The sequence below is a fragment of the Lactuca saligna genome, chromosome 9, assembly GCF_052625555.1.
Source record: "Lactuca saligna cultivar CGN05327 chromosome 9, ASM5262555v1, whole genome shotgun sequence".
Taxonomy (NCBI): domain Eukaryota; kingdom Viridiplantae; phylum Streptophyta; class Magnoliopsida; order Asterales; family Asteraceae; genus Lactuca; species Lactuca saligna.
This window is the reverse complement of record NC_136425.1, coordinates 52,842,585-52,914,673: the sequence shown is the minus strand read 5'-3', so window position 1 is coordinate 52,914,673 and position 72,089 is coordinate 52,842,585. Positions and strand designations below refer to the sequence as shown.

At 36.2% G+C, this 72,089-nt stretch overlaps 5 protein-coding genes across 5 annotated transcripts; 2 read left to right on the top strand and 3 right to left on the bottom strand.

Annotated features, from left to right (window-relative positions):
- The first annotated feature begins 20,984 nt into the window (after positions 1–20,984).
- On the top strand, positions 20,985–22,837 carry QWRF7 (QWRF motif protein (DUF566)). Its single transcript, XM_078976035.1, has 5 exons — positions 20,985–21,618; positions 21,706–21,942; positions 22,029–22,118; positions 22,382–22,489; positions 22,601–22,837. The coding sequence occupies exons 1-5, from the start codon at positions 21,178–21,180 to the stop codon at positions 22,643–22,645; spliced, it is 921 nt and encodes a 306-aa protein (XP_078832161.1). The 5' UTR covers positions 20,985–21,177; the 3' UTR covers positions 22,646–22,837.
- A 2,102-nt stretch (positions 22,838–24,939) lies between these two features.
- On the bottom strand, positions 24,940–26,338 carry LOC145016528 (large ribosomal subunit protein eL15). The gene is made up of 4 exons (XM_078974816.1): positions 26,230–26,338; positions 25,935–26,101; positions 25,569–25,766; positions 24,940–25,326 (listed from the first exon to the last, which is right to left on the bottom strand). Exons 1-4 carry the CDS (start codon positions 26,231–26,233, stop codon positions 25,081–25,083), a joined length of 615 nt encoding a protein of 204 aa, XP_078830942.1. The 5' UTR covers positions 26,234–26,338; the 3' UTR covers positions 24,940–25,080.
- A 25,350-nt stretch (positions 26,339–51,688) lies between these two features.
- Positions 51,689–54,744, bottom strand: LOC145017943 (autophagy-related protein 3-like). Its single transcript, XM_078975891.1, has 9 exons — positions 54,426–54,744; positions 53,843–53,913; positions 53,615–53,731; positions 53,377–53,543; positions 52,803–52,888; positions 52,596–52,647; positions 52,423–52,488; positions 51,976–52,103; positions 51,689–51,908 (listed from the first exon to the last, which is right to left on the bottom strand). The coding sequence occupies exons 1-9, from the start codon at positions 54,584–54,586 to the stop codon at positions 51,812–51,814; spliced, it is 945 nt and encodes a 314-aa protein (XP_078832017.1). The 5' UTR covers positions 54,587–54,744; the 3' UTR covers positions 51,689–51,811.
- Positions 54,745–64,899: 10,155 nt separating this feature from the next.
- LOC145018476 (uncharacterized) lies at positions 64,900–68,039 on the bottom strand. The gene is made up of 5 exons (XM_078976354.1): positions 67,883–68,039; positions 67,518–67,665; positions 65,824–66,050; positions 65,492–65,749; positions 64,900–65,380 (listed from the first exon to the last, which is right to left on the bottom strand). The coding sequence occupies exons 1-5, from the start codon at positions 67,922–67,924 to the stop codon at positions 65,069–65,071; spliced, it is 987 nt and encodes a 328-aa protein (XP_078832480.1). The 5' UTR covers positions 67,925–68,039; the 3' UTR covers positions 64,900–65,068.
- Positions 68,040–69,336: 1,297 nt separating this feature from the next.
- LOC145018678 (regulator of nonsense transcripts 1 homolog) lies at positions 69,337–70,672 on the top strand. The gene is made up of 3 exons (XM_078976543.1): positions 69,337–69,685; positions 69,762–69,824; positions 69,912–70,672. Exons 1-3 carry the CDS (start codon positions 69,575–69,577, stop codon positions 69,996–69,998), a joined length of 261 nt encoding a protein of 86 aa, XP_078832669.1. The 5' UTR covers positions 69,337–69,574; the 3' UTR covers positions 69,999–70,672.
- Positions 70,673–72,089: the final 1,417 nt, after the last annotated feature.

Below are 72,089 nucleotides of genomic sequence, written 5' to 3'. Positions count from 1 at the left end.
GAGAAGTAGTATCTCAGCATGGAGTGCCGATCTCGATTGTTTCAGACCGTGATGTGCGCTTCACTTCCAGGTTTTGGAAGAAATTCCATGAGGAGCTGGGTACTAAATTGCATTTTAGTACCACATACCATCCCCAGACAGACGGTCAGAGCGAGCGGACGATTCAGACGCTAGAGGACATGCTTCGAGCGTGTGTGTTAGATTTCGGGGGTAGCTGGGATGCGTATTTACCCTTGGCAGAGTTTTCCTACAATAATAGCCATCATTCGAGCATTGGTATGCCACCTTTTGAGCTGTTGTATGGTAGGAGGTGTCGGACCCCCATTTGTTGGGGAGAGGTGGGATAGAGAGTAATGGGCAGTACAGAGATCGTGCTTCAGACGACAGAGCAGATTCAGCAGGTTAGGCAGAGGTTATCGACCGCCCAGAGCCGACAGAAGAGTTATGCGGACAGACGCCGATCCGAACTTGAATTTCAAGCCTGCGACTTCGTTCTCCTGAAGGTCTCTCCTTGGAAAGGAGTGATTCAGTTCAGGAAGAGGGGCAAGTTGGGACCCCGGTATATTGGGCCATTTCATGTAATTGCAAGGATAGGCCGGGTAGCCTATCGTTTGGAGTTGCCAGCAGAGTTGGGGCAAATCCACGACACTTTTCATGTGTCACAATTGAGGAAGTGCATAGCCGATGAGTCGGCAGTGGTTCCATTAGAGGATATTCAGGTGGATGCGAGCCTGAATTATGCTGAGAGACCAGTGGCCATCAGGGATTGGAAGACCAAGGTTCTGAGGAACAAGGAAGTACCTCTGGTGTTGGTTCAGTGGCAACACCGGAAGGGATCGGAAATGACTTGGGAGACGGAACGTGAGATGCGGGAGCAGCATCCGAAACTATTTTCAGAGTGAGACTTCGAGGGCGAAGTCTAATCCTAGTGGGGGAGAATTGTAACAGCCCGGAATCTCAGGTATTGTTAAAATTATGTTTTTGGGGTGTTCTAAGAGGGGACTCGGCGAGTTGGAGCCAGACTCGCCGAGTAGGATCGCAGACCTGGTCGCGGGTTCGCGACTGGACTCGACGAGTCCAGATATGGACTCGGCGAGTCTACGCTGTTTAGCGAAAACCCTAGCCATTCAGATTTGGGACGTATAAAAGGGACTTATTGGCCGTCATTGTTCGTTTTAGCCTTCTGAGAGGAACCCTAAATCGATTGTGTGCATCTAGAGCAAGGTTAAAGGCCATTGGTGATTTTGAAGGAGTTGTTGTGCAGGGAAGAGAAGGGCTTGGCTAAAGGAACAGTAAGGGAGTCACGTTCTGAGGATTGGGGACACAGAGAGTACATCATCCAGGTAAGAATTCGAGTATGCTCTGCTATGGTGATGTGTTTAGAGGATTAGGGTTTATGGAACCCTTTTTGTGGATAGATTGAATGTTACCCTAGTCCCCCAAACGATTGTAACCCCGTGTTGGGACCTTTGGAGGTCCAGAATGTCCCATGCCTGTGCATTTCGGGAAGTGATGAAGGTTTTGGATTGAAATCCTTATGCCTTAGGTCAATATGTAAATTATAAGTCTTGGGGTGTAGCATGAGCACCGAAATGAGGACCTTACGTGATGGACCAGTCTAGGAAGGCCAGACCTATGAATGGTCGGAGCAGTTCTGACCTTAGGAAGCAGTTTGAGCGGCTGCATGGCATGGACTCGCCGAGTCCGATGAATAGACTCGGCGAGTAGCTTGAAGAATAACTAGGACTCGTCGAGCTGTTCTTCAGACTCGGCGAGTGGAGTCGGGGTGGCCCCACGATTCTTCCAGGAGTAACTCGTCGGGTCAAGGAGGATACTCGACGAGTAGAAAGGGAATCTTAGAGGATTGGAGGACGACTAGACTCGCCGAGTCGCCAGGGTACTCGCCGAGTCCGGTCGAGTTGACCGTGGACCGTTGACCAGAGTTGACCTATGTGTGATTTCTTAGGGTCAGTTAACTTGGAAGATAAAAGTGTTAATAAGAGATATATGATGTTATAGGGAGTTTGTAGCTCGGCGGATCGAGTACGAGTGGTTTTAGGAGTTGCTAGCTTTCAGTATCCACGAGGTGAGTCTTCTCACTATACTGTACCCGGAAGGGTTTGACTGTGTGACTGGAAGGTCGGATATGATATGTGATATACGTGCTATATGTGGTAAGTTAATTGTTATGCGTGCTATGTATGTTATATGGGCCGGAAGGCAATATGTTATGGGCCGGAAGGCAATATGTTATGGGCCGGAAGGCGATTATGTTATGGGCCGGAAGGCGTTGTGTTGTGGACCGGAAGGTCAGGGCCTGGAAAGGCGTATATTCGTAAGTTGTATATTGGGGAATTCACTAAGCATTTATGCTTACAGTTGTTATGTATGTGTTTCAGGTACTAGCGAGGACCATGGGAAGGCGCCGGCGTGATGTGTACACACTGATTGATGTTTTGAGATCTTGGGAATTCTATGAATTTTATTTTGACATAACACTTGGAATAATTATGCTTGGTTTGAATGAAAATACTTTATTTTTGAAATGAAAAAAAAAATTGGTTTGAACATTTGCGTTGTTACAGGAATAGTCCCTGAGGGTCAGTTGTTAGGACCGACGGGTAGCTGAGCACCCCATAATGGCTTGACACGGGTAGGTCAACACCCCAGAATGGCTTGACATGGGTAGGTCAGCACCCCATAATGGATTGACACGGGTAGGTCGGCACCCCAGAATGGTTGTACCGGGTAGGTCGACACCCCATAATGGTTGTACCAGGTTGGTCGGGCACCCCAGAATTGCCCGAGAATATGTATGCTTTGTGATTGTATGGTATGTGGTATGATGGGGGGAACTCACTAAGCTTCGTGCTTACGGTTTTCAGTTTTGGTTTCAGGTACTTCATGTCTAAAGGAAAGGAGTTGTCCTGATCGCAGCGCATCACACTATGATTTTCTGCACATGAGATATTTGGGGATTACACTCTGATATGGTTTTTATGATAATATGTTTTGATTGCTGGCACTTTGGTTTGACACGAGATATTATTATGAATGTTTTTATACTGATGGTTTTATGTAATAACTTATTTAAAAATGAAAATTTTGGCCTTGAATTTTGGGATGTTACAAAATCTCTCCCAAATCTCTCCAAGTATGTGAAATCTCTCTAAGTACCTTCCTCAGTCGAAAACAACTTAAAACCGAAAGAGGAATCCCCAACAGGACCCTCTTGGTCCTAAACCCCTCATCCGGACTCCTCTTGGTCCTGAGCCTCTCGTCCGGAATGCCTTCTTATAAGGAAAGAGGAAGCACATTTTCGGAACTCCCCTCCTTGCTTCGGATCTCACCTGCTCCGGAAGGGTGAAGCCTTGCTTCGGACCTCGCATCTAGGAAGCGTCCAGAGCCAGACAATTTCGCAGCTCAGCACCTTCTTGGCTCTGGAAGATCCAGCCTCGCCCCGCTTCGGTTCAGAAACACCTGGTCGGTCCGAACCGACCAAATTCGCATATGACTCCGGAAAATTCAAGCGCCTCCGAAACTCCTTGTCTACCCACTTCGGACCCTCGTAGCCTTAATCCTCCCCTCCGGAATTTGGGATATAGCTTTGGAATGCTAAGTGGAGCTTCGAAATTCATGTTGTCACTCCTCATTTTGCTTTTAAGCTTTGGATTTTTGCCATTTTTGGACCATTTCATCATTTTAAGGCATTTTGGCGTCGGAAATCGCACCAAACTCATATTTTTCATATCATAGACCCCTTAAACCGCTATTTTATGCCAAAATCAACTATTTTAAATATATTTATATAGAATAATACCCAAGGTTTTTATGAAGGGATTCTAAAAGGATAAGGGTTTGACTTGATGTAAATTCTTCATTTCCCATGCAAATCCCAGTAATCCATGCATTAACCCTTAGTGATAGACATTACCCACCAGTACTCCAAGAAAATGTCAAATCACTCCTTATCTTCCTTTACTGAAAACGTAAACTACTCTCTCACTTCTCATATCCATATTCAGTAACTCCTAAGAACACTCTCATTTTCTCTCAAATACTCCTCTCACGAGCAAAGTTAAGGATCTTGCTGGAAGCAAATCCTCAAATCTTCCCTGGAGTTTTCTAAAGTAAGTTCTCCACTCATCTAAGATTTTATATAATCTTCAAGATGAATCCATATTATTTTACTCATAATAATATGTGATAATCAACCTTAGGACAACATTATTCTTAGAGGAGTTCCTCGTCTCAGCCAAAAGTTTAACCTTGAGATCTTCACTCCATAACTCCAAACAACTCGTCAACCAACTTAAGGTGAGCTTCATACCCCCACTTTTTCTAAGCTTTTATTTTTTATTTATTTATTTATTTTTTTTTTTTTGGGGGGGGGGGGGGGGGAATACAAGTCAGAGCCTTGTGTAAATCATCATCTAATTGCTTATTGTGTATGCATGCCATCTTACATGTGCTTAAGCATGATATTCCTTACTCTTAGTCCAAAAACTCGAGATTTTCGTTAAGTCTCAAGAGTTTGGATTATATTTCACAAAACATGTTTAGAAACAAGAACTAGTATATATACCAATTATAAGTCATGAATTTTTAAAACAACTATAAGGGATTGCTTCAAGATTAACTTAAACAAGTTGTTAGATAAAATATTTTGGGAAGTGATTAAAATATGAAAATAATGATATTTTGAAATCACTGTTGGTCAAACATAAATATAAAGGTTATCTTGGAGTATTATTTCATGCTCATGAATTTACTATATCAACTGACTAGTTGAGTTTATTTAGAAATATTTTAATATGAATAGCTTTATCAAGAACAATATACGAAAATAGAGTTTTTCATGACAAAAAATTTTGCATGTCATAAATTGATGTCGTAAAACCTTTAGGAACATAAATAATGCTCTATATGTCATAAAACAGAAAATGTGTGTCATAATCGGCAGTCGTAAATTTTCACAAATTGTGACTTGACACTTTTCTTCTGTCTAATATGGGTCTGAGCTGACAATTCATAGTAAGGAAAGACCATATTTGCCAATTCCGATAATGTAGGGTCATTTTGACAAGAGTTCAAAATGACTTATCTCTCAATAATCGAAACGGAACGAAAACAAGCACCCGGTTAACAAGTACGAATAACGATACGGAACGAGAATGATATTTCTATTCGATGAGCACTAATATCATTATTTATATAACAAATAATGAATCCCAAACGATTGCTCGAAAGGTTGTCAATATTCTAGCCAGACAAATCTCAAAGGTGCCTAAATATGAAAATATTAGTGTACGTCTAAAGTTCTGTAAGGAGTTGTATCCAGAGTCTCCTGGAGGGAGAGCGGGGATTTGTGTATAGATCTATACGGGGTTGACACCCCGCACCTTCGTTGTTTGCTACAGCTAGACCGGCCAGTCTAGGGTGACAAATGTCTTTATCAAATCGAGGGCGCTTGAGAAACATCAAAACAAGCCTCCATCATGATTAGTATGGTTATAACGACTCACTAGAATATGTTTTATTAACTAGAAATTTATGCAAGGAAAACCTCATAAATAAATTTTGGCACTTTGTGTCGACTGTCCTACACATGGTAGTGATGGTCCGCATTTGTTGCGTTGACTGTCCTTTTCATTGCGTAGAATGTCCACAATCGCCATGTTGATTCTTTCACTTATCAAATATAGAGTCTTAATACTGCTATTTTACAAATAAAAAAAGTAAGACTTTATGGAAAACATATGTAAACGATTTTGAAAACCATAAACTAGCACACACATAGACAAGTACACATAGTTAGAACAGAACTTACAGATATTTTATACCAGAAAATATAGGATTTTCTAGAGAAAATGATTTTATACGATTTAGATAACGATAAACTAGAACGCACACTTAATTTTACTCGATAAGAAAAACAAGATGTTCAACTATATTCTCTTTTTGAAAATAGGGGATTTACTGGAAACGGTTGACTATCACTATACAAAAGAACTATTCTCGAACACAGCTCGTCTTTACAAAATACACTACTTTTCAAAACCACCCCTTATAAGGATGAACGAAAGTAATGACATGTGCACATATATCCATGATTTTCAAAGCAAGACTTCAAATGATTTCATAGAAAACATTGAATTTTTTGAAAGTGCAATGATAACGATTTCTAAACAAGTGTAAACTTATTTATACAAAAATGCTTATGAACACACCAACTTTTTAGTTGATGCTTTTCAAAACGACATGTATTCTCAGGGATCTAGTAAGCAAGTAATAAGGGACGCGCATGCTGGACTATTTAGCTGTAGTTTGGAATTTTTTTCTGCTTATGTCTCTTTTGTGTAATTCGAAGAACAAATACAATATGTAAACAATGTAAGTTTGTTATCTCAATGTATGATGTTTGGATTGATCTTTTTCAGGTATATTCAATTGTTATGATATTGTACAATCAATTCACCTGCCTCCGGACATTTCCGCCGTCTGGTCCGGGGGTGTGACTGTGACAACCCGAAATTTCCATTATGAACAAACCATATCAAGATAATAGAAGTAGAACAGTTATAGTGAAAATTCAGACTTCGAGTATAAGTTTGGCTGTTTTCAAGATTTACACTTAAGGAGATATTAGGAGAGTGGATGCACTAGGGTTTTGTGCAACAATGTTATTCCAATACTATAGGACATTAGAGTTCGTTTCAGGAATAAAAATATTTTCTGCCAAAAATATCTCAGGACTATAAATAGAATTCTGAACCAAATTAGTTCATTAGTTACATTCCATTTAGAGAAAAGTCAAAATTCTCTCTCACGGATCTTCGGGTTTTTATCCCAAATTGTGAGTACTTCGATCTAGTTATATTATATAGCTTAGATTGTGTTTAGAAACATCAATTTCATAACAAAACAACTAGATTCGGGAGTATACCACCCAAGAACACTTGGGGAGTAAACTCCATTTTAAGGGCTAAAAGTGTCCCAATGTCCCTCAAAGCCTCAGATCTCGAACTAGAACCCACCATAGCATGTTTAGGACACCAAAACAATTAGAAATCAATGGTGAAAGTGAGTTCACGGCCAAGGATGTTCCAGGGCCGTGAAATCCATTTTTGGTTGCCAAAATGTCCTAAATGCCTTCATTAAGCCAAGAGACTAGCATAGCACATTACCTTGATGTGTCTAATACCCAAAACAATCAAACTACCAACACCTAGGGGTGTTCACGACCGCAAACACATGGCCAACTGGTTCATGGGCCGAAAACTCTAGTTAGGGGTGTTTTGATGCCACAAACACTACCTAAGGCTTAGGCTTGAATTTAGACATGTACCCTAAAGTGTTTAAAGCCTAGAAAACATAAGGAATCACAAGTATTAAGGAGTTTACGGCCAAGACAAGTTCTTGGGCCGTAAACCCCTGTAAAGGGGTCAAATGACACCCTAACTCCTTCCTTATGCCTAGAACCCAACATAGATCATAACCTTGAAGTGTTAGAAACTTGAAAGCACCATAAACTTTCCCCTAAATGAGATTATGGCCGTAATATCCATGGGATATGGTCCCAGGGCCGTAAACTCCTCAAAGGAGTTAATAGGAAGCCCAAACACTTGATTTAGCCTTAAAACAATTCACCAAACTAGTTGTATAAATGATAGGCTTCATTTAGAGACCTTGTTGAGAGTTTACAGCCAGGAGTTTACTCCCCTAAGACATAAACTCCAAAGCACATGGTCATTTGATCATAAACTCCCATTAGAGGCTTTGCACTCCTTGGTTGCAACCCATTAGCCTCCTAGCACTTGACCAAAAGTGTTTTCCCCGCGTTAAAATGTTTATACTTGTATAATTAGTGTTTTAATCACTAATTATTTATATACATATGTCTTCATATGTAATTAGGATCATTTTGTGTGTCTAAAGTCTTCACTTGACACCAAGCACTTGTCCGATCCTTCCTTACGATAATAGTCCGTTCAATTCCAGTCACTTACTGCAGGTGAGTTCATACCCCTTAATCAATGTTTTAAACTACTTTTAAATGTTTTATGGGGGGGGGGGATACAAGTAGAATCATACTATTTAATATATCAATCACATGTGATTAATAAGTAGAATTATGCTAGTTATTATATCAATCACATGTGATTAATATGCAACATTCAAATGATTTACTACACATTAGCCGTTTTACCAAACAGTTTCCTTCAAATGATTTTGATAAACATTTTATATGTTTTAAACTCTTTATTACACTGTACATTTTACTCGGTATATTACATTTCAAACTTATTTACAATTTTGTTTCAAACAAATGTTTCTTTATACTAAACTGTTTTTATCAAACCCATGCCTTCAAATTGTTTTATAGATTGACATCAAGTCGATCTTTTCTTAAGATAATAATTATGTTTCAAATGTTTTAAAAAACTTATTTATGCTTTTATATTATAAATTGCATGCGTCTATATGTATAGTTATATAATAAATGTTTAAAAGACTTAGGAAGGCTATCCACCCTATTTCCTTTTCGCGCTTCAGATGTGGTCTGGTGGGATATCGGGTACTCGTTCGAAGGTCGTTTAAATATTAGTTATATAACATATGTACATATATGGTCATAAAGGCCCTTCCAGTTCATCCCATGCCCTTAGGTAGCAAGGGTACACATCCATGTCCATACGTACCAGTTAGATTACTAGTAAACTACCATATAGGTAGTTTAGGAAGACACTAGAACTATTACTAGAACACAATATCATACTATGAGTCAGTTCATTCATGAGTCAATACTTACTACTAGAGAAGAACATATACAACTATACTCTGAGTACGACAGAGGGTGTACGAAAGACACCTACTCGATGTAGAACGTCAACTGGCTGAACTAAGAGTTCACCAGAGGGATTACCGTCGCCAGTAATAAATGTTTTACTTTATTTTCCTTGTTAAAAGGAATGTTTTTCTGTTTATGCCCGAAGTGGCATTTTCTATGAAGTTATCTTGTACCGTAAGTACTTTTGGTTAGGTCTTTATGCTGTTAAGAACTATCTTCTCTGGATATGAGGTAAGACCTTTACAAGGTCATTTTCCCGAACTTTTACGTCATGAATATCAAAGATTTTGATAGTTGGCTAACTTCTGTGTCATTTTTCACTCAAGTACTTTTATCATACTTTCATTGGAGTCTATTTGAATCATGCTTTATTCAAGTCATTGGACTATAGTAATTTAGCTCCGGAGACATTCCAAGTCTCTTTTAGTGGTTGGATCCCGTTATTCGCCAACCATCGATACCTCGGCTTGAACGACAAACGTCTTGAGACCAGTGTCCAAACTTACTTTCACTCATCACTAGGACTGCATCATAGGGATGTAGGTCAACCCTTCATAAACACACCTCCACTCAGTACTAAGACTGCATCATAGAGATGTAGGTCAAAACTTCGCGAACATACTTCCATTCTATACTAGGACTGCATCATAGGGATGTAGGTCAAACTTTCGAGAACATAGTTGTACTCTTTTTCATGAACAATCTAAGTATATCAAGGGTCAACCAGAATCGCTCACAAAATCCTTATCTTTCCTGTTACAAAATCATGTCGTCATCCGGAAGCAATCAGTCGAACGACAAAACCTCCGCCTTTCCTATGGACGCCGCTACCTTTCAAACAGCAATTACAGCTGCCGTGGTGGCTGCCGTAACCGCGGTCCTTGCACACCATAGCGCTATCAGCACAGTCAATGCTGCTGATGGGAATGAAGTTACCAATCATGGTATCCATCCAGGAAGTCGTCAAACAGTAAAAGGCACAGGCTCGCAAAGCCGAAAAGCAGAGAACAAGAAACGAAAGCGTCAAGCCCGAAAAGAACGCAAGAGATCCCAAAGGCTGGCTATGCAACTGCAACAAGTGGAGACCCCTGCCATTCCCGTACCGAGCAGTCCATACGAGGGAAAACTCCCGAAGTGTGATAAGTGTAGTTTCCATCATCATGGGGCTTGCCATGAGATGCAATGTTGCAATTGCCTAAACATACGGCACCATGCTTGTGGCTGTGGAGCACCGGCACAACCCATCACTCAAGTCCCTTTCATCGGGACTAACCCTACACACGAGAGTACTTATAAAGCCAAACGCTTTAGGAAGCAATTCCCAAGGTGGAGTAATGAGGAAGGCACTCGTGTCCACATAACACTGGCTAAGCACCGCAATCCCGTCACCAAAGCTAGTACTAGCCAGTCATGCCACCAATGCGGGGAGATAGGGCACTTCAAGAAGGATTGCCCTACAACAAAGAACTCTGGCGCAGATGGGAGGATTCTCAGGATCACAGCTGCGGGAGAACCTGCTCCGGAACCCACGTTAATGTAATTCAGACGTGGTGTTGTAACAGACTTATAAACTATCCAGGACTAGTGCAACTAGAGTCTTATCTTTTGCGGGATCCTGTCGGTATAGGGATACTCGTGATGCGTATACTTTTCTTTTGTAGTATATCTTATTCGCAACAATAGTCTTGTAGTAAATCTAAAGTATTGTAACTATGTTCATGGTTGCACAGTTGTTTTTGTCTGTAAACGTTTTATGTTCAAATCTAATGTCAGTAAGTCTCTGTATGATTTCGACATTATCATACGACTAGATTCAATTTGATCCTCATAAAAACAGATTGATACGTACGTCTCCTTTTCAGTAAACGTCTTTTAGCGAAACCGTCATACCAGAACACCAAAGTACTCATGCCAGGAGTACCTCATAGTTCCTTTCTTTCCGAAGAAACCCCCGAAGTACCACTCGTGCAGTACGTCAAGTTTAATCCAGGGATTCATGCGGTTGATCTACCACTGAGGAATGTATGCATAAGAGTAATATATAATCAAGTTTCTATAGGTTTAGAATTGATGATTCCATTTTAACTTCTTTTCCCTCGATGGGATGTGAGCTTAAAGAAGAATCAGTTATTCGACTACCTTTTCAATCTTAATTATATACGACTCGTGCACACGAGATTGTGATTTTGAAACCATGTATGAATTCTAATATGAACTTCAGGACGGAGAACTGCCTAAGTCTACGAGTAATCACATCGACATGCGAACAAACTTAGAACCCAGTAGGACCCTTGTAAACAGATCGCCCTATAGTCTAAACACCTACGGAGACACAAGAACAGTGCAGACAACTTAGCAAACCACACAGAAAGAGAATTAGAAGACTAGGCTTCTCACCCCGGAGAACCCCAGTCTTATTCTCCCAGAGATCGACGGATTGCGTCATAGGTGCCTCAGATATCGAGGACTCCGTCAAGATTTTCATTTGAAATCGTTATCTCTGCCTCGCGTAGATGAAATGGTTGAGCAAACGCAAGGAAAGACACTACTTCCAGGAATGGATCTGAGATCTGAATATCGCCAGTTCGAGTGTTGGGGAAAGATGTCCGTAAGACTATCTTCCAAACTCGATGCGGACACTTTGAGTCCGTAGTGATACCCTTCGGATAGGACCATTACGCCCATAGTTTTCATGAGCTAAATGAATAGGGTACGTCTTTCTTACATGGATTAGTCAATCATTTCTCCATATAATGACTTACTTATCTACCCTCGTAATAAGAAGAAACCCATGGAAACATTACCTTCAGAGGTACTTTTCGCGAAGTTCTCTAGGCACGAGTTTTGAAATTGAAGAGTCGAATTTCTATGACACACTGTTAGTGATGTGGGAAATTTTGAGTACTCTTACAATTTTTCAAAACAGTTGAGAAATTTGTCGACACCTGAGACGCCGACAAACATTCGCCAAATTCTAGGTCTTACTGACCTACTGTCATAGTTTGTTCATAAATCCCCGCAAATCACAGAAACCCTTTCGACTCTGACCCAGTGAGGGGTGGCCCTTAATTAGGAAGTTAAACAAGAAAAAGAAACCTTTGGTATTCCAAGCGAGTGACCAAGTTCTTTAGGAGAACTCACTATGGGAATGGCTTAATACGTTTCGTATCGCGTGGAAAGCTAAATCCAATATAGTTAGGACCTCCGAGATTCTAATCAGAATCGGACCTGTGCCTCGCACAAACTAGGCCTACTCCGCGAACTCAATAATGTACATTATACTCTTAGTGTCTCAATCATGAAACCATACCTTTCCGTTAGGACTCTTGTAAGTCCACTCGTTGAGATCCTCGCCTTCGTATTAGAACCGTAGTGACCCTCGACCGAGAGGTCAAGCGGACAAAGCAACGCCGTTGCCAGTTAGTGAAGGTTCATTGGGATTCCAACCGAGAACCCGATTTCACTTAGGTGCGCTAGAACCAATCGATTAGGAAGTTTCCTCCTCACGACTCGATCATTCGTACCTAATTCCTTGCCTAGATTCTAATTTCGGGATGAAATTCCCTTCAACAGGGGGATGATGTGACAACCCGAAATTTCCATTCTGAACAAACCATATCAAGCCAATAGAAGTAGAACAATTACAGTGAAAATTCAGACTTCGAGTATAAGTTTGGCTATTTTCAGGATTTACACTTAAGGAGATATTAGGAGAGTGGATGCACTAGGGTTTTGTGCAACACTGTTATTCCAATACTATAGGACATTAGAGTTCGTTTCAGGAATAAAAATATTTTCTGCCAAAAATATCTCAGGATTATAAATAGAATTCTGAACCAAATTGGTTCATTAGTTACATTCCATTTAAAGAAAAGTCAAAATTCTCTCTCACTGATCTTCGGGTTTTTATCCCAAATTGTGAGTACTTCGATCTAGTTATATTATATAGCTTAGATTGTGTTTAGAAACATCAATTTCATAACAAAACAACTAGATTCGGGAGTATACCACCCAAGAACACTTGGGGAGTAAACTCCATTTTAAGGGCTAAAAGTGTCCCAATGTCCCTCAAAGCCTCGGATCTCGAACTAGAACCCACCATTGCATGTTTAGGACACCAAAACAACTAGAAATCAATGGTGAAAGTGAGTTCACGGCCAAGGATGTTCCAGGGCCGTGAACTCCATTTTTGGTTGCCAAAATGCCCTAAATGCCTTCATTAAGCCAAGAGACTAGCATAGCACATTACCTTGATGTGTCTAATACCCAAAACAATCAAACTACCAACACCTAGGGGTGTTCACGACCGCAAACACATGGCCAACTGGTTCATGGGCTGAAAACTCTAGTTAGGGGTGTTTTGATGCCACAAACACTACCTAAGGCTTAGGCTTGAATTTAGACATGTACCCTAAAGTGTTTAAAGCCTAGAAAACATAAGGAATCACAAGTATTAAGGAGTTTACGGCCAAGACAAGTTCTTGGGCCGTAAACCCCTGTAAAGGGGTCAAATGACACCCTAACTCCTTCCTTATGCCTAGAACCCAACATAGATCATAACCTTGAAGTGTTAGAACCTTGAAAGCACCATAAACTTTCCCCTAAAGGAGATTATGGCCGTAATATCCATGGGATATGGTCCCAGGGCTGTAAACTCCTCAAAGGAGTTAATAGGAAGCCCAAACACTTGATTTAGCCTTAAAACAATTCACCAAACTAGTTGTATAAATGATAGGCTTCATTTAGAGACCTTGTTGAGAGTTTACAGCCAGGAGTTTACTCCCCTAAGACATAAACTCCAAAGCACATGGTCATTTGATCATAAACTCCCATTAGAGGCTTTGCACTCCTTGGTTGCAACCCATTAGCCTCCTAGCACTTGACCAAAAGTGTTTTCCCCGTGTTAAAATGTTTATACTTGTATAATTAGTGTTTTAATCACTAATTATTTATATACATATGTCTTCATATGTAATTAGGATCATTTTGTGTGTCTAAAGTCTTCACTTGACACCAAGCACTTGTCCGATCCTTCCTTACGATAACAGTCCGTTCAATTTCAGTCACTTACTGCAGGTGAGTTCATACCCCTTAATCAATGTTTTAAACTACTTTTAAATGTTTTATAGGGGGGGGGGGATACAAGTAGAATCATACTATTTAATATATCAATCACATGTGATTAATAAGTAGAATTATGCTAGTTATTATATCAATCACGTGTGATTAATATGCAACATTCAAATGATTTACTACACATTAGCCGTTTTACCAAACAGTTTCCTTCAAATGATTTTGATAAACATTTTATATGTTTTAAACTCTTTATTACACTGTACATTTTACTCGGTATATTACATTTCAAACTTATTTACAATTGTGTTTCAAACAAATGTTTCTTTATACTAAACTGTTTTATCAAACCCATGCCTTCAAATTGTTTTATAGATTGACATCAAGTCGGTCTTTTCTTAAGATAATAATTATGTTTCAAATGTTTTAAAAAACTTATTTATGCTTTTATATTATAAATTGCATGCCTCTATATGTATAGTTATATAATAAATGTTTAAAAGACTTAGGAAGGCTATCCACCCTATTTCCTTTTCGCGCTTGAGATGTGGTCTGGTGGGATATCGGGTACTCGTCCGAAGGTCGTTTAAATATTAGTTATATAACATATGTACATATATGGTCATAAAGGCCCTTCCAGTTCATCCCATGCCCTTGGGTAGCAAGGGTATACATCCATGTCCATACATACCAGTTAGATTACTAGTAAACTACCATATGGGTAGTTTAGGAAGACACTAGAAGTATTACTAGAACACAATATCATACTATGAGTCAGTTCATTCATGAGTCAATACTTACTACTAGAGAAGAACATATACAACTATACTAGAGAAGAACATATACAACTATACTAGAGAAGAACATATACAATGATACTAGAACGAGTACATTACTATACATGCTAGATAGAGAGAGAGATCACACTTTACAACTAGCATACGTGGAACATTACAGTATATTACTATACTATTACATAGATATGTATACATGATCACACTTACATGAGAACTACTACATGATCACTTACATGATCACACTTACATATACATAGGACAAACGTCACTAGGTGCTATAGCATGGAACCAATTCAGGATCTAACTATACCGATGAATCACAACGTAATTGTGATCGTTATATCGAGTATACATGATCATAGTAATGTGGATGCTCATGGCTTGCATATATGCAGGGGTCATGGGTAGGTCCCAAAATCCCTTTGATAGGGGAGCGTATAGTCTGGGATCTAGACATCACATTATACCTTATCCCTCAAATAAGGCAGTTGAGTACCGATGTGGTCATTTATTACAATTACTACAATACTTAGAAGTATTACCCTAGACTTAAGGTAATTGGTACGATTGTAGTTCGGTGCTACACCATAGTACTATTCCATTTTACCATTACATTCACTTCGTGAACATTCACACGACGTACGATAATGTAGAAACTATCTTTTTGATTAATGGTAGTCAAACTTGGGAAAATACACACTCCTACAAGAGACACACACATACACTAGATGCCTTGGTAAAAGGCTATATAGAGATCAATTAAGTCTTGGTAGAAGACTCCATGTTATAATAGTAGGAATCATAGGGATTTCTAGGGTTTTTCAAACGTTTACAGTTGTTTTACAAACATTTTCAATTACTTACAGTTCATATACAAATTCTTACATACAAATACTTATATACAAATTAAGACACTAAAATACTTATGATCTCACCAGCTTCAAAGCTGATACTCGCTTTCAAAATTACTTGTATCCTCAGGTTATCATAGATAGGTACCGATGCAAGGAGAAAGGAAGATGGAGCTTGTTCAAGACCCATCTTTCATTTTGATTTATGCTTTAGTGTTTATCAAAATTTAACAGAACACATTTGTATAATAATTATATTATTAATGCAATGGATGATGTTATTGCTTGTTTACTACTTTACATTGTTGTGATATTGTACATGACGTCCTCCGCCCCATAACGTTTCCACCGTTCCTGGTTTTGGGGTGTGACAGTGACACTGAAAAACATAGATATGGACCCCTAATGTAACATCCCAAAAATTATGGGCCAAAAATTTCATTTTTAATTAAGTGATTTGCATAACGTTTGTAACAAAATATTATTCGACCATATCATTTAATAAAACATGCCTCGCGTTGTAAAACAGAACGTAAATCATAATAATATCAATGTACAAATCCCAGAATGTCTCATAGTGCGGAAAAACAAGAGTGTGTGTGATATGCCGCTACCGCGCCAGCTTCTTCCCCTTGGCTGAAGAGGTACCTGAAACAACAACTAAAAATCGTAAGCACAAAGCTTAGTGAATTCCCCCATCGTACCGCATACCAAATAACCACATAACATACAAATATTGTCAGGCATATCTGGGTGCCCGACCTACCCCTTCGGTCCTCTCGACTGGATACTGACTAGCATATCTGGGTGCTGGTCTCCCCTTTGGTCCTTTCGACCGGATACTGACTAGCATATCTGGGTGTTGGTCTCCCTTTCTATCACTAGCACATAACATCATATCATACACACACATAAACATAACATAGGTAGTGGCAATCCTAGGTGAATATCACAGAGACAATCATCTAATCATATAATTCCTACTAGTGGGTCGGCATTGTGGCCTTAGACCCACTGCTACTAGAAGGTAACTCACCACGAAGTAGCTACTGAAAGTATGCTTGCTGAGCGCCTGACTATTAAACCGGAACTCCCCGGCTACAATTTCCATAAACACTAAGTCAAATACTGATAACTAATCTTAGCGTAAAATGACTATTTTACCCCCGGTCAAAGTCAACATCGTGGTCAAATTCAACTCCTGGTTGACCGGAATCGCCCAGTTGGCTCGCCAACTCACCGAGTCCCTTCCATCTGTTATAGTTTTATACTCATTTATACTCGTCGAGCTTAGCGAAGACTCGACGCGTTCTTCTTCGATACACGTATACTGAGTCCAAGTTTATCCGACTCCCCGAGTTGAAGAACAACTCGTCGAGTCTAAGGCAATCTTCATCGGACTTGCTGAGTTGCTCATCCAACTCGCCGAGTTCACGGCTATCTTCATAGGACTCGCCGAGTCCAACATTCTACTCGCTGAGTTCATTCAGTCCTTTTTCCATATAGACCTGATTTGAGCCATGCAGCAGCTCCAAACCACAGATCTAGGCTTCTAGGGCATGCTTATCATGTAAAGTTGTAAACTTTACGTGCATGCATGGCTTTAGGAGCTTCAAATGTCCAAACTAAGCTCTTAATGGGGTTCTAAGCTTAAGAGGGACCTTAATCACAAATATGACTGAAACTTAACACTTTTAGAAGGTAATGAGAGTCCAGATCTGAAGTATAACCCAACCATAAGGTTTCTTTACAAAGGATTTACGGTTTTAGGGCTTAAAAGCAACAATTTATGCACAAACAAGATTTAATAGATCAATAATCAAGATGGAAACTTTATTACCAGAATGGATGACCACAAACGAATGTGTTCTGGATCTAAGTCCCCTTCCTTGACCTCTTCAACCTCTCCCTTCTTCCACTTGCTCCAAAGTGCACCAAAAGTCCCTTCATAAGTCAACAATCACTCAAGCTCACCAATGGAGGATAGGGTTTCGATAAGGAACGCTCTGAGGGTGATGGAGGCTGAGATGGGGCTATAGGGACGTTTAAATAGGGTGCAAACCCTAAGGATTGGGGTTTCCTCCTGACTGGCCTACTCGCCGAGTCCAGGCGTGGACTCACCGAGTAGATCACTTAAAGCCCGCATCCAACTCGACATCTACTCGGTGAGTTAGGACTACAACTCACCGAGTAGCTCTTCCAAAAAGAAACATTAATCAAAATAAATACGTACCAGGAACGGGGCGTTACACCTAAGGTCCTTATATCACATAAAGTTTCTAACTTTACGTGCATGCATGGGGTTTTTAGCTCGAAAGGTCCAAAAAGGTGACTCATAAGGTGCATGGGACTCCCATGGCCATAAAATTGGCACCTTTATGCCACAGAGTCCCTCAAGGACCTAGATTTGTAGAAGATACACCCACTCATGCTTGCACTCATGAATGGTTCCAACATGAACTCAAAAATGCCCTAACTACCCCATAAGAAGATCTAGAAAACAAATGGCCAAGGTATGGACCTGATTACCAGAAAGTGAAGGAAATGTGATTTTGCTTATGGATCTACAACCTTCTCTTGGATTCCTCTAGCATCTTCTTCTTCTCACAAGCTTCAAATCACACCAAATCACTCAAAATGGTTCACACACTCACACAAAGCTCAAGCTCACTGATTAGGGTTTTCTGGACAATGGGAGACGATTAGGGAGGCCACAAGGGGGTTTTATGTTCTTTAGATAGGGTGCCAAACCCTTAAAATTAGGGTTTCATTCTGGCGGTCCTACTTGTCGAGTTAGGGCTTCCCAACTCGTCGAGTTAGGGCTTCCCAACTCGTCGAGTAGACTTCAAACCCTGCGTCCTTCTCTATCTCTACTCGACGAGTTTGGGGCTACCAACTCGTCGAGTTGCCTTGTGAAAATGATTAAATAAATATTTAAATACGTAACGGGGATCTAGGTGTTACAACGTTGGAGTTAAGAAAGGGTATGGGGCTATAATGATGCTTAAATAGAGTCCAAATCCTAAAAATTAGGGTTTGCAACGTGGCTACGTACACCTTGCGTACGCAATGTACGCCTAGCGTACGCATGCATGCCTCAAAATTACAAAAATGCCACTCGGGACTAATTTTGCAAACAGTACTCAAACCAAGGGTCAAAATGGAATACCTAGAAATCAAGATGTTACATTTACCCTAACAAATGATGTTTTAAATAAATATTTCAAACTTTTAATCCCTATTCTAATAAATGAATAATTTTAATATCCTTTTGCCAAGTATCACTCTGATACAACTCATCATTAATATTATGCCATATGTCATGTAGATATATTAGGCAACTAAATTTAAAATTCAAATTTATATTTTATAATTATATATTAAATTTGAAGTTATAATAACTTTAAAATTTTTATATATCTCTTAATTAATAATTTATTCAAACCGATTTGTCTAAAATAACTAATTAATAAATATAAATTTATATGAAGTTTAACTAATTTTATAATTTTGGTTACCACGGATTATATACTAGTTGAAAATACCAAGAACCGCTTGAGACATTTCTAGGGTGTGAAAAGGTACGAGAGTCCATTTGCAATCCATCCATAAAAAGCCTTGAATATAATAACATTTAGGATAATTTTAAACTCAAGCAAAGTAACTCAAACACCAACATACGGTTGATGACATTTGGTTCAACTGAATGATATGAATATGGTAATATCCAAACACATTTTGAACGAAATAATAATTAGTGGGTAACCTTAACCCAAACGATCGTGCACCAATTTATCAAGCGAAGCACGAGAAGTACTATTGTATAGGGTAATTCGTACTAGGGGTGTGCAGAAAATTGCATAAACCGCCCGCACCACATTACACCGCACCATATAATGCGTTTTGGAACATTCGCGGTGCGGTTTGTGGTTTCTAATTTTGTCAAAACACACTACGTGGTGCGGTTTATGGTTTTTAAATATGAAATCGCGGTTTAAACTGCACCGCAATATATATATATATATATATATATATATATATATATATATATATATATATATATATATATATAACCAATTGTTCATACATATAAACAAAGGAAGAAACCGATCGAAGATTGAAGGATGCAAGATATGGATTTAACTCATTTCATAACTAAGATAAAAAAATTTATTTCATTCAAGTTATTGATAATCGTGTAGTTTAACCTCTATGTGTCATTTATCATAAATATCATTCTTTGTGTTAATTCTTTTTTTATATCGTATAATACTTTTATACAATACATAATTCTGCAAACCACATAAACCGCGCCGCAAAATGCGGTTTACATAGTTCACGGCGCGGTTTGTGGTTTTCGAAAAACTCAAACTACATATGTGGTGCGGTTTGTGATTTTGGCTATAAACCGCACTGCAAACACCCCTACTTCGTACCGTACACCTTGTGCTACACAAAAAATCAAAACATGTTTGATGCCACCAACCTTATAATACCATACGTCAACAAATGTTCAAGGAAAGCAAATACTCATTCTTTCAACTGGTCCTTTTCGTCCGGTGCGAGAGTGTGATCAGGAGGCCACACCCCAGGTTACGACAAACGCTTATATATGTTTTTGCGGGTGATTCAAGGTTCTAGACAAGGAAATCATACGACCCATTCAAACACTCATCCTTGAGTCCAATCTTTGAGTCCAATGAAGTGGCGTTTCATCAATGTGAAAGTGAAACTATACAAATGTGGCATTTGACCTTCAATGTAATGCATATATACTTAGATAGACTTATAACATATACCCTAGTGTTGCCATGATGACAAATAATGAGAAACACTTATGCGATGTTAGCATATGATGGCATGTTAACATGATTGATAAAAGAGTGTTGAATTTTCTTCTCTTTACACACCAACATTATTATTTGCAATTATAAGAAAACTCCCTTTGGTTCTTCTTACTTCACCAACATCGATTCTCATAATCAATTGCCTAATATTTATATCATAATTTCGTGTACCATAGATAATCATTCATCATGGCATTATCTCTGACCCTTTCAAAGCTCGAGTTCCCTAATTTATCATATTCATCACTGTTATCGTGAGGTTGTATTAAACCGAACGAGAATCAATATAAGTGGCTTAAGTTTTTTTAATAATATAAGTTCAAATGAATTTACACACCCACACTATAAAAACATATATGGCGACAAAATTTGGCAAGAAATTAAACACTACATGCTCTCAACATTGCATGGTCCAAAAGTTGACTTCAAGCCAACAACCCTAAACGTGCTCTCAAGTCTCAATATTACATGCGTAATTAAGTCAAAACGTTGACTTCCATGCAACCCTCAACTCACATAAATTCCACCAATTCGTTTCCAGAAACTTCAACAAATTCAAAATGGATCAACGTCCTCGATCCAGCAGCCGTCTCCACCACCCATCACCCGCCGGAAAACAACCATTGCCCCGTCTGATACGTTGCAAAAGCGAAAATCCAGCCATATCTCCGCCTCCCACCACCACATTATCCAACAGATCAAACACAGTCTCCAAATCGCGCTCAACATCCACTTCAAAAACGAGAAATTTTAAGGAGATGGAAGTAAACAGTTTCATGATTAACCTCCCGAAGCCGATGAAGATCAATACCGGAGTCACTAATCCGGTGGTTAAAAAGAAGAAGTCTTCAGACGCCGATAGCAATGGAGGAGACGGAACGTTTACCCGGTTTCTGCCACGAAAAAAACCCACATCTCCTTCCGCGTGGGCTTTATCTCCGGGGAGGGCTCCGCCTATTTTGACAGCGGTGGTGCCGCCAAAGACGCCAAGTACAGGTGGCAGGAGCAGCGGTGAGGGTGGCGGCGGCGGTGGTGGTAGAATCAGCGGAGTTTTAAAGTACTTTAAGCAAAAGAAAGTTGCGTCATCGGAAGAAGCAGATCGGCATTGTTCAAAACTGATGAACAATCGGTTATTGCAATGGCGGTTTGCAAATGCTCGAGCTCAGGCTGCAATGTCCACCGTGAAAAGCTTGGCAGAGGTATTTTCATGAACAAGAAAGATCAAAGATACATGATCAAGTATGAATTTAGTGATCTCTTATGTTTGTAGTTGTATTTTTATGCAGAAGAAAACGTTCAATGCATGGCTCAAGATACTTGCGATAAGAAATTCGAACATGGTAAAGCGGATGGAATTAGAAAAGCTCGAAAGAGACATCAGATTGTATCATATTATGAACTCACAGTTATTCTTGTTAGAAAAATGGCCGAAATTGGAGGCTAAAAACTCTGAAGCTGTAGGTCGAATGGTTAGAAAATTGTCTGTAGCATCTGTCAATATCCCATTGGTTGATGATTCTAAGGTACATTCTTAATTTCATTTCAATTATATTTCTCCTAAGTTTCTAAAATATTATTTAAACATTTTTATCATGTTGTATTTACATAGGGAGAGATTTTAATGGTTCGTGACGCGTTGGACAACGCCACAAGACTCTTGGAAGATATAGAATCAACAATCCCAAAATTAAATTGTCAGGTAAAAAAAACAGAAAATAAAATTTCTACATATTTTATTTTTCTATTTCATCATCTTACCTAATTAATTATTGATATGTGTAATGCACCTTTCTTTTTTCTGTCATCTCATTATTTTGATATTTGTCATGATCCAATAATAGAAGGATAAGTAAAAAGATTTAGTAAGAGAATATTGAACCCAAAAAAAAAAAAAAACAGAGTTGAAATACAATTATATTGTTATAATTTTTACTAACATGTCACATGGTTTTTAATATATAGGTGGAGAATTCATGTTATTTGTTAACCGAACTTTCAATCATCGCAAAAGAAGAAAAAGAGTCTTTGGCAGAGCTACAAAGATGGATGCGTGTCGTCATGACACTTAAGGTGAACTATTTTCGTTTTTTTGATACATAAATTGTGCGTATGTTTGCACATAATGAAAATAATTTAAGAAATACTTTTGTTTACTAAATGTTTTTTTATTTGAAGATACAGGAAAAAGAAAGAAGTTTGCGAGCTCATTTAATCCAAGTGAAGTGAAGATTCTAGTACATTTAGTGAAATAGCAATCAACTTGAATGATATTTTGATGAGTTGATCTTGAGTATAGACCTTACACTATTGAATCACGAGTCGCTTGAGTTTTATCGACTAATGTCAATTTGGATTTTTGATCTTTATGTGGACTTCTCACTAAAGCAATAATGTCTAAAAAATATTTTAAAAGTAAAATATATATGTGGAAGGAAACTTAAATAAAAACAAATGCATAAAAAGTTAAATCCTAACAAAGAAAGACTAATGGGTATATATATCAGAGTTTTTAAGAACGGGATCTTGATAATATTATAAGATCCTAAGGTCCCATAAACCAAAAACAACATGAATCTCAATAGGATCGTTTTGTAGCAAAGCTACAATCCTAATTACTTTTTTTTAAATGGTTTTTAAATTTTAAAAGTGTAAATTCTAAATTATTTCCAAACACTAGAAAAATTGAGCTCACATATTAGTTCAAATATTCAATGTATAATCTTAAATTGTTTCTCTTTTCTACTCAAAATCGAACCTCAAAATTTGTCCCTTGAGCTTGAAACTGAACATGACATATCGTATGAAGCGGCATACAAAATCACAACTTGGTGCGTTGTTATTTGTTTATTTAATGACTTTATAATTGTCGACAAATATAAGATTTTTTTAGTTAATTCTTATTGCCTCGTAAGATTTATGAGAAAAATAAAGATAATACAATAGAAGGGAAAAACGATATAGCTCATTAGTTAGGCTCAATTTAATAACCTCTTAATGGTTCCATTAAGAGGCAACCTCCAAATAGTTCAATCATTAAGAGCTTTTGATTTGTCAAATTTAAGCCTCTAGTTCGGAACCATATTAACCATTCAACTAAATACGATTAAGAACCATCCAGTTATGCAAGAGTTCTCTTCATACCCACAAAACCAATTTCTTTCTTCCTTTTCTATTTTCTTTCATGCGCCTTTACACCTCCAAACACTCGTTCATGCCACCATCCTTCCCCAACCACACTACCCTCGTCGTCTTCCTCCTTCCTCGAAGCCACAAGTGTCGCAACCATCTTCCTCGAAACACTGATGTTGCTTAAATCATTTACCATCGTTGATTTTTTTTAAACATTTTGCCTAAATCGGTCCCAGAAAACAATACTACAATCTACGATTCAATTCATCGATTGTACCCTAAAATCATATTGGTTCTAGGGTTTTGTGTTTGTCTTCTTCCTATCCCAATAATTAATTGTCCTTGTATGATTTATCTCGTTTAATCTAGATGTGTCCTATATTGGGTTCAAAGTAATACATCTCATAAAATTGTAGGCTTTGTGGTGTCTGGCTCTTAAATTGTGGAAAATATTTAATCATTCATATGATTAATGTTGTTAGCGCTTGATATGTGGTCATTTGCTTGTCGATATAATTATGCTTGTGCTACGAACGGGTTTTTGCAGATGATTGTAGTTTTTATTCTTAGCTTGTGTTATGGTGCTCATGTGTTCTAATCTGTTAACGTTAGCAACAAAAAGACAAGAGCTAAGTTGTCAAGTTTTGCAACAAGAGTTTCACCACTCCTTGGTATTAGCTAATAGGCCTGGCATAAGCTTCTATTGGAAGACAATTTGAAGTGATAGCTTCACTTGTTTAATTAGCAATTTCATTTACTTTATTTTAAAGATTTTATTTGATGTCGTTCTGCAATTTTTAATAAAAAGGGAAAACAATTTTTTCCCGTTCAACAACTTTATAGTGTGTTTTAAATTAGAGACAAATTCGATCAAAGCTTTTAAATAAAATATACATATCACTCAAGACACATATTCTTTCAAAGATTGTGAACCATCCAGATTTAACATTTCAAATGCTAAAAAAAACAACCCAATAGTTTAGATCTGAAGTTTTATATAATAAGTTTAAACTTGCAACTATTTAATATTAAATAGTTTATTTTCTAATTTGACTTTCCAATCACATTTTTTCAAAATGAAAAACAATCATACATAACATCCTGCTCTTTACATCCTTAGTTTAAATTGTGTTAGTTTTGTGGGATTTTGAATTTGAGAAAAAATAAAATTTGAAAACTCTAGAATGTGCCCAAAATTTTCATTTCATAACGAAGGTCAAAGATCTTGACAATGACTCATACTTGTTGACCAACACTCAGTAACCAGTGACCATCTCATGTATGAAGGTCTGAAACGGTCCAGACCATCCCAACCCCAAAGTTAGCAACAAAACTACCTTTTAAAAGCATCATTCTCTTTCAATAAACAACAGAAACAAATATCTCTCAAATGACAAACTGAACTTGGTTCTTAAACCATAATTAACCAAAAACATTGCGTCCAAAATCCCAAAACAGAAATTTAAAACTAAGAAAAAACCAGACATAATAATAATAATAACAACCCTTTAAACCCATCATCATCATCATCATCAACGGTATCGACGAAGTGAAAGAGTGTTGTTCCTTTTCCATGTTGCTCTCCTAGAAGGACGTGCCTTATGGTTCAAGTGTCCCTTGCCACGTAGACCTCTGTATTTCTTTCCTGCTGATGTCAGCCCACGAAGCTCTCTGTGCTTGTGTACCGGGTTACAGATCCAGTTGATCCGTGGGTCATTGCGGATCGCAGCATGGGCAGGATCCACCAAGATCACCTCAAAGTACTTGTAGGTAGAGTCCTACATAAACATGTTCAAAAAACATTTCAGAGAATAACAACAAACTTGCCAAATTTGTAAAAGTTAGGATTCAACATGCTCTGTAAAGGATTAGTGTCTTAATACATTAAGACCCTTTATGGTTAAACCAATTAAATCATCAAGTTAATAAAGAAAAAGCCAACGTATAATTGTTCAAAATGAGTAGATATCGCATTGAGTTACTCTAAAGGAAACAGCCGTAAAAGAAGAAATTAGCATACCTCATTGAGCCAGTAAGAGTTGAGAACCTTAAGGCCACCTAATTTTCTTCCAGCTCGTTCTTCAGCAACAGATCTCTTGCTACGTTGGAACTTGAGTTGGGTAACTCCCTGGTTTGTGGGCTTTCCATAGACGATACCTTTAGGAACTGGCCTCTTCCTTCCACCACGCCTCACACGAACACGATAGATCACATAGCCCTGCAAATACAATCATTTTGATTAATTAAGAGATTGGATTTCAATCATTTTGGCCAACCTTAGTAAACCTAAGTATTGTTTGATTGATATGATAATATGAATACATTTCCTTTTGTGTAAGCTTACAAATCACAGACAAGCAATTGGGGAGAAAACGAAGAAATATACCTGCTTGGCTTTGTAACCCATACGACGAGCCTTATCGGGTCGGGTAGGATGAGTGACACGGACAATGGAAGGAAGCTGGCGATATTCCCAGCACCTCACCCGCTGCATAAATCTCATCACATCCGATTGCTTCTTCCTCCATAGCTCCGAAACATAAGTGTAAGCACCTGTTAGAACCACCAAAAGCACACGGCGTTTCAACTAATTAAAACCTCATCATCCACATTCAACCAAGGAAAACAGATTATATAAACCATGGATTTGCAGAATCAGAGATCACGGAAGGAAGCCATACCCATTGTTGCGCTCTCTCCTGCCTATGAACCGCACAGCGACGGTGAAAGAGTGAATCTATGGATTAGGGTTTTAGAAGATATAACATTATAACCTTATAAGGATTTCATTGGGCTCGGTGTCATATGTAACAATTGGGCCTAGACGATTTTTCTTTTTCATGAAAAACTTTGTTATTTTAGGATGAATTAGATAACGAATATGTGGGAAAATAATAGAAATTCATATTGGACATGTTTTTTCGAACTATTTTATTATTTTACATACTATTTTATTATTTTTCACTTCTAAATAGTCTTTGAGTACTAGCAATGATGATATTTCAATTCAAAAATCAATTGACATTTAACACAATTGACACAACTAAGTCTATATAATATATGCAAAATGTAACATTATAGTTTTCATATGAAATCTTTCATCATTGAACAAACCTAACTAAGAAACATATCTACTAAAAGTTATTTGGCGCAAAACTTTGGTTGATTTCAAAGATTGTACAATAGTTGTAATTGTCACGTGGAATGTTTATCCTTTAATAGAAGACAATATGGTATTCCTCGTATCATATGATGTCTCATGCAAAGAAGTTAAATATAAGAAGTTAAATATGTGGTTTCAGTGTTTCAAGAAAGAAAGCATCAAGAAAAAGAGCATCAGTCAGGTCCAAGTAATGAAGATTTCTTAAAGTGGAGATTGTATGTTATATATAAGATTTCTTAAAGTGGAGATTGTATGTTATATATGTTTAAAGATCATCACTAGTCTAATAGAGTGTAACCCAGTTTTAATATAAACTTGTTATTAGAAAATGTTAAAATGTTCTATAATGTTACGAAAGAATCTATAATATCTTATAAGATACCATAAGATTTAAAAACGTCTTAAAATACCCTCAAAGATTTTAGAAAGTTATAGACTTTCTACGACATAGCGGAACATTTTTAAAACATGCAAAACCTTATGAATACTAATCTAGTGTGGTATAATATTCTAGAATTGTCTTTAATGTACCAAGTTCTTAGGAAAACCTAGAACCTTCCTACATGTAGGTGGGAGACACCTATAAATAGCTAAGGAGCTCATTTTCTTTAATATTTTGGAAAAGCAAAATATAATAGTAACGTCCTAGAGTATTTTTGTTTTGTAAGTCCTTATAGACTTGATCCTATTAATTATTCTCAAGTTGTAATAAAACAGTGTCAATGTAATCCAACAAAAGAGTTGTGCTCAACAATTTGGTATAAATGTGAGGTTGTGAGTTAGGTTTTATGATATCTTTAAACTCTTAGTATGCTTTATGGTTGAAATTGTAACTGATCTTCAACATAATAAACAATTTATTTCTGTATACTTTAACGAAAATAAAAAAATTACAAGGAAAGAGAGAAAAAAACCTAAACAAACTAAAACGTTAAATAAAAACAATTATGCATAAATCTAGATATATACTTCCCACCAATCAAAATCCAAATTCAGTTCCAATGAAAGGAATGAACCCAATGTAACACACTTTGAAGACTCTAAGAGGGTGTTTGGTACAGGGAAATGAAATTGTTTCTATTTCCCTTGTTTGTTTTGTATTAAAATGTAGAGAATTAAGAAAAAAAACGGATTCATTTCCATGAGTTTATTTCTTTATTATTTAGAGGGAAAATGTGAGAATTGAGGCTTGAAGGCCTCCCAAGAAAAGAAAAAAAAAACGGAGATTTGAAAATCAAAGAATGCTCTCCCTAGTTTGATCCATGCACACATTTATTTATTTATTTATTGCTTCAATTTTTCCCCTTCCACCTTCGATGTCAACTGCACGTCGTCTTCTGTCTTTGATTCCATCTTTTTTCTGCTTCAATTTTTCCCCTTCCACCTTCGATTTCAACTGCACGCCGCCTTCTGCCTTCGATTTCATATTTGATTAGTGACTGAACATCGGCCCATGTATTCCTCATTCCTTTTGTGTCAATCTTATTGTGTGATTATGCCCTTAAACAAATTCTTCTACCTGTTGATCTTGGGAACCCATAATTCTCCAATTAAGGTAACTTTTTTTTTCGTATAATCAATTTAACTGCTCATGTGTTCTAATTCATCAGTTTTTTTTTGAATTATAATGTGTTTGAGTGTTTATGGTATGATCGATTTCAATAAATGAAGATGATAGTGAAGCAAGGAGTTTCTTGTTTTTTAAATTACGCACCTACGAGAGTGCAATTTTCATGGTGAAATATTGCTTCCGGAACATTGCTTTTGAAGTTAAAATTACATATTTGACATTTAAATGTCAAACTTGAAGTTTCTTTTGGACGGCATAAGTCAAATTTGGAGTTCCTGATGTTGAACTATAGCTTCCATATAGAGTTCCTGATGTTGAAATATAGCTTCCATATAGTTTGATCATTAACATGTTTGTAGGTTTAATCGACAATTATTAAAAGGTATTTGGTAAAATATAACTGAGAAAATGAAAAATTAGAAATATAAAAATGCTTAATGTGAGAAATTAATATTTCAATCATAATGAAAATATCCTAAAAGAATGTCTGATTGAAAATGATAAACATAGTTAAAAAATTTATTTCTATTCCACTGTTTAATAAAACCAAACAAGAGAATTGATTATCGGGTAAGTCTCTCTGGTGAATTCTTAGTTGTACCAAACAGAAAAATCATTTCTCTTTCCCTATCATAATTCTTTCTCTGTATTTCCATTTATTGGTTCAATTCATTTTCTCCGTACCAAACACCCCCTAAATCCAGTGTACTCCATGGAAAGATTTTTGTTCCTTTGCTTCTCAACTTCAATTAATTTGGTGGCCTCTTACTTCAAATTAATAACCAAAGTTTGATTAATAAACATTTTTCCATTTAGCTTGTCCGGGTCACTAATGATACAGGAAACACCCGCCCACACAAACCCTATTCACATCCTTTAGCATCAGTGCATCATCTTTTACACAAACGAACGTCATTCTTTAAGCCCAAAATGCACCTTTGTTCTTTTGGAGTAAACCCAACCCAAAAAATGTGATTTAAGCTCACCTACAACAAAAATGTAGAGTTTTTTTGTCATTAAAGTTTGGTCAAACAAAAACCTAATATGTTGGCCCAAAAAAGTTATAAGTTTCAATGTAATTAATACCACATTCTTTCTGTCATTTAGCCCAGTAGCTTCATTTATGTATCTTCTTTTTTTTGGCCCATTGGAAGGCAACCCGAATCCAACATTTTAAAATTCACAAAATAGCCAAAAATAGTAATCCAATTTTGAATAACATTTTTTCTCTTCATTTTCAACTTTCCACTAATCAAAGGTTGCAAATTTTATCATTGTCATTTTACCTATCCAACTAATTCCTTCCATGACATTCAAATATCGATATATCATACTTTCATCATCATTAGAAATTAGGTTATATTTTCCACAGTATGAATCAAAATCTTCAAAAACTCTATTACCCATATTATCTTCCATATTATTGAACAAAAAATGCTCCAAATCACTTCCTATTTCTTTAAATATCTAACAATTTTACGATGAGCCAAAAACCCACATAAAATAAGTAAACTCTAATGATAACCGATATATTATATTGATTGTCAACTTTTTTTGTGGAAAGGTACTAAAATACATGACACATTAAGGTAAACCTTAAAACTATATAACTTTTAATGGGAGATTTAACCTTATATAAACATACTATTTTGTATATTGAATTCTTAAACACCTTGTTTACCATGTCAAATAAGTAAACTCAAATGATAACCGAGATATACCACATCATATAACCGATATATTATACTTATTTGCAAAATGTAACACCCCGAGATTTTCAGGTATTTCCGAACCCTCTTCTATCTTTGCTTTGTTAGTTATAGCCCTTGGGGACTTAGAATGTAGAGCCAAGACAAGTATTAGGGCCAGATTTGCAAATTTGACCAAAAGGGGGTGTACGTTGCACATACGTTGGAGTACGCTAAGTGTATAAGGATCCGCCTTAGTACGCTTGGCGTACACTTGTGTACGTTGGGCGTACTACCGTTAGGAGTGAAAACCCTAATATTTAGGGTTTGGCGCCTATATAAGCAACATGATGTGCACCAACACCCCTTTTACCTCAGCCTCCATGGATCAAACTCGTATCTCTAAAACCCTAGCCTCCCCTTTGTGTGTTTTAGCTCATTTGGTGTGTTCTTGGGTGTTTAAGAGGAAACCATTGCATCAAAGAGTTGAAGGAAGTGACCAAGCTTGTAGATTTGAAGCTATTTCGTGCTCAAGAAACCCCAGAAGGTATAAAGTTCCAAACTTTATGCTTATATGTTTAGATCTCTTCATTTTCTTTTAAAAGACCCATTTCTTGTCCAAAAATCCACAAGGTGGTGCATGTTGTGTTTTGGACGTAAAGTACTGTCCTTTTGGACTCTTGAATGGACATTGAGTGATAAAAATGAGGTCCCATTAGCTTAATGTGTCCCATACATGGAAGGATAAGGTCTTAATGGATTAATACCAAACATTTAGGACTTTATGGACGTTCAAAGGGATAAAGTTCACAACTTTATGGATTCTAGGCACGTTAGGCCTCTGGATCTAGAGTTTGGGCTTAAGTGCTTAAGCCATTAAGCACTTAATAAGGATTTGGCAAACTGTCTAGTACGCCTAACGTAAATCCAGTACGCCCAACGTACTAGGTCAACCACCCCGATGGTGGTCAACGATTTGGATGAATATGCCCCGCGTACCTAGAGGAGTACGCCCCGCGTACATCCTTTGTTAGACTTTTGACAAATGGGCTTCGGGTTTTGGGCTAATTATAGACTAAATGGAATTGGGCCTTTATTGGATTCTGTAAATGGAATATTTGGGCTAGGTTGTGTTAGTGGATCATGGGGCTAGGCCCATTAAGGAGGTTGGGCCCAATTGAGTAAATTGGGCCAAGAATGGACTTATGTCTATGGACTTTCAAGCCAAGGACTTGGTGTTGGGCTTTGGACCAACATAAAGAATGGACTTAATCAGTTAGGTGGACACTTAGTCAAGAAGGTTATCTTGAGAATTAACCTAGTGTTTATTTTGTAATAGTTCGGGATTCTTGGTGAGTCAGCAGTCAGAGATTTTCAATACTTCGACACTACTTGCAAGCTAAGTTACCTCACTATACTAAGGGATCTAAGGAACCAAGGCCGACCCGTTAGATATGTTATCCTAGCAGTGTTAGATGTTGAGTATGAGTTAGTGTTGCATGTTAGTGGTTATGCCAGTTTGGTAGATCTTTAGGACTACCTGTATTGTTATATGATTTTTTGTATGCTCAGTAGTTGTGTTATGTTGATATGTTATGTGGGATGGGTTGAGGTGATACTGCTTCGTGCGGTAACCAACAAACCCAGGAGCATTCTAGATACGGACTAAGGGAGACTCGTACTGTGGGCTCGATGGCAATCCAGATGTGAGTTGTGGGCCCGTAAGGCAATCCAGACTCACACTGTGGGCCCAGGGGTAATCCAGTCAGTGGAACATTTCAGATATGAGCTAAGGGAGACTCGTACTGTAGACTCGGTGGCAAGCCAAATGTATTTTGTGGGCCCAGAAGGCAATCCAGACTCACATTATGGGCCCAGGCGTAATCTAATCTATAAAACTGTGGACCCGGTGCATGTTGTTCTGTTTGCTATGTTATGATACGATAGTGTTGTTATAGTTGTGCGAACTATATGTGTATCGGTATTTTGGGGAACTCACTAAGCTTTCAGGATTACAGTTTCAATTTTTTGTTTCAGGTACATCATGGGATCGTGGCAAGGCGAAGGCATGATCATACAGCTCCTCCTGTTTAGTTTATGGTTCTGGGAAAACTTTGATATGATACATTTTGAAAACACTTTTGTAATAAAGTGATGAATTTGAAACAATTTTTAAAGTTTAAATTTGGCATGAATTTTATGGGTGTTACAAGTTGGTATCAAAGCCTTGGTTTGAGTGAACTGGATGAACATTCGTGTGAATCCAATCTCAAATCAAGGAAAGATTTTTAAATTAAACTCTAAATGGTTTTCAAAATGAGTAAAGGAGGATGCAGGGTGTACTATCAGCCGGAGCCAGTAAGTAGACCCCAAAATACCATACAGTTACTTGATTATGTGATATGTTAGAACAAGATCCCTAGTGCTAGGCTAGGGATCTTCAGGAATTAGATAATAAAAATTTATGATCACATGATGTTTGTTAGCCTAGGGTTTCCTTTATATGATATTGACATCATCAAGTAGTTGCTTAGTGTATGCAACACGGTTATACATAATTAAGATCTTATAGCCTAAGAATGTTTGATTTGGCCTTGTGTTCTGTTCTTGTTTGATTGGGAGTTTAGGGTAGGATTGGATATTCAAAAGTCTTTAGGGTCTAGCGTTATGTATGGCTAGCATACACTAGTGTTGCAGGGTCGGTGGAAGTTTCATGGATGGGTGGTGTGAGGCCGGGAGGCCAGCTATGTGGTATTTAGCATCCCTCTATGAGTGAGGACTGAGCGCTCATTATGATTATGTATAATATTAGAGCGTTGTGATGACACTTGAGACAAATATGGGTAGGTGTGGAAGGTAGTATGGGCCCATACTACTGAAAGCACAGGACCTACACGCGTAGCAAGGAAGTCACAACCCTTAGAGTTGGGTTGGGAATTTGGTTCCCTGTTTTTATATGGTTACCTGATATTTTCCTGTTATATTTTCAGTATGGTGTCACACCCCCAACCAAGGATGGCGGAAACGTCCGGGGGTGGAGGACTTCATGTATAGTATCATAACCACAATTTCGATAGTAATTTAAGCAAACACAACCAACATATATATAATTGAAAAAAAGTTACATCACTTGTATGAATTACATGTTTCAAAATCAATTACAATATGTTGACAAAATATGAAAAGTTTGACGTCTTAACGTCCCATCCTCAAAAGCACTTGATTACCTGTTTAGTGTTTTCCTGAGAATACGAGTTGTTTGAAAAGTGTCAATACAAAGGTTGGTGAGTTCATAAGCTTTTATTAATAAACTTAGTAGAAGTCTATCACATGTAAATGTCGCGTTTGTGTCAGAAAAATCCAATATTTTCCTTGAAATCCGAAAAATGTAGCCTTATAACCAAAGACTAAAATGTATAAGAAATCATCATTTCTTAGTAGAAACGTCGTGAGTTTATAATGATATGGAAAGTAAATTTCTTTATCAATCTAAAACCTACTTCGGTTTTATGAAACCCCGTAAACTTTATGAATTGTTATCTCCCTAGGTGAGTCGCTATAATCATACTGTGACTATGTGAACCTGCCACAACGTTTCTCAGGCGTTGCGAAAATGTAATGACATTTGTCACTCGTAGACCTGCAGGTCCCACTGTAGCTAGCAGCAAGGTGTGGGGTGTCAAACCCAATATAGATCTATATACAAGTATCACGTTCTCCCTCAAGGAGATTTTGATTATAACTACCAGGAATTATATCCCGCACTCGGACGTACGGGGAGAGAGAGAGTCTCACAACATAGGTTAACAAGTTTACGTGAAATGTGTGTGGATATAAATCTTTCTTGTATGAATGTACCCTTTTCGTACGAGTGTGTTGAGTGATGTATCATAAACTATACCTATTATAGTTTATCTAAAATGTATATAATATGTATGAATTCTTTTTATGGAATGTATTAGTGTTGTGAATTTATCCAACTATACTTTTTATAGTTACATAATACGTGTTCTAAAGGAATGAATAATTTTTAATATGAATAACTTAGTTTCAGTTCACAATGATAAACTAACAAGGATACACATTCAAATATTAGAACTTATGATTATACACTTTGCTCAACATATTACAAAGTGTTATGATATTTACATGCTGTTGGCTAACTTTAGCAATTCTGCCCAGTTTTGTAAAAATCATAGAAAAATCATACGAAGTCGAAAACTAGATCCGTAAATTCTGGGAGTTCACAAAATGTGTCTAGTTTACTCATAATTTTTATCACGATTTTTAATGACCTCCAACTTGGGTGAAAATGTCCATAATCACAGACTGGTCCGGATTGTTGTTTGAAATAATAGGCAGTTTTGTAAAAATCACCATAAATTGTAGAAAAATCGTATAGAGATGTGCAAGTAGTCATTTTAAAGCTAAGAACTTGAAATACTTACACCTTGTACAGTTTTGAAAACAAAAATGTTTAAGATACCCAAAACAGTCCGTGAATGGAGTTGAACTTTTCTGATGAAGGCTGTTAGAAAAATCTAGTTATGTCCTTAGTGTTTTAACTTGTATTCCCCCCCTGAAAACTTGAGAAAACATGAAAATGTAGGGGTATGAACTCACCTTAAGTGATTTCAGTAGATGATTGTTGAAGAATGGAAGTGTTTAATTCAAGAACACTTGGAGATGCCTTGAAGGTTTTCGAGAATCTAACATCATAGTTAGGGAGTTTGTGTAAGCAACCAAAGATTTGAGTAGAATGAAGTGAAATAGTAATAGGGAGGATGAATTTTTACTTACTAAGTGTGGAAGAACACTTGAAATCAGCCTTGGATCTCGAAAATTTGTGTAGAAGAGTTTGAGAGAAAAAGTGGTGTTTGTTACTTAGTGGAATGAGAGAAAATGAGGAGTGTGGTTGTTTGTTCCAGCTCAAAAACGTGGGAGTGAGTGAAATTTGAGTGTAAGGGAACATTGAAGTGACATAGGTAAGGTGGGGAGGTATGGCTGGTCATAGAGTGGGTGTGGGGTGGTTGCTTGTGTCATAAGTTAAGGCAAAGTCAACACTCTACCTTAAATAAATCCCCCATTAGATCTTTATTATTTAAATAATGATTTTTATCAAAATATGTTTAAATTATGAATATTTAGAGTTTATTATGTTAAAATATAATTTCTGGAGAAAATCACGAAAAACGGGCTTAAAATGTTAAAAATATCAAAAATGGGCTAAAAGTGACAAAAATGCGAAATTTGGCCGAGGCTCGGCCCTCTTATGCTGAACCGAGAGAGAGGGAGGCAGAAACCGAGAGAAGAAGAAGAGAGAAGGGAAGGAACCGAGAGGGGGAAGGAGAGAACAGAGGGGGCGCGAAGAGAGACAGAGCGAGAAGAAGGAACAGAAGGCGCGAATAGAGACCGAAAGGAGCAGAGCGTGAGCGACAGAGGCAGAGGCTCGGTCTCTGGTCTCTTAGCCACCAGAGGCTCGGTCTCTGGTCTCTAAGCCACCAGAGGCTCGGTCTCTGGTCTCTTAGCCACCAGAGGCTCGGTCTCTGGTCCTAAGAGGCCTCTCACTCCGGTTTCGGTTCCTAAAGCCTATTTTTCTCGTTTTCGCCCCGTTTCAAGCCGTTTTTGACCAGGTTAAGGGCCGGAATGACCCGAATGATTCCAAAAAGTTACGGGAAACTTTTGAGAGAGATTTGGGAGAGATTTCTCACACTTGGAGAGATTTGGGAGAGATTTGACATTCTTGGAGAGATTTCTCATACAAAGAGATATTTGAGAGAGGTTTCACATACTTGGAGAGATTTGAGAGAGATTTGACATTCTTGGAGAGATTTCTCATACGGAGAGATATTTGAGAGAGATTTCTCATACGGAGAGATATTTGAGAGAGATTTCACATACTTGGAGAGATTTGAGAGAGATTTGACATTCTTGGAGAGATTTCTCATACAGAGAGATATTTGAGAGAGATTTCACATACTTGGAGAGATTTGAGAGAGATTTGACATTGTTGGAGAGATTTCTCATACGGAGAGATATTTGAGAGAGATTTCACATACTTGGAGAGATCTGAGAGAGATTTGTCATTCTTGGAGAGATTTCTCATACAAAGAGATATTTGAGAGAGGTTTCACATACTTGGAGAGATTTGACATTCTTGGAGAGATTTCTCATACGGAGAGATATTTGAGAGAGATTTCACATACTTGGAGAGATTTGAGAGAGATTTGACATTCTTGGAGAGATTCCTCATACAAAGAGATATTTGAGAGAGATTTCAAGTGTGGCATTTGTGAGTGTTTGGTTCCGTAATGCGAGTCTCTTGAGCCCCGTTAAGTCATGATTAAGGATCCCACGCACTCCTAATGAGTATGCAACATGGTTTTCATCAGTTTAGTTCATTGATTAGTACTAGGGCTTAGGAAATTTTTAACACAAGACTTTTCTCAAGTGATGTTTTCCCATTAATATAGCAAGTTATACAGTATGAACATAACACAAACCCTAATACACAAGGTTTAATAGGGTTGACCGGCTTGACCTGATGACTTGACTTGACTCAAGATTGACGATTGTCACATATGGTGGTTACGAGACGCTTTACAACTAGGTCAGGATCAAGATAGGGAGACGGAGGCCAGGAGGGGCCAACAACACCAGAGCCTGTGGTGCAGATGGGTACAGATGACTTGGATGCTAGGATTTAAGAGATCATGCATGATGAGATTGTTGCTATGTTCCAGCCGCAGCTGCCGGAGATGTTTGGGTCGATTAAGACCGCCATGGTTGAGTACTTTCATGAGCGATACGCAGCCCTTGTGGAGATGGTTGTCGCGGCAGCTGCATTAGCTGTATCCGCGATAGGGGGAGGAGCCACTAGGGGCTTCCAGTACCGGGACTTCGATAACACGAAGCCCCCCGACATTTGATGGTACCGAGGATCCTATCCGAGCTATGAGGTGGTTATCTGGCGTGGAGGGCTGTTTCTTCACGTGTTCATGTCCTACTGACCAAAACGTCAGATGCACCCTGAACATGCTGAGGCTCGGGGCCAACGACTGGTGGAGGCTGACGACAGGATCATAAACTGATGAGCAGAGAGCTGCTGTTACTTAGGAGTAGTTCCGAGACATATTCCGCACCCGTTACATTCCACGAGTCGAGCGGGAACGATTGGATCAAGAGTTTTTTAGTTTGAGACAGAATGGGGAGTCGGCGATGGAGAGGGGGCGATGTTCTGCCCAGAGTTTGTTTTTGAACAGGCTCTAATGACTCGTTATCTTAGCATGCTCAAGACTGACATTCGACAGTTTGTTGCCACACAACGATGTGATACTCTTCTAGAGCTACAGGAGGCCGCTAGGCGACGGGAGTTGGAGATTGAGCTGCAGTTGGGGGAGCAACAGCCGGCCCCGACACAGTCCCAGCCGACATCGAAGCGGTCTAAGACCGCTGATTCTAGGTCTGGGAGTCAGCAGAGTCGCACTTGTGGGTGCCACAGGTGTGGCAAGGAGGGGCACTTTGCGAAGGATTGTCGCCAACCCCCTATTCCGAGTACGAGGTTATGTTATCATTGTTATTAGGTTGGCCACTTGAAGGCCAACTGTTCGTTGCTTTCTGCAATGCCGGCGCTGGAGCCAACTGTCCGTTGCTTGCCGCAAAGCCGGCGCAGGCTCCAGCGCTGACTACATTAAGGATCACTGATGGGAGGCAGGGTAGAGTAGATCCCCCGAAGGCTCATGGGTGTGCATTTCAGCTTATGATCGAGGAGGCCAAGGCGGCACCAGTGGGTGCTGGTATGATTCTACTCTTTACCTCTTTTGTTTATTTGTGTTATACTTATCTGTGGTACCTGCGATTAGGTATGTTTATAGTGAATTCCTTGCCTGCATTGGTTCTATTTGACTCGGTGGCGAGTCGGTCTTTCGTATCTCAGACATTTAGTAGGGAGTTCAAAGTGCCCATATGCGAGCTAGAGTGTCTATTACGAGTCTCTATCGCTAACGAACATGGGATTTCTGCTTCTTCAGTCTACCGAGGATATGAGATGAAGATCTTCGGGATATCCTTCCCGATAGACTTGATTCCGATTCCCATGAGGGACGTGTGCGTGATTGTAGGGATGGACTGGCTCAGTCAATTCGGTCCCATGATTGATTGTGAGGGACAGCGGGTAGTGGTTCGAACCCCGAGTGGGGGAGAACTAGTTATATATGGCTAGGGCACCAGAGTGGGATCAAGGTTTTGTTCAGTCGCCAGGGCTCAACATTACATTCAGCACGGGTGTGCGAGTTAACTAGCGTACGTGGTGGATACACGGGTTGGTGATCAAACTCCAGCTTCAGAGGTTCTAGTGGTTAGAGAGTTTACTGATATGTTTTCGGAGGAGTTACCTAGAGTGCCTCCGGAGAGGCAGGTCGAGTTAAGGATCGATCTAGTTCTAGGTGCGACCCTTATCGCTAAGTCGTTGTACCGATTGGCACTGCCTGAGATGCAGGAGTTATCATCCCAGTTGCAGGAGCTGTTGGGCAAGTAGTTCATTCGTATGAGCAGTTCTCCATGGGGAGCACCGATCCTCTTCGTCAACAAGAAAGACGGATCGCACCGGATTTGCATTGATTATAGGGAGTTGAACAAGTTGACGGTGAAGAACCGTTATCCACTCCCAAGGATAGATGATCTCTTTGATCAATTGCAGAGTGCATCTTGGTTCTCCAAGATTGATTTGAGGTCGGGGTATCATCAGGTTTGGGTCAGGGAGGAGGACGTGGAGAAGACCGCGTTTCAGACTCACTATGGTCATTACGAGTTCGTGGTGATGTCATTTGGGCTCACCAACACGCAAACAGTATTCATGGACCTGATGAATCAGGTTTGTAGACCGATGCTTGATCGCTCGGTTGTCGTATTCATAGATGACATCTTGGTGTATTCCAAGACCCGAGAGCAGCACGAGGAGCATCTCAGGGAGTTGTTGGGAGTTATGAGACGAGAACGGCTGTATGCCAAGTTCTTGAAATGCAAGTTTTGGTTACGAGAGGTCCGGTTCCTCGGACATCTCGTCACCCAAGAGGGGAATTTGGTCGATCCGACCAAAATCGAGGCAGTCATGCAGTGGGAGGTGCCGAGGTCTCCTTCGGATATCAGGAGTTTTCTGGGTTTGGCAGGGTACTACCGGAGATTCATTCGAGATTTCTCCAAGATTGCAGTACCCCTCACTTGACTGACTAGGAAGGGGTGGATTTCTGGTGGGGCCCTGAGCAGCAGAGGGCATTTGAGACCCTCCGTCAGCGGTTGTGCAAAGCTCCAGTCTTGAAACTCCCAGAGGGAGTTGTAGATTTTGTGGTATTCTGTGATGCATCCATCACGGGTTTGGGGGTGGTCCTCATGCAGAGAGGACGAGTGATAGCCTACGCATCGCGGCAGCTGAATCCGCACGAGACGAGGTATCCTACTCATGATTTAGAGCTGGGAGCGGTGGTGTTTGCCCTCAAGATATGGAGACATTACCTATACGGGGTCCGTTGTACCATATACACGGATCACAAGATCTTGAGACACATCATGGATCAGGCCAACCTGAACATAAGGCAACGTAGGTGGCTGGGTGTAGTTAAGGACTAAGACTGTGAGATCCTTTACCACCCCGATAAAGTGAATGTGGTTGCGGACGCTTTGAGCTGCAAGTCAGTTAGGTCTTCCACCCCAGCGATATGTATGAGGATAGCAGTGGATTCTCTGCTTGTGGGCTTGATCAGAGATGCCCAGGTTGAGGGAATGCGACCAGAGAATTGGTAGATAGAGAGGATCATGGGCGAAAACACCCGATTTATGAGGGATAATCGGGGATTGTTAACCCGATGTGGTGGGGTGTGGGTTCTGATATCTGGTGGGGTCAGGCAGACAGTCATGGAGGAGCCTCATAAGTCTCACTTCTCTATTCACCCATGGCCCACCAAGATGTACCGAGACCTGAGTTTGAGTTATTGGTGGCCATGTATGAAGCAAGAAATCGCTTGGTATGTTGAGAGGTTCTTGATCTATAGGATGGTCAAGACCGAGCATCAGAGACCGCATGGTATGCTGCAGCCTCTAGAGATTCCCATGTGGAAATAGGAGTAGATCACGATGGATTTCATTACCAAGCTGTTGAGGACAACAAAATGGTTTGATTCTATATGGGTCATTGTGGATTGGTTAACCAAGAGTGCTCATTTCTTGGTTATTCGGGAGAGTTTGTTGGCCGACGTGTATGTTCGAGAGATTGTCGCTCGCCACGGGGTTCTGGTTTACATTATTTCTGATCGGGACATTAGATTTACCTCCTGTTTTTGGCAGAAGTTCCACGAGGAACTAGGCACGCAATTGCACTTTAGCACAACTTTTCATCCGCAGACTAACGGTCAGAGTGAGTGGACCATCCTGACCCTCGAGGATATGTTGAGGGCGTGTGTCATCGATTTCAGTGGGAGTTGGGATTCCCACCTGCCCCTTTCTCCTGCAACAACAACTATCATTCCAACATTGGCGCCCCGTCTTTTGAGTTGTTGTACGAGCAGAGATGTCGTACCCCGATTTGTTGGGGAGAGGTCGGTTACAGGGTGATGGGACAGATGGAGGTAGTCTTGCAGACTACCAAGAAGATTTAGCAGATTAGGCAGTGATTGTAGACCGCTCAGAGTCGGCAGAAGAGTTACGCCGATAGATGTCGATCGAAATTAGAGTTCCAGGTGGGTGATATGGTACTCCTGAAGGTCTTACCCCGGAAGGGTGTGATCCATTTCAAGAAGAGGGGAAAATTGAGTCCTCGTTACATTGGGCTGTTCAGGATCATTGCCAGGATCAGCAAGGTAGCATACAGGCTAGAGCTACCAGAGGAGTCTATTCGGATCCATAACAATTTCTACGTTTCACAATTGCAAAAGTGCATTATGGATCAGGAGGCAGTGGTACCATTGGACGACATTCAGGTTGATGAGTGCGTGAATTATGTGGAGAGGCTATGGCCCTATTAGAAAGGAAGATAAAGGTTCTAAGGAACAAGCAATACCTTTGGTGAAGGTACAATGGGAGCATCGGAAGGGATTCGAGTGGACGTGGGAGCCTGAAAGAGCATTACCCGGATTTATTAGCTGCAACAGGCTTCAAGGGCGAAGTCTAGGTTATGTGGGGGAGAATTGTAACACCCCGAGATTTTCAGGTATTTCCGAACCCTCTTCTATCTTTACTTTGTCAGTTATAGCCATTAGGGACTTAGAATGTAGAGCCAAGACAAGTATTAGGGCCAAATTTGCAAATTTGACCAAAATGGGGTGTACGTTACGCGTACATTTGAGTACGCTAAGCGTATAAGGACCCACCTTAGTACGCTTGGCGTACACTTGTGTATGTTGGGCGTACTAGCGTCAGAAGTGAAAACCCTAATATTTAGGGTTTGGGGCCTATATAGGCAACATGATGTGCACCCACACCCCTTTTACCTTAGCCTCCACAGATCAAACTCGTATCTCTAAAACCCTAGCCTCCCCTTTGTGTGTTTTAACTCATTTGGTGTGTTCTTGGGTGTTTAAGAGGAAACCATTGCATCAAAGAGTTGAAGGAAGTGACCAATCTTGTAGATCTGAAGCTATTTCGTGCTCAAGAAACTCTAGAAGGTATAAAGTTCCAAACTTTATGCTTATATGTTTAGATCTCTTCATTTGCTTTAAAATACCCATTTCTTGTCCCAAAATCCACAAGGGGGTGCATGTTGTGTTTTGGACGTAAAAGACTGCCCTTTTGGACTCTTGAAAGGACCTTGAGTGATAAAAATGAGGTCCCATTAGTTGAATGTGCTCCATGCAAGGTCTTAATGGATTAAGAACAAGCATTTAGGACTTTATGGACGTCCAAAGGGATAAAGTTCACAACTTTATGGATTCTAGGCATGTTAGGCCTCTGGATCTGAAGTTTAGGCTTAAGTGATTAAGCCATTAAGCACTTAATAATGATATGGCAAAAGAAGAAAATGAAATAAACTTTTGTTTGCTACAGGTGTTGATAAATATATTACATGGAAGAATTGAGAAGAGAAGATGAATATACCAGAACAATTGGCTATAATGGTTTAGATAGTATAGTAGTGATTGATTTGCATAAAGGAAGAAAACAACCATAACCATGTCCAATGGAGTTTAAGCCCTTATCATCAAATTTAAACTTCTTTAATTCTAATTTTGTTGTAATAAAGAATGTCCATAATTATGTTAGAGTATACAAAAACATGAAACCTAAGATCACCAAGTTTGAAATTTAATGTGATTCGAGTCAAAACTACTATACTCCTGTATACTTTTTTCAATTCAACTAAGGTTTTAATTAGAAATCCTAGTGGATGACAATAACATTGAATATGCAACAAATTGTGTAAAATTACCAAAACAATGGATTACATCATAGATCTCTTCTAGGCATAAAAACTCAAATAAAGCAAAATTGTGGCATTTTGTCAAACAGGTTGTGTGCACGAATCAAGGAGGCAATGAGAAGGATGAATACAAATATTCATCAAGGTAATGCACACGCATCACTATCAACTATAACAAAAAATCATGTATATGCACAAATATCGTCAATTAAGGAACAATGATGAATATAGTATAAATGCCATACATTACCAGAAGAAAATAACAATCAACTAAAAAAACTAATCCAAGGTTTTTGGTACTTTTCACAATTGCTTGAAATCATGAGGCTGAGTCGATATGAAAAATGTGAACCTCGAATTTCAAATGATGCAACCTCTTAATTCTTTCAATTTCTCATATAAACTAGAGAATGAATTTGTCCCTGTTTTGACATCTCCATGTGATCACCACTGATATGTGTATTTTTATATATATTTTTATGCACTTTATCTTAATATTTTGGCCTTATTTATTATATTTTAGAACTAGAGAGTACTCATAATACTTTGAATTATGTTTTGCAGCTATTTGTTGTCAATAAAGCACAAAAGAAAAGACTGAAGCGGAAACCGGGCTTAGAAGCTAAAAGAAACAAAATGGTGCTGAAGTAGCGGTTACGCCCCGCGTAACTTAAGAGTACGCCCCGCGTACTGGCTTGCAACAGATATACATGATCGCGTGTATATCCATAGTACGCGCCGCGTAAATCTGAGTACGCCCAGCGTACTTAGGTCGGCCACAAAGGTTATAAATATCGATTTTTAGCTAACCAGAAAAGGGGGATTCGACTCCTAACCTAATTTAGTCGACAATTAACTTCTGTTAAGCCGTTTTGAGGGTCTAGAAGGCGGCCGGAAGGCCGTTAAGCTAACGAGAGCAGAGATCTGAAGGATTAGAGAGCGGATACATGTCGGTAATCATATGGATTGCTAACGTGACCATGTTTAGCACTTCCTTATGGTACTTTCTGTATTTATTTTCTGATTAGGGTGTAAAAACCTTTTACTTTGTGTTTATGATTGAATAAAGTTTTGATTCCTAGACTAATTGTGATGTTAAATAATTTATTTGTGTTTAATTTATCTTGCCAAGCTTGTTCAAAGATCCTCATGTGTTAATGATGATTATTTGCTGTTAATTGTTAAGTGAATTAAGTTGTATGAAAACCTGCTTGATTTGCTTGTCTCTTATGATTTTTGATGACCATTGAGATTATAAGACTAGAAATAACGAATGTGAAACTAGGATTAACATGAGAATAAATAAGTTAATGTGTGAGCCTTGTTTGATGACCATCAACAAGAGGTTAATTAAATGATTAAATTAACTAAGTTTACAAGTCTTGCTTGATACGAACTGAACACTAGGAAGCATGTTAGTTTAATCAATTGATCACTGTTTGAATTAACTTGTTTGCTAAAGGATTAGTTATAGTGAACATGAACCTAATCAATTTAGGAATCGGTGAACATGAATAAATGAATTTGTGCATGCAATTGTCTATGTTTTCAAGGTGGAATTTGTCTAAACCAAAGTACCTAAAGAGATTTGGTTTTTTTCCTGTTAGTTTATCGAGAATGGTTAATTAATTATTAGTTTGAGATTTATTAAATTATTCTTTACGTGTGATATATAACCTATAATTAAATATATTAAATTAATCCACCGTTCCCTGTGATCGACACCCGACTTACCTAAGCTATACTGTAATCTGACTATGTACACTGCCTATAAGTGCATAGATAGTCTAAGTTTGTTAGGTTATAAATATTAAAATTAGTGGGTACTTTTGTGCACATCAAGTTTTTGGCGCCGTTGCCGGGGAACGGCTTGTCATTAATTTAGTTTATTTGATTATTCGTTATGTGTTTTTAGTTAGTTCTCAATTATTTTTAGTTTGATTTTCGATGATATCTTTTCACTTGTCGGGAAGGTTCTTGTTTTTTATTTTGCAGGAATTTGGGATTGTACACATTGCTTGACTTTACTTTTTGCATGGGTTTCGAGAATGAAAACGATTAGGGAATTCTTGACCTGCTTAGCCTACTACTTTGCTGATTTGTCCAACTCAATCCATGAGGCGTAGTATAGCAAGGCGTATTGTGGTGGTTAAGTGGAAGACCGAGCTCTTGCTGTTCTTGACTAGTTAGGTCAATTCTTGTTCCGCTTCTAGTTAATGGTGCAAGGAAAACAAAGGAAATATTCTAACGGGTCCCGAAAGTGGGTGTTTTCGCAAACCAATTCTTGCATGCAAAGGTTTTTGATCAACCATTGTTGTTTGATCTTGACAAAGATAAGTGATTATGACATCTCATTTTTGTTTTTTTTATCACTCATCGTGAAGCCATCATTAGCTTAAGGAAATTAAAAAGGAAAAAATTAAATAAGTTTTAAGTCCTAGATGAAATGATTAAAAAAAAAAAAAAAAAAAAAAAAAAAAGGAAATACAATTAAAAGAAAAAGGGGAAATTTTCATTTAAAATTACGCCCCGCGTAAGTTTAATTACGCCATGCGTAATATGCCCCGGATCGCGAATAAACATCTCAGGGGGTTGAGGTACGCCCCGCGTACTCTTGATTTACCCCCCGCGTAACACGGCGACCAGGTATATCTTTTGACCTGTTGACTTCTTCTTTATTTTTCCCTCTTCTCCTTTCTTGCACGAACTGTAACGGCGACTCTCTCCAAAGACTCCCGATTCTGCTTCGTTCTTGTTCAATTCGACACACAAGTAAGCTTTTTCGGTTATTAAATGTTATAGATTTGTGTTAAATTTGATGAAAAACGATGCATTCGGCTTTTGTTCGAATTCTAGGGTTTATACATTTTTCGAATTAGGGCCGATTTTGCAAATGTATGTGTTGATTAGGGCTTGAATGGACCGATTTCGGTTAATACATTAAACCCTCGAGCTTAATTTTGTCTAATTTCCATCCCTGCCCCACCGATTCGAGTTTGGGGTCGTACGCAATGCGTACCCCCGTGACCGCGAGTTCTTGATTCTGGCTCGAATTTTTGACTATTATACATGTTTCCCTGTTAAATGGTTTCATAGAAATTGATTCATATTTTTAGGGAGGTCCCGAGTTCTCTCCTACGCTCTTGTTGACCAAGCAATTTTTTTTTTTAAAAAAAAAAAAAAATTGACTGCAATGTTGCTCTTACTGCGTTATTTGGATATGGGAATAAGAAAACGAGCAGGGGGCAGTTTCATGTGCCTGGATGTCCGCCCCACATAAATTCCATGTCCAAGTATCAATTTTTTTTTGTTATTTTGGTTTGAAAAAAAAAAAAAAAAAAAAAAATATTGATGCTGCCATATTTTGTGGGTTTGTGTTTTTGTGTTAATATGTGCAGATTATGGCTCGAAGGGCACAAAGAACCAACCCTCCCGAGGATGTGACCGATCATCGCTTTTTACAATTTCCGCAAACTCTGAGCGATGCTACCCGGGCGCGTTATAGCACCAACTTGAGCCTGCTTCTCACAAAGGAGATTGATATTGCACCCTCTTTCGACTGGGAGTTGGCTGCCAGGACTGGACTTGCTGCATTGATCCAGGAATTTTTGCAATACACACACTCGGACGCGAGTGGTGTGGAATTGTTTGTGTGTTAGGGATGGGCGCGGTTGTTCAGGATCCAGGAGCCGGTGTATCGAGAGTTTTTGCTGGAGTTCTATGCTACAGTTTCCTATGATCCTAGGAAGCCACTCAATGACAGGACAGCCTTTGCTTTCAGACTGGGAGGAGTGAGCCGGGAATGCAGCGTGAGCTTGCTACTCGGGTGGGTATTTACACAGCCGATGAGACAAGGAGTGTCCACTTCCCGACATTTCTTGCTGATTGTCTCACGGAGCGGCCGAAGGACTACAATGAGAACACTTTTTGGGCCGAGATTACGGGAGGAATTTATACCCCATCTACCGCTCGAGGGGGGATGATTCGGTCTACTACATACCGAATGTTGCACCGGTTGATTTCTATGTCTCTCACACATCACAAGAATAGTGAGAGAGTGCCTTCGACGGACCTGTATTTCCTATGGGCACTTGTTACTTCAGGGAGGCACCTGAACCTTCCAGTTGCTTTAGCTGCATATTTGGGACGGAGGGCCAGGGGACTTCGTGGAGATAGCCCGATATGCGGAGGGCATTTTATCACACGTTTGGCTCGATCATATCAGTTGATGACACGTGAGATCACGAGATCGATGGTGTTTCACGACATGAGGCCGATGAGTCTTCAACTATTGGAGTCGATGCGCGTATTAGAGCGGGGTGGAGATGGTGTTTTGAGGGTTCGAGCAGATGATGTGGCAGATGAGGAGGGTGCCGCCGAGCCACAGCCGAGACGGGTCCCGCAGCGTAGACCTGCTCCTCGGGGAGCGCAGCAGGGACCTGAGCCGGAGATTGATATGCGCTATTTAGCTCGGGGCATGGATCGTCTTGACTTGAGGGTCCAGAACCTTAGCGAGTATGTTGCACATGTGGACGCGCAACAGCGATGGCAAGGGAATGCGTTGAATGCATTCTTTGCCCATCAGGGATTTCAGTATTCGGTTTCCTTTCCACCACCATTCCAGTCACGATTTGACGGGGCCGGTACTTCTGGGACACAGCCACATGATGATGGAAATGACGAGTGATCCTTTTTATTTTGTTTATTTGTTTGTTTTGTGTTTGTTTTTTTTAGTTTAAGTTTAGTTTTTAGTATTTGGTATGTAATTAAACTTTGATTTAGTTTTATTTTTGTTTTCCATGTTGATGCTCTATGGTTGTTTAGATTTATGCAGAATATTCGCCCTTAGGAAGCTGGCCATAAGTTCAGCAGCTAGGTCCGACTGTTGCTAGAGAGCCATGTGAGAGTTCGAAGATTATGGTCAAGACCCACAATTTGTCATAAGTGTGGGGTGCATATTTATTAGAGTGTATTTCGACGCGAGGAAGAAGTATCATCCCGGCTGCCATGACATGGTTGACACTTTCCTATGATGTGGGGAATTTTTCATCGCGAGAAGAGGATGTCATTCTTGACGAGACGACGTGGTCGACACTTTCCCACGTCATGGTTACTATGCATTGCATCTAATTGCAATATTTTGTACCACATTTTCAAAGATGGCGGTCTTGATTTTATTTTTCGGCATATTAAGAAGTAGCAGTTCCAGTTTTCAGTTTTTCAGCAATATTTGAAGCAACCTGTAGCAGCCCCATTCGATCTCGCCACAACTACCCAGGGGAGTCTGTTCCTTTTTTTTTTTTTTTTATGTTCTTAATTTGTTTTAGCATACAATGAGGGCATTGTATGAAATAAGTGTGGGGTAGGGGGTCGGTAAAAGTAAATTATAAAAATGAAATAATGATTGGAAATTGCTAGATTTAGGGAAATTTAAAAATTTAAAAGAAAACTTGAAATAATAGTTTAATTTAGAAAAATCTAGTGATAATTCAAGATTTTGCTAATATTGTATGAGATGATCCGATGAGAACTCAAATGTTTAGTTGAGCCAATATACGTTATAGTGCATTTGTGGCTTCCCTTATTTTAGTGAAATCATGGAACAAAAACATAACCCCGCTCGGTTTGAAGGATGCAATATGTTTAGCAGCCTAAACCTGAAATGTATCCAGGAAAATTATTATCTTTAACCAATAAAGGTTGAGGTTGAGCGCCTCTGCTTAAGCATGTAGGTGTTGAGTGAAAAAAAAGAGAGAGGTACATGTAAAAAAAAACAGAGAGAATTACGAAAAAGTTTGAAGAATTTTGGAGCAAATAAAGTGAAGATCAAAAGATCAAAATTTTGAAGAAATCCAAAAAAGTTGAAGATACCAAGAAATCAAATCAGTAAGGTGGTGAATTCAAAGATATCCAAGATCAAATTATCAAGCAAATGAAGAATTCAAAGAAAGCTCCATAGTGGTATCATAAATTGTAGTTCTAGATTATGTATGCTTAGGTTGCTCAACTAAAAATACCTTGAGGTTAGGAGGTTTTCTGAGGATGGATTCGGAGGGTTGCATAAAATGAGCATTGTTCGGAAAAAGTGGGCAAGTGTTTATGAAGATTGTGAGTATTTAAAGTATGGGGGGGTACTTAGGAAAATTTTAGACACAAATGCATGCGTTGAGGTCTTGGCATAATGGCTGAGTTTTAAATGGATTGTTTAGTGCGATATTGGTAAAATAAAAGTGAATTTGCTTGGGGGCAAGCAAAGGCTAAGTGTGGGGTATTTTGATATGTGTATTTTTATATATATTTTTATGCACTTTATCTTAATATTTTGGCCTTATTTATTATATTTTAGAACTAGAGAGTACTCATAATACTTTGAATTATGTTTTGCAGCTATTTGTTGTCAATAAAGCACAAAAGAAAAGACTGAAGCGGAAACCGGGCTTAGAAGCTAAAAGAAACAAAATGGTGCTGAAGTAGCGGTTACGCCCCGCGTAACTTAAGAGTACGCCCCGCGTACTGGCTTGCAACAGATATACATGATCGCGTGTATATCCATAGTACGCGCCGCGTAAATCTGAGTACGCCCAGCGTACTTAGGTCGGCCACAAAGGTTATAAATATCGATTTTTAGCTAACCAGAAAAGGGGGATTCAACTCCTAACCTAATTTAGTCGACAATTAACTTCTGTTAAGCCGTTTTGAGGGTCTAGAAGGCGGCCGGAAGGCCGTTAAGCTAACGGGAGCAGAGATCTGAAGGATTAGAGAGCGGATACATGTCGGTAATCATATGGATTGCTAACGTGACCATGTTTAGCACTTCCTTATGGTACTTTCTGTATTTATTTTCTGATTAGGGTGTAAAAACCTTTTACTTTGTGTTTATGATTGAATAAAGTTTTGATTCCTAGACTAATTGTGATGTTAAATAATTTATTTGTGTTTAATTTATCTTGCCAAGCTTGTTCAAAGATCCTCATGTGTTAATGATGATTATTTGCTGTTAATTGTTAAGTGAATTAAGTTGTATGAAAACCTGCTTGATTTGCTTGTCTCTTATGATTTTTGATGACCATTGAGATTATAAGACTAGAAATAACGAATGTGAAACTAGGATTAACATGAGAATAAATAAGTTAATGTGTGAGCCTTGTTTGATGACCATCAACAAGAGGTTAATTAAATGATTAAATTAACTAAGTTTACAAGTCTTGCTTGATACGAACTGAACACTAGGAAGCATGTTAGTTTAATCAATTGATCACTGTTTGAATTAACTTGTTTGCTAAAGGATTAGTTATAGTGAACATGAACCTAATCAATTTAGGAATCGGTGAACATGAATAAATGAATTTGTGCATGCAATTGTCTATGTTTTCAAGGTGGAATTTGTCTAAACCAAAGTACCTAAAGAGATTTGGTTTTTTTCCTGTTAGTTTATCGAGAATGGTTAATTAATTATTAGTTTGAGATTTATTAAATTATTCTTTACGTGTGATATATAACCTATAATTAAATATATTAAATTAATCCACCGTTCCCTGTGATCGACACCCGACTTACCTAAGCTATACTGTAATCTGACTATGTACACTGCCTATAAGTGCATAGATAGTCTAAGTTTGTTAGGTTATAAATATTAAAATTAGTGGGTACTTTTGTGCACATCAACCACCATCTCCATAATTTCCGACCAACTAATCAGAACAATAAGCCTATTGGATCTCAATCGAGAATAAATATCCCCAATTAAAAACCAAAACGAATAGAAGATTTGTAAGACATCGACACAAGCACTGTGAGAACCAGGCGATCGATAGGGGATGAGGCGCCAACATTAGAAGGCGAGGCGATGATAGGAGGAAGGAATGTGAGAGATTTCTGAACGTGAATGATGATACTACACAACATCAAAAATCTAACAAAAGGAAATTCGAAGATAAATTCGTTTCCTGGAATGAATTAATTGAACAAACAAACTTATGTTACCTAAAAGACATCGAAATTTCTGATTTGAGCAGATCAACACTTCTTATCTATCGTGTATCTGAAATTGATGAAGTGATTACACAGGGAGAGAACGATTTCATAAAGTGGAAAAATCGCAATTTCATATATGAAACATACACATTGGTAGAGACCTAAACAAGATGAAATATCTCCGGTGGCAGTGGCTGAGGAATTTCTCAATACAGGTGGAACTTTGATTGATCAGTGAACCACGATGTCGCGAGAAAAATACAGATGATGAATCTTCTTACTACATCGTCTGATACAATCGATTGAAGACGATAATGGAACCATTACATTTTGATACACATTTTTATATTTCTCAATAAGTATACTAGTTATTAAAATTAATTACATACGATATTTACAACTTAAAATTGGTAATTATAAAATACTTTAATAAATAAATTTTAAAATAGTTTAATTAAGAAAAACAGAAATCAGTTTAAAAATATAAAATATTATGTTACTCACATTAAAACACACTTGAACTTATAGTCTTTCAATGTGGGAAGTGCAAAAACCCAAAAGTATGGGTTAACTTTCGGATAGTAATGTGATGATCATGATACCTAAGAGTCTTGGGCTGAATATCATGTGTTTTCTTATGGTTGATTTAATATACCGACTTATAATCCACTGTAAACATATCACAACAAAAGATAAGTATGAAAGGGATCAAACATTTCAAATTGACATAATGTATCTAAAAGTTTCATAGATATTGGAATTTACATACCTAAATAGTTGAATTGGTACTTTTCGAATAGATGTTATACATATAAAAACCGTTTTTGTTCATCCAATGAATTGTAAATAATTATTTTATCCTTCTATTTAAAAGTGATAAAAAAAAAAAAACAAATTGCATTTTATTCATGAATCAGTAAGGATGACAATCCTATCATGGGTTGACAGGTTGAAACAGCTACCGAAACTCGACTCGTCTAACTCGTGTAGTTATACGGGTTTGCGGTTAATCTTCACGGTGGCGGGTTAACCCATGTTTAAACGGTGGCCAAGAGGGACGCTTGCAAATGCAAGGCAAAACGTGTCCATGTCTTCACCAAATGGTGAACCACCTTCAAAGGAGCCTACTTTAATGCGGTATTACCCTTTAAAAAAAATAAATAAATAAAACGGGTTGGTAGATCGACCAGAGAACTTAAATACTAACTTGAACACGACCAGATAACCTGTTTATTTGACGGGTTGACGGGTCATGAATCTCAACCCAAATCCGTTTATTTTCATTTCGAGAATTGCCACCCTTAACAACTGGTTTTAATTAAAAAAAAAAAAACATGACTTACTTTAAAAATATATATATTTCTAATTTAATAAATATAAAATGTATAGTTCCCTCTCCAAATGTGAGGAATAAACAAGTAAATCAGATACAACATTTCCAGAAATTTACAATCCATCGAAATCAGGTACTTGAGCTCCCAAGGTCAAAGTCCATGGTGTAATCATATTCAATGGTTGGGATAACAGTAGCCACAAACTTCAAGAACAAGAACAGATATCTGCAACCACCACATAATTTAGTAATTGATTCCATGTTTATTTGAGGAAAAATAAAAAAAAATTTACTTGTCAACTTGTGGTTCGAATCCTCCAGCAAATAAAGGATCAATCAGTTTCTTCATAACAGCCGCATGTTTACACGGATGTACAGATGCATGTTTCCCGGGTAAATGCGGGTGATCTTCAATAGTTACCTGAGACTCGTAAATTTTACAGTTTTAGTCCCTGTGGTATTGTCAAAAGTCATGGATACACTTTCATTTGTTACACCCGTGGTCACTAACTAAGGTTTAAATTAACCGTGCATCCGTTAAGTCCATCATAAATGACCAATTTACCCTTGTCTTCTCCTTTTCTCCTCAAGTCATAACACAATATAACTAAGCCACAAATCTCGGATTTTGATTTTTATGGTTTACTTAATTGTGTTAAAATTTTGGAGATGAAGAAATGGAGAAGGAAAGGGTAAAATGGTCATTTTTTTTATTACCATGTGGACTATGTAGTGCTTACAGTTTTGCGAGCATGATCTTGACTGACATCTTGTAGAACTAATTCTGGCTCAAGAAGCATCCTTGACTGTAGTAAAAACCGGTAAAACAAGTTTTGAATTATGAAAATAAATTTAACCCACTAATTTAAATAAATACTAAATGATTATTGATTGATTTGATGATGTTTCTAACCTCATCATAACCTGTAAGCCATACACGAGGAGTTTGATAGTATTTATCATATCTGGAAGAAAAAAAAGAAAAGTGAAACATCACTTTATAAACAGCAAAACAAAAAGAACTAAAACCATGTGAAACATGTGTGTGTGTGTGTGTGTGTGTGAGTACTTAATTAAAATATTTCACTAATTAAATAAAATAAAAGGAGTTGAAACTTACGTAATGCTGACATCATAAGTTCGAGTCCTTAAGATATTGTCATCATCAGGTTCATGAGCAACAAGATATGTAGGCTGAAGGGTTGCCTGAATAGTGGAATATATATATTATAATATGAATTTATGTATGGAAGAAATTATCAGAGTTGGTTTACAGATTCTTTATCTTTAGGAATGTATAAAGCATAAACCATGAATATTTTCAGATTTGATATGTAGTCTTGATTGTATTTATATCATTTCTGACTGTAAGGGTAAAATGGTCATTTACTAATATTTGAACAGTCTAGAAAAGAAACAGTCTTTATGTATACACTTGATCCAGACAAACATCATTTCCCATTCAGCAGCTTAATTTATTTTTAAATAGAAAGGGCAAAATGGTCATTTACTCAAATTCAGACAGTTTATTCAATCCTGTATGGCTGGACCCATTAAGTGGCTGAATGGGTAGAGTGATGTAAACATGAAAAACTGTTTCTTTTTTAGACCGAATGAACTGTCTGAATCTAATCTGAGTAAATAACCATTTTTATTCTGTTTATAACTTTATATTTCATCATATGCATACTTACAGGATCATTCTCAATAACATTGTCAGATTCTTCAAACTCTTCCATATCTGGGATGTCTTCTTCCTCCTCTTCAGTGCCAAAATGTGAAGAAATTGGGTGTATGGTGTTCTTGCTTATTTCTAGGGTTTCCATTGAAGGAACATTTTCCTCATCATCACCTTTGGTATCTATACAAAAAGTCAAACAAAGTCAAAACATAAAGAAAGCTCGTATCAAGGATTTCTAAATGCCTGCATACCTTTTGGCTTTCCATGAGTAGCTAACCAGCCATCATTCTCATCATCATCAAGCAATATCTCACCTCCAGCAGCTTCATATTCTTCTTGTATTGATGCAACTCTTCGCAAACAAGGAACTGAGTAGAGTTCATATCGAAAGTTAAAGTTGTAATTATATAATGATTCAAAGAAGAAAACATAGTTAATGTGTTGTGTAGTTCACAAGCATCAGGCAACATTATTTTTACCATTTCTAGTGATCAAAAATTGTTTATCGGAGGGCAAATATGTCTTCCTTTTGTTTGGATCACCTGATTCCCTAACAAAGAAAAGAAACAAAGCCAAATTGAGTAGTATAGTAATAGACATTTTTCTTTCACAGATATATCACTAAGCAGTGTAAAACCATTTGGTTGATGAGAATAAGAAAACAGATTTATATATGTAGAGTCCAAATGTAACATGCTACAGAGGAAAGAGCAACTCATATTCAGGGAGAGGAAAACATTGTTTATCTGTGATTATGTTCCAAAACAGATGGGTGAAAGAGAAGTCAATTGATGATATAGAAAGTAGAGGACTTTAAGCAATTAGCTTATTTCAATTCTGGTTCATAATAAGGATAACATAATGCAGCTATAAGCTTGTTTTCCCTTGTTCATAAGCATGAATAGAATCTAAGTTTCAGGAACACTACGCTTATTCCATAGCAATGAATATGCATTCTAAAAACAATAAGCTGCTAGATGACATCGACTTATAACACTGACACTCAAGGGACATCATTCAATCAAAGATGAATAACTTGAAGGAAAGGGAAACCGAATCTACCATGACCAAGTAGGGCATTTGGAAACGAGATTGTCACCGGCGATGACGAATTCGTTAACGCTAAGTACGCCTTTCTCTTTGAAAGCGGATACAGTTCTAGGGTTTGTGATCCTCTCTACCGTACCTTTGAATGCGTCGTGAATCTTTTGCGATAAAACCATCTCCAATCAAACACGGAAATAGGATAGGAATCCAATCGAACAACGAAATTTATCGAAGATCAGAAAGCCGATCTACCTTTTTTGTCAAGAATTTTGAAAATAAGTTAAAGGTCGTCAAAAATTTACATACATGATAGTATAAAACAATATTTCATTACCTCTCCAACGAACAAAATAAATAAATAAACTCTAGGGCATGTACGCTCATAGGAATTATACGGAGGATTAATGACTTAGTACGGTCATAATGTTTTAATTTTATTCTTTTTTTTTTTTTTTTTTTTTTATATATATATATATTTTTTTTTAACCAACATAATTATTATAACCGTTTAAAAAAAATAATAATATTTTAATTTTATCCACGATAGGTTCCTAACGTCTTTTGTTGTACATATTACACCAAGATGGTTGTTATAACCGTTTAAAGACGGGTAATAAGTTTAACTGTGTCCAAATTAGGTCCCTATTTTTAATATGTTTATCATTTTATCTAACGTTTATACAATTTATATTAGTATCTAGTTAGATGGCTTCATCATTTCATCTTCTTATTTTAGTCGTCCATTCACCACAACCACGGTTTCAATCAAAAGGTTACATAAGCTAATGGCAGAGTCAGGTCAAAGCAGTGGCGGAGCTAGATGGGGCGTTGAGGGTATTACAGTACCCCCAAAAAACTATTTTATATATATATATATATATATATATATATATATATATATATATATATATATAATATTATTTATAAACATTTTTCATGTTATTGTACCCCTAACTAAAGAGATTATAACATGTTTTTTAATGCTTGATATTGGATAATTACATATAATATATTTTAACAATGTTTGTACCCCATATCAAAATTCCTGGTTCCGGCACTGGGTCAAAGTATTAGACTGTCCCCGAAAAGTAATGGGTTATCCCCGATAAGTAATGGCTCCGCCAATTGGGTATCCCTGATAGGCAATTACTTATCGGAGATACTTCATTACTTGTCGGGATACTCTTTTACGTTGACTCTAGCTCTGTCACTGGCTTATAAGCTATCTGAATTTTATATAACGACATAAAATGATATTTAAAAAAATATTTTCTTAATTAATTAAGAGGTATATTTGGAAATTAAAAAAAAAAAAAAAAACTTTTAAAAAATTATTTTAAGTAGCTTTTAAAATGCTAGTTTATAAACTACTTTTTAGTTTGCCAAATATGAAAATTAAAAAAAATCGAAAAATAAACTAGCTTATAAGCTAGCTGTGACGCAAAATATAGTCTTAATCATTAAGACTTTCATTATTATTAGCTTTTTGTCATAAAAATGAAAAAAAAAAAAAAACGTTATGTAAATTTTGATTGAAATCGTTATTGTGGTGAATGTATGACTAAAATGAAAAGATGAAATGATGAAGTCATCTAACTAGATACTAATATAAATTGTAAAAAAGTTAGATGAAATGATAAAAATGTTAAAAATAGGGACCTAATGTGGACACAATTAAACCTTATTACATTTTTTAAACGGTTATAACAACTATGTTGGTATAATATGTACAAAAAAAAACCTTGGGAACATAATATGAACAAAATTAAAACCGTATTACCCTTTTTAAACGGTTTATAACAACCATATTGGTGTAATATGTACAAAAAAAAACCCTTAAAGACCTTATGTGGACAAAGTAAAAACCTTATTACCCTCCTAGGTCATTAACCCTTATATGGAATATGGGGAGTAGAAATTAAATATTATATATATATATATATATATATATATATATATATATATATATATATATATATATATATATATATATATATAGGAGTAGGATCAAATGAGAACACAAAAAAGGTTGAGAACGCGAGAACAAAGTATATTCATTTGCGATTTCATGTATTCATTTGTGGAGAAATGATAAATTTTTACGCATTTAATTTCAATTGAAGAGAAAAAGCATATTCATGTTGATTATGCGTAAAAATTTATCATTTCTCCACAAATGAATACATGGAATCGCAAATGAATATACTTTGTTATCGCATTCTCAACATTTTTTGTGTTCTCATTTGATCATTTTTTTTTCTCTCTCTCTCTATATCTATCTCTCTCTCTCACTCTCTCTCTCTCTCTCTCTCTCTATATATATATATATATATATATATATATATATATATATATATATATGGGTTATACGGAAAATAAATAATTAGGGCAAACATATGTTGGAACCAATGAAAGCATGATAACACATCACTTTGGATTAACTACATAAATAACTTCCATAGTATATTGCTTATGAATAAAGAAATGGACACGTGACACTTGATCATTGGTTTCAACATATGTTGCCCGAATTATTTATTTTTCATTAAACCTACTTTTTTTCTCTCTCTCTCTCTCTCTCTCTCTCTATATATATATATATATATATATATATATATATATATATATATATATATATATATATATATATATATATATATATATATATATATATATATATATATATATATATAAGATCAGGTAACGACTTAAAAAAATAATACAAATCATAAAATTGTGCATAGATCTATATCAGAGAGAAAAAAAATTTAAATCATTAAAAGTGAATCATGGATCAATTTTAATGATGTACAATTTTTTTCTCGTGAACATAGATCTTTGCACAATTTTATGATTTGTATTTTTTTAGACTTTTTTTTTTCAATTTTTTTAAGATGCCCTCACGAATCCTCACTTTTTCCAGACCTTAGAATTCATAAAGTCATATGTAGGGGGTGTTTGGACTTTGGATAGGGAAAAAAGATGGTGTTTATTGTTTATTGCTTATTGCTTATTCTCACCACAATAAGTTATGTTTAAGTGTTTGGATAAGAATCCTTAAAAATCAGTTTATTGTGGTAGGGATAAGTTAAATAAGTTGCTTGTAATTAGCATCCCCCCCTTACTTACTGTTTATTGTTTATTCTCACCGCAAATAAGCTAATAAGTTATAATCTAATTTATCCAAACACCCACGTAGTCAGGGATCAGATAGGCAGTCGAACATATGGTCCAACCAAGAGCGAATAATCAGACAAGAACATCATAATCAGGCATTAGACCAATAGTTCTCAGACCATCCAACTTAAACTATATACAACCAATGCTATCATTATCACATAATCATGTAACATAACACATAACATATACTACCATATTACATACCCTTAGCAATTAGCCTTCCCTAGTTATCCTGCTCCTGACCATTTCTCAATCAAGTCCTTTGTTGGTCAAACATATATAATCTTGATAACTGGCATTCCCCAATTACTCTAACCAAACTTAAATCCTAACAATATCATACGACCAACAGGCATGACCCTAGAAGTCTATCATATCATGATACCAAGTGTCCTATACTCTACATGAAAACCAAGGACTTATCCTAGTCAACTAGCATACTTGTACTCTAACAGTACCACTACCGTGTCATGCAAAGTATATACAGTGGGATACGTGGCGTAGTGAGAAACTCACTTGAATTGGAGAACCGAAGAAGCACAACAACACTCTCACCCCTTACACTAATCAATTTCATGAACCGACTAACACGAAAAGAGATAAATCTTCCATCACAAACCAAATCCTCCAAAATTGACCCCAAGTCAAACTGGTCAAAAGTCAAATGGTCAACAAAAGTCAACGATCAACCAAGTCAACAGCCACCACGATGTGGATACCTCTTGGCCACGTTGTGGGCATGTTGAGATAAAATAGTCAACATGTTGGAGATTGCCACGTCGTAGGAATACCAAGATAACACAGTCGTAATTCTGAACTTCACCACATTGTGGTTAGTCCTTGGCAATGACGTGGTCATTGGCAGTTTTCCTCTAATCTTCATTAAGAGCTTAATCCTTATAGATCAAGGCTCAAAACTTCAGATCTAATCCTTCTCAATTACTTAATGGATAAAGTTACCAACTTTATCCATTAGGACTTCACTCCAAGGCAAGATCTCTAACCCTAAGTCTATTAAGTCCTTAACATGACCAAAAATTGAACATGGGACCAAGAGCTCTCAAACTAAGATCTTTTTCTTAATTAGGGGGACATATTTGTTCTATAAGGGCGTTGTTAGTCTAATCATTGCCGTCATGCATAGTCGTATAAAGAAATTGACTGTGAAGGGACTATAGCGTGTTAGACACAACTGGTCGAGGACTAATGTTGCCTCCTTAACGAGCCAAAGACAAGGCAAAACCAATTTGCATGCGTATAAGGTAGGTTGGCCTCATGGTTTTATGGGGATCTCACATATAAGGAGTGGTACCAAATTTAAGTCCGTGACAATTAACTTATGAATTATATATATATATATATATATATATATATATATATATATATATATATATATATATATATATCTTCCTAATAAAAACCTCTTTAAGGTGCCACATGTCATTTTTATAAACCATTCATATGACACGTGTCATTTTATGAGATTTTCTTACTTTTTTCCCGCTCATGTATATTCCTCCTCAATCGGATGTTTCAATCAATCTAAAAAATCTGGAATTAATCTTCAATCAAATCTTGCCCCAAATTTCGACCATTTGTATCGCTCTACAATTTAATTTCAAAATCCCTTAGAACCTACTTTTTCTCCATCTCCATCTCGATTGTTGCAACATTCAAGGCAAACCAGTTTTCCGTGGCTAGCCCTTCCCTTCCCTTCACATTCACCGTAACCTTGATTCAAGTATGCTTCATGGTCAATAACCCTAAGTTACCATCTACGAACCTTGCTTCATCCTCATTGTTTCTTTGAAATGAATCTGACATTAAAATTGAAATTTTGAAAACACTTTCATATTTTCTCTACAGATTTTGATTATTGGTTATATCCATTGATACCTGTTAACTTTTCATTCATAATATCAACAGAGGACGATTTTTGAAAGAAAAAAATGTTCGATTTCCTCTATAAATTAGGAACTATATGAGAAACTTAATAAGACAATATATCAATCAAATCGATTAATTAGGAATCATCGATCTTAACTTCATCTTTTTCATATCTTCCCTATCAGTCAATTCCTTACACGATATCTTTTCCTTCATTTTTTTCGTTGATGAAGATTGATACAATAAATTGTAACACAAAGAGAGCTAAATGTATACATCCGCTTCAAATTGACTTTGTTCCTGTTTTAGGTTTTACTACAACAACAAATCTGTAAATCAAAAGACAGAGAATGTTGACATCAACTCAAAACCTAATGGTATGTCGATTTTATTTATAGGTTTCAACTTTAAGATTCAAGTCATCATTTTCCGATGTATTACTGTGGTAACCATTATGTCTCCAATTGTTACGATTTCAGTATTTCTTTACATCTAACCTTGCTCTTCTTTTTCAATACGTTGTTCATCCAAGTTTCTTCTTTAATCTGTTATTCTTATATTATATATTTTGTTTTCAACATTTGACTATCAATACTGGATGTATGGTATTTGATTGTGATAATCCAATGATATTCAAAAACCATTTGTACATGATTTGGTGATAGGAAAACTTGAATTTGATTTTGCACTCTATGTGTTTGATAAAATGCCCATGAGAAGTTGTTTTCTATATCAAAAATTTTTACAAGGAATATTGTGTGCGTGTTTGTGTTACTTGCTTTGCTCCTTCATAAATTTCCAAAAAATCCATGACTTTGTATTATTCTTTTATCTATCAAGTTTTAATGCAAGTAACTAGCATCGAAATTTCATGTAGAGAAAGTAACTTGGTGATTATCTTTTGTCGATAAATACAGTGAAGACATAAGCATACGCTGAAAGATTAAAGAGTTTGAACTCCATCTCAAAATTTTGTGCATGTTTCTACTGGAAGATCACAACCGGTAGCTATCATGGCTGCTTCAACAACAATACATGTAAAGGTAATTCTTTTTTTCCCTTTTTGTAACTTCTGAATTTAATAAATTTGTATCTATAAGCATCAATATAATTTTATAGTAAATTAACCATCTTTTAAAGTCTCTTATTATGTGATCATGTCATGGTGTTGTTCAAGGATTTCTTGTCACACATTGTAAAACGAATAGTAGCCACCATGTGTTAGAAAAAATGTCACAAACAATAAGTACATGATGATTGCATTGATTTTAATTTTAGAAGGTTTTCTATTTGATTAACCAACTTATTTGCCTATTATTCTTAAACAATGAGTTGCTGAAATATTTCAATTTATATATGCTGGAGTAACATCGTATAGAAGTTTGAATATGATATATTGAAAAAGATTTATATTTGCAGTCATAATGGTTAGCTGGTGATTTGTTTCATGTTTTTGGGTTAAGAAGTTTTTTAGATCTAAGAAACAATGGCGCATATGTATAATTTGGAGATTGTAGCGCGATGGTTAATTTTATTGTAAAGTTGGGAACTTGATGCTTTTTAGAATGAAAACTAAGATTAAGTTAATTCCAGCTTGGTAGTTGTTGACGAATAAATTATCTAATTAAGGCTGGTTAAGCTACAAAAGCATCGATTGTTACTCTTCTATTTTATCCCATGATACCATCACTACTCACTTAATTGTTCTATATTCTTTTAGTTAGGAGTAGATTGATTTTGACCTATTAACATACTATAGTGGAAAAATCCATAAGTTATTATTAGTTGTAGGCACTCAAACTTGAAATTATTTTATGCTGGAGATTAGCTTTTTAATACATAATGTTGATTAGCATACTATATAGGGGAAGATGAACTGCTGGCATTAGCCTGTAACAAAAACAGTATATGTTTGTAGAAACCTATTTTTGTATTAAGTTGTTATATGATAGTAACGTGGTTAATAGAACAACTATAATTTTTTTTGGGTCTCACGCAATCATATTTCTTATTACTCAACCTGATGTCTAACTCTCTATCTAAATATTTGTTCACTACTAACCATTTATTTTCTGTCAAGCAGGATATTGAAATTGGGTTGTAGGGTGATGGAAAATCTGTTATTATGAGTTTCTTGGATTTTGGTCTTTTGGTAGATTCTAATATAATATATATGAAATTTTCCATTACTATATAATATCCTTCCATATTATTTTTATTTGATATAGATTAATGGGAACTCCAACAGAAGGTACATGGCCTAGAGTAAGATCTCTACCTAATCATGTCTTGTAATTAGCAATGTTTATTTGTTTCAACAATCTTTCAAGTCTGATATGAATTCGTATTTTTTCTTTGTTATAACATGCTTCATGGTTATAGTTAGCTAGATATTCCAAAATATAATGATTTAATAAGAAATTTATGTGGGTTGTAGTGATCTAATTACTTAATGTCGTTTTTGATTAATATGTAGGTTAATACCAAATTACTTTCTTTCATTTTGAATTTAGGAAGAGTATAAATGGTAAATTGACGGGACTATTCGTTAATACTGTAACTTTGTATTTTTCATTTTCAATATTATTTTTGTATTTTCTTAATTGTTTTTAAATTTACCGTTAATCATAACGATTTTTTTTATCTCTTATTTTACTTTGTTACCCGTGTATTACACGGGTTATAAATAAACTTAAACTATTCTTAATAAAAGATTTTTTTTTTGTCCACATGTCATCTTTTTACAACTATGGTTTGCCACGTGGCACAATATCCTGTATTTTTCTACAAAATTTCCCGCTCATATCTCTTTAATGAAATCTGTAATATCCCTTGACATAAGGTATTTAAATTAGAATGTATTCCATTATCCCAACAAATCAGCAAAAAAATCATCTACTTATTTGAAATGGAATAACAATAGGCAATAAAGCAACTAATCTAATTTTATCAAAAAGTTAAAGCCATTCTGTTAGGTAGCAGAGTGCAATCGCCTTCTGCATCGGTGATGTAATAGTCTGCTTCGCTTTCTTCATAGGTTTGAAGATTCATTCTCTACCAGGTAATCATTTTTTTTTCTGCAGTATGTGTGTGGTTCATTTGTTTCTATCATCTATGTTTATTATTCGGTTTCATCCATATTCTTCAACAAATTCTATCAAAATTTGAAATTTCTTAACTAAATAAATCCCAATTTACACAATAAATAAATGATATGAAACCCAGATCTTCAATATCTTCAACGAAGACTCCAAGAATCAACAGATAAACGCCATGCAACGGTGTGTAATCATCCACTATATTGTCTTCATAACGTTCTTATATCATCGGTATTTTATGTTGGTGATTTTGATCATCAATGTTATTTAAGTGTAATGAGATTACTTTGTGTTGACCAAAAATGATCTTGATAAATATTAAACAAGTAAGGAAGGTGTGGAATACACACTTGTTTAAGTTTGATCAAGTTTCAAAGTACACTGTCATTTAGGGGCGAAGCCCCTGAACGAACGGGGGTTCGGGGGCAGCGCCCCTGGGAGCGGGGTCCAAGGGGCAGAGCCCCTGGCTGGGACCGATAATTGACCATTGGTTTGACTCTTATCTATATATTCATTTTTATGACAGTTTTTATGGTTTTATGACAGTTTAAAACTGTCATATGACAGTTTTCAGACAAAGATATTAAAGTTGGTTTTGGTCTCATTTTCTGGTACATACAAAAATATCATCAAACATTCTCGGTTTTTGTCTCTCTGAGTCTTATCCAATTGAATATTTGAGAGTACCACCAAATACTTCGATTTGAAAGTGATAATCACAATTCTCAGAATTTCCAAACCTTTCTACACCCAAATTTCTAACATTTTATTTCATCAGTTTCAAGTTTATTGAGTAAAGGTGGCACATGGTGTTGTATAATTCTATCGTTGTGAAGGTATCAATTTTCCTGCTATGCTCTACTATTTTTGGTGCCCTTCTCTATCATTTTTACTGCTATGGTGTTTTAATATTTTTCGACCAAAATAAATGGTAGCTTTCAAAGTGTATAAACTCGCACCAATTAATTTAGCATTTTGTGTATGTATATACAATTCTTTGGCTATTTACTAAAATTGATTGAAATCCAGATTTAGTCTCTAGAGTTGTTTATGTTTTTTTTTTCTCTTTATATATACTTAACCTGTTTATTAAAAGTCCTCATGGCACTTTACGACTTTGATGATATAGTGTTATTAGTTTATGGATTAATATGCAAATTACCATTCCACATTTTGATTTTCTTCAAGGGGTTTATCTTGATTGTTACATACACAACTTTGGCCTAAACAACACCAATCAAATAGAGGTACACATCTACGTTTTTTAATTTGTTCAAGAGGTTTAAAAATAAGAATCTTACTTTATGTAATTTACGATTTTACACTTTCTTGTCTATAAATTTATTTATAATTAAGGAAAAAAAGAAGCTCACAATACAAAAAATGACTCAATCTTATCAGGGAAACAAACATAGGTCGCACACCGTCAAATAAGGAAATAATATGAAATTTGATTTTCCATATTATTCTCATTTTTTTGAACTTTAAATTCCATACTATTCTCATTTTTTGAATTTTAAATTCTCATTTTTTGAATTTTAAACAAAGGATCGGACACCGTCAAGTACCAATGTCTTAGTTTCACATTATTCTTATTTAAGCATTGTACATTTTAAGTGCAATTTTGTAATTGTAGTTTCAGTTTATAAATAACTTCTTAACCTTAGAAAGTACAATGTTATTTTCAGTTTGTCTATGAAACTACAAGGCTACTTTTTGTTTTGCTTATGAAAACACAATCCAATTTCTGTTTTGCCCATGATACTACTTTTTTTTTGTATACACATTGAACGTAAATGATCATTTTATCCTTTTTATTTTTTCAATAAAATTATACTAATTTTGGCTAATAACATCAATGTCAATTATATTGTTGTCTTTTTTTTAACTAAAACAAATTTACAACTAATAGCAATGTACTTTGAAAGTACATTGTTGTAATTTATGTAACTTCACATTATTTCATGTTTTCTTACAATCAAAGTTACACTATTTTTTTGTTGATATTTTATTTTATTTTATTGTCTAATGATGATTATAAAAATAACAACCGTGGTTTCTACGGGTTATAACCTAATATATATATATATATATATATATATATATATATATATATATATATATATATATATATATATATATATATATATATATATGAAAGTTTTAATATAAAATCATTATGTAAACTCTAATGATAACTTTTTCTTCCACAAAATTAGAACTTAGGTCAAAATTTCAGGATCCATTATTGACTGTTCGTAAAAAGACAGATCCATTATTGGTAGAGAGTAACGCTCTCCATTACATGGTACAAAAAGTCAACATACCACCACAGTCAACATGTATGAATTATTAAATTATGGGGCAAATCAGAATATTATAGTCTACAGATAAAAAAAAAAAAAAAAAAAAAAAAGATGATGAATAAGACCAACCAAATGAAAGTACACTCTTGGACGAACTATGTGGATTTGCTTAAACAACATATAAATATTAGTTATCGGGTATCAAAACAACGGACCCGGTTGTTTTCCGATCCTCAAGGTCCAAATGAGCTTGAGCCACTTGCGATAAAGGGTACTTGTGATTTGCTCGAACACGTAAAACTCCTTTTGCAACATTATCAAACAGCTCCTCCGAAGCTGCAAGGAGGTCTTCTCGTGCTTTTGTGTAAAGCATCATGGATGGAATTGTAAAGTGCAAACATTTATCCGAAAACACACTGAATTTTACAGGCTCGGGTGAGCCCGATGCAAACCCAAATGAAACCATGTATCCACGAAACCTTAAGCACGCCGCCGATTCCTTCAAAAACAAAGTATAAAAATTATAATAAATTAACAAACCAGTAGTTAAATTTAAAATATGTTGTTGTTTCTTGTATTTAACCCTTGGATTAAAATTATAAATTGTTACCTCAAATGTGTCTTTCCCAATAGAATCATAGGCAATATCAACTCCTTTTCCTGATGTGATCTCCATAACACGATCGACAATGTTTTCTTGTTTGTAGATAATGACATGGTGGCATCCATCTTCCTTAGCTTGCACCGCTTTCACTTCATTTGACACGGTTCCAATCACGGTTGCACCGAGTGCGTTTGCCCATTGACACACCAATGACCCGACTCCACCTGCGGCTGCATGGACGAGGATCGTATGCTCGGGTCCAATCTGTTTTCAAAATTATAACGATACTGATTGCCAATATCATTTTTGGCATCTAAAAGCAAAATTGAATTAATCACCTGAAAGCAACTGCGAACAAGAACGTGAGCAGTGAGTCCCTTAAAAAGCACAGCAGCGGCTATAATAGGATCAATTGAAGGAGGAACTGGTACGACTCTATCCGCAGGAAGTATCATTTCTTCGGTGTAAGAGCAGACAGGAAAGCCAGCGTAAGCCACGTAATCTCCAACTTTACAGGTGGTGACTTCTGGACCAATGGCTATTACAACTCCGGCTGCCTCCATACCTTCGTATTAATGGCAGATTCGCTTAATTTAATTTCAATTATTTTTGGATCATGATAGATGATTGAAAAAAAATGGTATTGTTGTAAACAAATACGCGCGACAATACTATGTAATCCTTGAAAATATATTAAGTTTTCTATTAATCAAACTACAAAACAAAAACTAACTGCTTTTTCATTATTTCAAAATAAAATAATTTTAAAGTAATACTTATTTATGGTTATCATTATATTTTGGAAATTTTTTTTTTTTAAATGTTTTAAAGTTGCAAAGTAAAAAATGCTTTAAAAAATAGCCAATTTATGTTTTTTACACGGTTCCTGCTATCTGTTGAAAGTGATCACAACTATTTCAAATTTTACTTTTTGGGCTCAGATTTTAAGATCTATTACAAATTTGATTAGAACTTTTAAGATTTATTACAAATTTGATTAGAACTTAAAATCTTGTTAAGAATTTACCCCCAAATTTAAAAAAAAAAATTATTTTTGTACAACCTTTTTAAGACTTTTATATAATGATTTATAAGATTTTTTTCTTAACTTTTTTTTCCAAATTTTTTATAAAAAATTCTTTTACAATACTATTTTTTTTTTCAACTTTTGCATTACGTGATCTACATTAGCAAACCATTTTTTCTCGATGATTGTGCTGACACATGGATTTAATGAAATAAAAAATATAATATATTATTTCTTCTATTTTAAGCTACTTCATCGTATCAAGTGTGGCACCATCATTATAAAATTCGCTTTGCTAATATGTATATGAGGCAATGAAAAGTGGGAAAAAAGTTTTAAAATTGTTGTAAAAGATTTTTTTTTAAAGTTAAGAAAAATATCTTAGAAACCATTTTAAAGTTCAATAAACGTTGTAGAAAAATAAATTTATAAAAATTAACTAAACTTGTTAAGAACTCGTAATAAGATTTTAAATTCAGATTAAATTTATAATAAAATTTAAAATCTGGGCTGCAAATAATAAAAATTAAAAAAGTTAGTTTTAAAACACAAAATCTTTGTTTCGACAACTTTTTGTCAATTTCTTCCGTCATTCTTGCGAGACATCCAAAATGTTCATGTTAGAGTTGATGTTTTTAATTATATAACTTTTAGATATAATGCATATGATAATTCCACTTTTTGTTTCACGCCTACTGAATTTCTTTGAATTTTCACATAAATACAAAAAGATACAAATTAAAATTCAAAAACAAATGATTAAAATAATACTAATAAAGTAAAGATACACACTTTCCCAATTACTGAGTTGCCATGAACACAAACCACCAACTCCATTCATTATCACCTTTGCTATTTTCACTTTATATATTTTAATACTTACACGATTTAATGTAGCTATTAGTAATGTAATCCATCAAACAAGAACGTAGAATTGATCAATCATCGCATAAGTTCGTAATAAGACACGAGAAAATTAGAGAAGGAATTAAAACAAATTTATACCTGGTGTGAATGTCAGTGGAGGACATAAACTCGGGATTAAACCTCTACGCATATAAACATCCAAATAGTTTACTCCAATCGCCTTGTTTTTCAGTTTGATTTCTCCACTTTTCGGTTCTCCTATATCCACATCCTCCCATTTCATAACCTGCAACAGTTTTTGCATTGTTAAACAAACAAAACTAATCTCATTGAATATTGAAAATCAATGGCAACCATGTTTTTCAATTTAGAGCAGAATATAAACAGATCTGACCATAGTGGAAAGTGGAAACCATTTGATTTGGAGATCAAACATACAAGATCTTAACAAAAGAATGTCTGAGTTTCTACTATTTTACAAATGGATTGATGAAGAAACTCACCTCAGGGCCACCGTGTTCATAAACCCTAATTCCTTTAACCATGGTGAGTGTTGCTTGAAGCCTTGAACTGAATCGATGAAGAACGTCTGAGTTTCTACTGTTTTAAATGCGATTTATATATATAGGAACGAAAAAGGTTGTAGTCGCTTTTGTTGTGTTAGTGTAACATTAAAAATAACATTACATTGCCTGGTTTTCTTACATATAGAGAGGTCAAAAAGTCAACATAGCACCACAATGCAATATTGCTATGAACATGTATGGACTGATTAGTGATTACAAATATTTTCCTTTCTCTGTTCTCATTGAACAACAATTAATATTAATATTAATATATAGGCTGATTTCAATGTGGGTTTACTCGGACCGAGACTACTTGATCTTTTTCTAATTTTTATTATAGTATACATACAATAAATTACAAAGATGCTTATCTAGAGTGTCTAGTTTGGAGCTTTAGGCTTGGTGGTTTGGAATGAAACTCCTATATCAACATGTGAAATCTTTGAATTCCAACCCAAATCAAATTTGGAATACCATGAAGTAAAAGATGCGATTGCAAACCGGCTTTTTCAGCGAGTCTACCCCTGAAATTTCCGTTCGATTCATGCAAACCCTCAAATCTTTGACATCACGTTTCCTATTACTTCGTTTGACATCATGCGGTTAGTTTTCATATCAGTTATCTTTGCTGTCTAAAAATATATAAGATTTTTTTGAGTATCCACAGAATTGTTTTTAATCCTTTTTGTATCATGTCATGTTTGTACATTGGAGAGAGTAGTAACTAGGTCTTTTTTTATGATGATATTGTAAAACAGGGTATAACTTATTGAATATTAATGGCAATTTTTTGTATGATTAAGGGGTTAAAGATCTGAAGGATATTTTCAAGATTCAATCATTTACTTAAGCCTTTGGACAAAAATGACCATGAACATGGGAATTAGGTATGATTATAATATTTTGATTTTCTCATTCTCATTTATAATACTTTTGATTGATTTATATATTACATGTTTTATATTTCGTTGGCATTGAAATCTTTGTATGTTATGATTTATTGTCATGTCTAGAAGGTAGTTGATGATATGTTTTTTTTTTTTTTTTTTTTTTTTTTTTTTTTTTTTTTTTGCTTTATGGTTCTTTTAGGTTTCTTTTTTCTTAATGTTCCAAATTGTATACATTTAGGACTCTTACACGCTTGATTTTTAATAGTTTGAATTCGATATGTTTTCATTTAAGGTTCGCCATCTTGATACATCTGAAAAGAGTGAACTTCACAAGCTTAAACAATTAAAAGATGAACAACGTTAGACTTGTGCTTCTTGGTGTAAAACTAATCAGATTATAGGTTTTTTAAAAAAAATAGTAATATGTGTGACAAGGGCAAATACATCTTTTTACAAAACAAAAAAAATGTTGACTTATTCCATCTGAAACTTTTCAGGTGCAATATCCTATGCATCCATGTCTTTCAGAATTCCCTTCGAATAATTTTTACAAAGGTACCCTCCAAAATGGAGTTACCATAAACGAAAGGCAGTCAACAGGCATTGATTTTCCATGGCATGTCCAAATCGCCACATGTTTTTATGTCCAGGTATATGTGACAAGGGAAAAATGGTCTTAAAAGTTAAATCTTAACATTCTTTTATGTATTGATTTCACTAATTTATTTTATATTGTAAGATGGGACAAGAAGAAATAAGTGCTATTGAGACATCCTATCTTAACAGAACAGTTGCTGCAAATGTTGAAAAAATAGAGACTACTTTTTTAAAAAGTGTAGTTCCAAGTCAGGTATATATATTTTTATAAAAATAACTAGCACTGATAGGATATAATTAATTTATTATTATACTTAAATATTATGCAGATAGGGGTTATGACATCATACGAAGGCCAGCGTGCATATATTGTTAATTATATGCAAGAAATGGTGCACTTACTTTACAAGGACATTGAACTAATTTCACATTTTTTTCATAAATTCATATAATTTATGAGCTACATCATGTATACCTAGGTTGCAAGTGTTGATTCATTCCAAGGGAGGGAAAAAGATTACATTATTTTGTCATGCGTCAGAAGTAACGAACATCAAGTTGGTTAATATTTTTTCCCAATAATTACAAATATTTAACTCTCAATAGAAACATACTTATATTTTCTTTATACAACATGACAACACATACAATTTTTACCCATTGCTATGATCTGTATTTAGTTTAGGGTTTATAATGGGGTGATGAGATTTTAATTATGGTTTGCTTGTGTGTTTTAGGGTATTGGGTTTCTGAATGATCCACATAGGCTTAATGTTGCACTTACTCGTGCTCGATATGGTATTGTGATTCTTGGAAATCCAAAAGTTCTTAATAAACAACCATTATGGAATGGCTTACTCACACACTATAAGGTCATACCCTATAACATCTATGAAAAGACAATAATACCATTCCCCTAATAAATATCATTTTGTTTAAGTTGAGACCAAGAGCATGAGTGCTTGGTGGAAGGACCTCTCAACAACTTGAAGCAAAGTATGGTTATATTTCAAAAGCTAAAAAAAAGTAATGATAGTTTATCAATAATAAATTCATAATTCATCGTCCTTTTTAATCTTTCAAGTTCATTATTTATTACCTTTGTGAAATATATCATCTTACAATTACTTTTATTCAAAATTCAATGATGCTATATTAGACAATTAGACATGCACTACAAAGTACATTGTTATTTACTTTAAAATTATGAATATGGACACTTTCGGTTAATTCTTACAAAACAGACACCATTTCAATAAAACTTTAAAAACATGGGTTTTTTTGGAAAGTTAGTATCACAAGGACCATTCATGTATTTACAATTATTTCATATTAAAACAGGGACCATTTATGTTGTTGTTGTTGTTGTTTTTTTTTTTTTTTCCAGTCTATTACCTTTGTCAAATATAGCATCTTACAGTTATTTTTATTCTCAATGAATAAAAATAATGATAATTTCTATTAACTTTGAAAAAATAGGGACCTTTTATGTAAATTTTTAAAAATATGGAGATTTTTTGTAAAGTTACTAACAGAGAGACCTTTATGTAAAGTTAGTAACACATGGACCTTTCAAACAAGAACTATTCTTGCAAATTACTAATTTTTTTGAAAACTTCCCATAATACCATTTTTTATAACTAACAATGACTTAATATCGCAATATAACCATAATATTGCAATACACTTTTCTTTTACCAGTTTATACAATATATTTATTATGACTTTCTATCCTAAAATAGGAATGTACTTTCTAAGTATATTGCTATAAATGTCAATAATGTAAACCGATTTGTGCAGAATGTTATATTTTCATTGATTTGTGCATTGTAGCTTTTTTAAACTGTATTTTACCTTTTAGAAACTTATTTATTTGATATTAACTTGCTTTGTATGTTTCCAGTAAACAACCGTTTCATAACAAGCAACAAATACCATTATATCTTCAATTATTTTTCTATTACAACAACCTACTTTCCATTTTTTTAAAAGCTAAAAAAGAAATACAACACAAATGTAATCATTTTGTGTATATGTGTTGTAGTATGTGTGTGGTTTGTATATATTTTTTTATGTATGTATGTGTTGTTTATTTACTTTTTTATTGATATTTTTTCAATTAAATTGTGTTTTTGTCAATACATATGGTATAAGGCTTATTTAATTTTTACAGTGTATATCTTTTAAGTTTAATTTAAAATATAACATTAGTAATTCCATTATGTTTATTAACCATTCATTATGTATTAGTTTTGCTATATTAATTTGTTAATCCGTGCTAGTTAATATTAATATATAGGCTGATTTCAATGTGGGTTTACTCGGACCGAGGCTACTTGATATTTTTCTATTTTTTATTATATTATACATACAATAAATTACAAAGATGCTTATCTACAGTGTCTAGTTTGGAGCTTTAGGCTTGGTGGTTTGGTTTGGCATCAATACCACATGTGGTTTGGAGCCGATCACCGTTCCCATCTTCCAATGTAATCCACCGCTTATTTCGATCTCTACCTAACCCTATGTGTACAATCTTCCCCTTCTCCAGTTTGGTCGTCCTCTTCATCTGCTCCCATTTTCGAGTGAAGTTTCCATCACCGTTCACCCGCTTTTCTGGTAAATGGAATCGATCCCCAAAATACGTAGCCGCTTCT

What these genes read in the sequence shown, in the direction of transcription:
- LOC145018476 (XM_078976354.1), bottom strand. Translation starts at nt 67,924, where the DNA reads ATGGTTAAAGGAATTAGGGTTTATGAACACGGTGGCCCTGAG. An exon ending in ATGAACACGGTGGCCCTGAG is followed by an intron (nt 67,666 to 67,882) that starts GTGAGTTTCTTC and finishes AAACTGTTGCAG; the next exon opens with GTTATGAAATGGGAGGATGT. An exon ending in TTGTTCGCAGTTGCTTTCAG is followed by an intron (nt 65,750 to 65,823) that starts GTGATTAATTCA and finishes TTTTGAAAACAG; the next exon opens with ATTGGACCCGAGCATACGAT.
- LOC145017943 (XM_078975891.1), bottom strand. Translation starts at nt 54,586, where the DNA reads ATGGTTTTATCGCAAAAGATTCACGACGCATTCAAAGGTACGGTAGAG. An exon ending in ATGTTATTGAGAATGATCCT is followed by an intron (nt 52,889 to 53,376) that starts GTAAGTATGCAT and finishes TCCACTATTCAG; the next exon opens with GCAACCCTTCAGCCTACATA. An exon ending in ACTTATGATGTCAGCATTAC is followed by an intron (nt 52,648 to 52,802) that starts GTAAGTTTCAAC and finishes TTTTTCTTCCAG; the next exon opens with ATATGATAAATACTATCAAA.
- LOC145018678 (XM_078976543.1), top strand. Translation starts at nt 69,575, where the DNA reads ATGGGACAAGAAGAAATAAGTGCTATTGAGACATCCTATCTTAACAGA. An exon ending in AAAGTGTAGTTCCAAGTCAG is followed by an intron (nt 69,686 to 69,761) that starts GTATATATATTT and finishes AATATTATGCAG; the next exon opens with ATAGGGGTTATGACATCATA. An exon ending in TTAATTATATGCAAGAAATG is followed by an intron (nt 69,825 to 69,911) that starts GTGCACTTACTT and finishes ATGTATACCTAG; the next exon opens with GTTGCAAGTGTTGATTCATT.
- QWRF7 (XM_078976035.1), top strand. Translation starts at nt 21,178, where the DNA reads ATGGAAGTAAACAGTTTCATGATTAACCTCCCGAAGCCGATGAAGATC. An exon ending in CCGTGAAAAGCTTGGCAGAG is followed by an intron (nt 21,619 to 21,705) that starts GTATTTTCATGA and finishes ATTTTTATGCAG; the next exon opens with AAGAAAACGTTCAATGCATG. An exon ending in CATTGGTTGATGATTCTAAG is followed by an intron (nt 21,943 to 22,028) that starts GTACATTCTTAA and finishes GTATTTACATAG; the next exon opens with GGAGAGATTTTAATGGTTCG.
- LOC145016528 (XM_078974816.1), bottom strand. An exon ending in TGGGTTACAAAGCCAAGCAG is followed by an intron (nt 25,767 to 25,934) that starts GTATATTTCTTC and finishes TTGTATTTGCAG; the next exon opens with GGCTATGTGATCTATCGTGT. An exon ending in ACTCTTACTGGCTCAATGAG is followed by an intron (nt 25,327 to 25,568) that starts GTATGCTAATTT and finishes ATGTTTATGTAG; the next exon opens with GACTCTACCTACAAGTACTT.